Source organism: Pinus tabuliformis, chromosome 8 (assembly GCF_031772625.1).
Source record: "Pinus tabuliformis cultivar Carrire ecotype Pingquan chromosome 8, CPIR1, whole genome shotgun sequence".
NCBI lineage: Eukaryota > Viridiplantae > Streptophyta > Pinopsida > Pinales > Pinaceae > Pinus > Pinus tabuliformis.
The window spans coordinates 1,305,078,044-1,305,150,132 of NC_142294.1; the positions used below are offsets into that span (position 1 = coordinate 1,305,078,044).

The 72,089-nt window shown below is 37.1% G+C and overlaps 3 protein-coding genes and 1 pseudogene across 4 annotated transcripts; 3 read left to right on the forward strand and 1 right to left on the reverse strand.

Moving 5' to 3' along the window:
* Positions 1-23,849: 23,849 nt before the first annotated feature.
* On the forward strand, positions 23,850-24,695 carry LOC149240260 (uncharacterized). The gene has a single exon (XM_089373662.1). The coding sequence runs from the start codon at positions 23,850-23,852 to the stop codon at positions 24,603-24,605; it is 756 nt and encodes a 251-aa protein (XP_089229788.1). The 3' UTR covers positions 24,606-24,695.
* On the forward strand, positions 24,660-25,185 carry LOC149240261 (uncharacterized). Its single transcript, XM_089373661.1, has one exon. It carries the CDS (start codon positions 24,683-24,685, stop codon positions 25,040-25,042), a length of 360 nt encoding a protein of 119 aa, XP_089229787.1. The 5' UTR covers positions 24,660-24,682; the 3' UTR covers positions 25,043-25,185.
* On the forward strand, positions 24,910-37,801 carry LOC149240262 (uncharacterized). Of its 2 annotated transcripts, XM_089373663.1 has the most exons (6): positions 24,910-25,042; positions 25,391-25,644; positions 25,809-25,926; positions 26,147-26,238; positions 29,886-29,966; positions 37,375-37,801. In XM_089373663.1, exons 2-6 carry the CDS (start codon positions 25,425-25,427, stop codon positions 37,494-37,496), a joined length of 633 nt encoding a protein of 210 aa, XP_089229789.1. In that variant the 5' UTR covers positions 24,910-25,042; positions 25,391-25,424; the 3' UTR covers positions 37,497-37,801. The 2 variants fall into 2 exon arrangements, with proteins under 2 accessions (XP_089229789.1, XP_089229791.1); XM_089373665.1 differs by lacking the exons at positions 24,910-25,042; positions 37,375-37,801 and adding an exon at positions 30,357-30,514 and having other exon boundaries at positions 25,409-25,644.
* A 6,804-nt stretch (positions 37,802-44,605) lies between these two features.
* On the reverse strand, positions 44,606-46,809 carry LOC149240263 (putative pectate lyase 22 pseudogene; annotated as a pseudogene).
* Between the last annotated feature and the right edge of the window lie 25,280 nt (positions 46,810-72,089).

Below are 72,089 nucleotides of genomic sequence, written 5' to 3' on the forward strand. Positions count from 1 at the left end.
TTCTTGAGGTGCCCAATTTTTTTACAATACGAGCATTTGGAATTTCATTTTTTTCCCTTTGATTTTGATCTCGAAGAACTCCTTTATTTCTCCCCTCTTTCCTTTGACTAGCCTCTAGCGACCATGGCTTTTCGTGTGGAGATTTCAATGTTGAATTTTCTTCGTACTTATTTAGATAACAAAGCTCCCAAAATCGTATCATATTCCAAAGATTCAGTTGTGCTCAAACTGATAGAAGTTACGAAGTGGTCCTATGACTCAGGGAGAGAACACAACAAAGTGATAGCTTTGTTTGCTTCCTCATATTTAACTTCCATATTTGACAATTGGCAAATAAGTGTATTAAAAACATTTAAATGTTCTGCAATTTTTGTACACTCCTTCATTCGAACACTATGCAATTGTCTTTTCAGATAAATTCTATTTATTAAAAATTTGATCATATATAACATTTCTAGTTTTCCCCATAAAGATTATGCCGATGTTCCTTCAACAATATTGAAACGAAATTCATCCGCCAGGCACAACCTGATGGTACTTATAACTCGGGAATCCAAGTCCTCCTAGTCCAAATATGTCATGCCAATAGGTTTATTCTTCACCCCGTCTAATTCATTGTGAAACCCTTGTTACACAAGAAAATCCCCAACTTCTAGTTTCCACAAAGAAAAAAAATTCTTGCCGATGAAATTCTCCACCTTGAACGTTGCATTCGTCGGTTTTTCCGTTTCTTTCTACAAATACTCCTACTAGGGTTTCCTTCCTTCAACTAGGGTTTCAAAAAATAATTATTGTTTCCTTTCTTTCAGTTAGGGTTTCTTAAAAAAGATTCTGATTTCTAGGAAAGTTCTCCCCCTATTTTGATTTTTGTTACTACTTAATAAACCCTACTCCATTTTACTTTCGAGAATTAAAAAAAAAATGTTTCTTTCAAAATTTTGAGATTTTCATTGTCGAGAAAAAAAAATACAAAATTTCCTCAAACCTTCAAACCCTATCCAATTTTTGTAAAAAAAAATTATGCTAATTAAAAAATTAAGTCACCCGATGATTAGATTTGAATTTCTCCCACCAAAAAAAACACTTCTATGCTGCGACTTTCTCCCTCTTGGTGCCTTTCTTCGTAGCTAAGACTTTAAACAGACAGAGAAAACACTTCTACACTGCGGCTTTCTCTGTCATTCTCTATCTGGATTGGGATTGCCTTCACTGCAACTGAAGCTTAACCAACAAAAGGGTTGCCTTCACTATGGCTAAGGCAGTTTGTCGAGCCTCTCTCTTTGGTGGTCCCCTTTCTCTCTGGCAGTTTCTAGTCGCAAGTGGGTATTAACAGTTGCATTTTCAAAAACTGTCATTTTTCTAGCGTTCTTGACGAATTTTCTTTAACTGACTGTCCTTTCTTCAACACCAATGATGGTTCCATTTTTTTCTACTTAAAGAGACCTCTCCCTTAGACTCATCGATCATTGGCTATGACTCTCTTAAGGGCGCAGACCCTTCACTTAAACAATGAATGTCAGGGATGCACTCCTTTCCACATACAGATCTCTCAAATTCTTTGGCGAGTCAGATGGCTCTTTTGCGAGACCGCACACCTAAAACCAATGCAGCTAGTCATATGGATTTGTTTTTTTCTCTTTAACCAGCAGATTCCTTCATGCGTGGCTTTAAGAAAGTGGCTCTATAGTTTCTCTTTAATTAGTGGATTCTCCATAGCAAGCCTTCAAGAGTTAGTAGGTCGAAAATAACCTTCAGTAATTTCTTCACACACAAGCTCTGATACCACTTGTTGGTAATCAAGAGTATTAAACATTCAATAACTGAAAAAGAAATGCATAAAACAGAAATTGAATCACACACATTTACACAATAGAAATTATGTGGTAAAACCTTGATAGTGTGTCAAGGAAACCTCCACAGGGCAAGGGATTGGAAACTCGTTAATCAAGAATGATTCTCCATGATTGCAAGCCTCTCAGTCAATCACAATTAATATGGGTTACTTCGTTACATAACCCCTTCTCGTTATACCACTGACTAACTGGTAAAAACCAAATTTAACCATAATTACATTATTTACATCAATTGTTTTCATTCTTTCAATAATTTTTACCTTTTTAATCAATTCGATTAATTAAGAAAAATATGGAATACAAGTGTTATATGAAATGAGTTATGGTTTTCTCATGTTATGTCATCTTTACCCTTTTAATTAAATTAATTAATTAAAAAAATGTGACATACAAAGTGCTATATGAAGTGTTTAGGTCAGGGGTACCATATTTTCTCAGTTTTGGATAGGAAGGGCAGTCTTCCTATAGAGTTCTATGATTTTTAAATCATACAGCAATCTGAATGCTCCAGCATATACATTGTAACTTTGTATTTTGTTTATAAAAAGTTCGATTTTTTCTTTGGAAAAAAAAGTGCTATATGAAGTGAGTTATGGCTTTTTGAGTATATGGTATTGATAACCCATGGTACTGGCTCATGATATTGTAACAATCCCATTTAAAGCTCAAGAATCTCCATAGAAATATGTGGAAAGAATCATGTTTCATATTTTTTTAAATGTATATGTTTAACTTATATATTAATTCATTTTATTTTAATAATAATATTAATAATATTAATATAATTTAGTTATTTTTTATGATTTTTTTAAATTTTAGCCATGTAAATTGTATTATGAAATAAGTGTTTTGATATTTATTATGAATTGATGTCCATAAAATAACACATGTTACTTTATACTACTTTATTTTCATATTTGCTATTTTTCCTTTTGTTTCTTCTATCCATTTATTTTATATTTATCATTTTGTTAACCTATAACATAAATTTTTCAACTACATTTTTTCCATATAGTAGGCTACAGGAAAACTAGAGCATAAAAAAAAGAAAAGGATAAGATTGAGAAAAGACTGGGTAAGCATTACCTTCCGCATTTTTGGATACAAATTTCTGAAATGAAAAGGGTAAGGAAAATATTGTTCATGGATTTATAAATTACTAGTTGGATATAGTTATGATTATGCAAGCTTAAATCTTTATTCGTGGATATTTAATTCCATTAAATCACATATTATATTCATACAAGATTTCTGGATGAATTGTGTATAGGATTAATATCTCAACTTTTCTGGTGGAGACTCCACTATCGTCACTAAGACTCCATCCATCATCAAGGACCAATTTTTTTTAAATGATAACATTTATTATTGTTTTCCTAACAACTAATTAATTTATTACATGTTTAAGACTCATCAACACTCTCATGTTATCATTCAATATTCTCTGATCCCTGGTGATAAGTAGAGTATCCACCCTAAAAGTTGGAAAAGATATTAATCCTAAGCACAATTCATTTGGAAATCTTCTATGACTCTGAATAACTATGGAAATCTTCATTTTATTGCGTAATATATTATTAATATTATTAATGTTTCAAAGGTAATTATTATTCCTTACTCCTAGGTAAGGAGTCTAATTCCAAACATTATTTACAATGTTCAAATCCAGGATGATTTAGAAGAAGCAAAGTATAAGATAATGTAGAATTGCACTTATCCTTCTAATGAATGCAAGTTCAAATAGATTAAGTTGATCTTATGATCATAAAGGAATGAAGAATGAGAGGCAATAATGAAAGGCTATAAAAGATGCTCTACTCGTGATTAAGGAGATGCTAATTATCATTATAGATCCTGGAAGGTAAGTATTTATCATTTACTTCTAAGAGAAGCATATAAGTACAATAATAAATCTTAGATGTTGGATAGTTAATAGTATGGTTTTTTATCATTGTGAAAGTTTCTTAAAATCTTGTCATGTAACAATCAATGTTGCCATGTTGTTATATGTTCGTGAAGTGACATAATCATGAAAAATCCAGGAAGTGAGTAAAGACTCAAAAGGAAGAGGAAGAAGAATCTAAAATGGATCAATATTAAGAACTTTGGTAGATATTAGTTTTTTGTGATTTTTTATCTTGTTAAATAAAGAATATGTTACGATCTTTTAAAAAAAATAGCGCCATATTCCTTCCTGTTTTTTAACATGGTGTGAATTGATTGACAAGTTTTTGTTAATGGTTCAAATGTTGAGAATCAAGTTGTCCATCAGCAAGCCTTAGTCAATTTTCTAGCTAAAGGACTTGGGAGCCTATAATACATATTCGTTAGAAAATTATATATTACAGAGCAATGGAACACATAAAATATTGCAGAAATATAAACACAGAAAATGCATAAAACAAGAGAGACACAGATATACGTGGTTCACCCAGTTTGGACTACGTCCACGGAGAAATAACCAGTCCTTCTTTTTATATTATCCATCAAACTAAAGAGATACAACCTACAACAAATCCGTTATAACTCCCTCTTCGCTCTCAATCTCCTCTCTCTTCCTCACTCAAAATACAGATCTACATAGACGCAATACAATTCCCTCATATATAGTGAGGGGTTGCCTTCTAGGGAAAAAAACCCTAAATTAAACATAACTTCTACTGTCAGATCATACGCCTAATGAACAACCCAGATTGACTAGAAATTACTATACTTTTACAATGCAATTTTACATCTGCTTTTTTTAGCTTCAAGGGCGCTGCCCCCGAGCCCCCGCCAGGGGACCACTAGCCCTCGGACCCCCCAGTCAGGGGGGATTAGCGCCCCCGTGTGGAGGGGTGTACAATCTTCCTGGGGTATACATCCGGTTGAAACCTTTGAATATAGAAGATAATCAGGTTTCACACCCAACAATCTCCCACTTGGAGACTGATTGTAGCAACTCCACCGCTGCTTCGTTTGTTAGACAATGACTCCACTTTGGACCTGTTTGTTTCTCACCTTCTTCATCATACTTGAAGACTAATTGAAACTTAGCATATTCTCAGTTTCTCCCTGGTTACAACTTTTGTTAACATATCTGCAAGATTCTGGCTAGTATGTATCTTTTCTAGCTTCAACTGTGCATCTTCCAATGCTGACTGTATGAAATGGTACTTGAGTTGTATATGCTTAGTCTTGGAATGAAATGCAGATTTCTTTGCAAGATGTATGGCACTCTGGCTGACACTGTATAACCTGCCCAACTCCTACTTCTTACCCAATTCATCCAGAAACCTTTGTAACCAAATTATTTCTTTACTAGCCTCTATAGCAGCAACATACTCTGCTTCTGTTGTTGAAAGTGCAACAACACTTTGGATTTTTGAAACCCAACTGACAGTTGTTCCTCCTACAGTAAATACATATTCTGTAGTGCTCCTCCTGTTATATCTGTCACTTGCCATATCTCCATCAACATATCCCTGTAGAGCAATGTTTGAACCATCAAAGCATAATGCTTGATTTGTGGTACCTCTCAAATACCTGAGAATCCACTTCACCGCCATCCAATGTTCTTTTCCTGGATTGTTCATGTACCTGCTTACAACTCCCACTGCATGTGCAATATCAGGCCTTGTGCAGACCATTGCATACATTAAGCTTCCAACTGCTGATGCATATGGAACTTTAGACATATGAGCCATTTCTTCCTGAGTCTAGGGACACGCCTCCTTACTTAATTTGAAATGGCTAGCCAAAGGTATACTAATTGGTTTTGCATTCTGCACATTAAACCTTTTTAACACCTTTTCTATATACTCACTTTGAGACAATGTTAATTTGTGATTCTTCCTGTCTCTTGTTATTCTCATACCAAGGATTTGTTTGCAGCACCCAAATCCTTCATTGCAAATGAGTTTGCCAATTTTCTTCTGAGCACATTTATTTCCTTCATGTTAGAACCTGCAATAAGCATGTCATCTACATACAATAACAATATAACATAGATGCCATCATTTTGCCTTTTGAGATAAACACAATCATCAGAGTGACACCTAGTATAACTTTGCTCAGACATAAACCTGTCAAATTTCAGATACCACTGCCTTGGAGCCTGTTTTAAGCCATACAAGCTCTTCTTCAACCTGCACACCAGCTTCTCCTTCCCTTTTACCTCATATCCTTGTGGCTGCTGCATATATATCTCTTCCTCCAAATCCCCATGGAGAAAGGCTGTCTTTACATCTAACTGCTCAAGATACAAATATTCAGCTGCTACTAGAATTAGAATAGTTCTGATTGAAGTCATTTCCCCAACAGGAGAAAATATCTCATCAAAGTCTATACCCTTTTTCTGTGCAAACCCTTTCACCACAAGTCTAGCTTTATACCTTTTTTCTACCTCCATCTTCTTTCTTCAACTTGTAAACCCATTTATTCTGCAATGCTATTTTACCTGTAGGCAATCTGACTAAGCCCCAAGTCTGGTTATGTGCCAAGGAGTCCATCTCTTCTTTCATGGCTTGCTCCCACTTCTTCCTGGTTTCTACTTGCACTGCTTCTTCATAACATTCTGGTTCACCAGAATCAGTGAACAATACATAATATAATGAAGGAGAGTATCGTTCAAGGGGTCTACTTATCATGGTAGATCTTCTAACACCACTTTCAGGTGTTTGAAGTGCTTGTTGCTATTGTGGTTGTTGTTCTGGTTGTTGATCATTATGATTTTTAGGCACAATCACTTTTCCTGCGATCTCGTCAAGCATTGTGTATTCTTTGTTTTCTTTTTCCTGTTTCTTTTCTTGATGTTGATCCTTATACAAAACCTTTTCATTGAATATGACATCTTTTCTCCTAATGATTTTGTGTTTTTCATAATCATAAAAGTGATAACCAAAATCATTAACACCATATCCGATAAAGGTACATTTCTTTGATTTTGCCTCAAGCTTTGTTCTATTTTCTTTATTAATGTAGACAAAGGCTTCACAACCAAAAATCTTTAAAAAAGAGTAGTTTACCTTTTTACCTGTCCATGCCTCCTCTAGAATACCACCATCCAAAGAACTTGAAGACCCTCTGTTTATTAGATAAACAATAGTATCTATAGTATCTGTCCAAAATTGTAAAGACAATCCTACATGCAATCTCATGCACCTTGCACGCTCCATGATTGTCCTGTTCATCCTTTCTGACACACCATTTTCTTGTGTTGTTCCTAGAACTGTCTTCTCTCTGCGAATTCCATTCTTAGAACAATATCTATCAAACTCTTTGTTGCAATATTCACCTCCATTGTCTGATCTGAGACACTTCAACCTTTTTCATGTCTCATTTTCAACCAAAGCTTTCCATTTCTTGAAAATACATCAGATTTATTTCAAATACAATAAATCTAGGTTTTTTTGGTCGCATCATCAATAAAAGTAACATAATAATGAAAGCCACCAAGAGATGATACCTTAGCAAGTCCCCATACATCTGTATGCACAAGCTCTAATTTTTCGCTCTTCTTTTCTTTCCCAACTCTAAGGAATCTGACTCTCTTTTGTTTTCCATAAACACAATTCTCACAGAATTTTAAATCAACATGCTTCAAACCTGGCAGCAAATTTCTTGAGTGAAGAATCTGCATCCCACAATGCCGTATCTTCTCCTATAGAGGTTAAAACATTAACATAATTAGAAATACCATTGCATAAATACAATGTAATAACATTTACTCCTTTTGCTATTACTGGGGAACCTTTAGTGACCTTCCAGGTTTTATCTGTGAAAGTAGTTACGCAACCTTCACCTCCCAACTGCCCTGTTGAAATCAGATTTTTCTTCGGATCTGGAACATGCCTTACCTTCTTCAATAGCCATTGATTTCCATTCTGTTGTTTTATGAAAATTGTACCCATTCCAACGTTTTACAAGTTTTATCATCACCCAATCGAACCTATCCAAAATCTCCTTGAACATAATCATGAAAATTTTTCTTGTTAAGTGTGGCATGGAATGAGGCCCCTGAATTTACCACCCAGGCATCAATAATATTTTCTAATGAAAGAATCAAAGCATCTTGCAACACATCACCTGTTACATTCGCTTCATGATTAGTTTCTTGCTGCGCGTCTCCTTCCTTTCCCTTCTAAGACTTGCAATCTTTCTTCAGGTGTCCTTTCTTCCTGCATTTCCAACACACTATCCCTGATCTGGACTTGGATCTGCCTTTTCTTGACTTACTGCGATATCCTGGGCTCTTTCCTCTTTCCATTTTTCTTTCCCTAGTCTCTGCAGTCAAAGCATTACCTGATGTCTCACCGGAGCTTTTCCGTCACATTTCCTCGCTAAGGATTGCACTGACAACATCATCAAACTTTAAAGTACTAGATCCAGAGACAGAGTTACTAATGGCCATAACTAAACCATTCCAACTTTCTGGTAATGAGCACAGAAATAACAGAGCCCTAACTTCATCATCAAAAGTTACCCCTACAGAACTTAACTGACTTGTAACTGTATTAAAATCATTTAAATGATCAGCAACAGATCCACCTTCTGACATCTTCATATTAAATAAACGCTTCATAAGAAATACCTTATTTGAGGCCGAGGGTTTTTCATATAGTTTGGCCAATGTCGACATTAAACCCTCTGTTGTTGTTTCCTTTGAAATATTAAACGCTACCGACGCCGCTAGGCACAACCGTATTGTTCCAAGTGCCTTTTTGTCGAGAATATTCCATTATGTGTCTGTCATACTCGTCGGCTTCTTTGTCTTTCCGCTCAATGGTAGGTACAGATCTCTCTGATACAGATAATCTTCCATCTGCATCTTCCACAGCTAATAGCTTTGGCCGTCGAATTTTTCGACCCTAAACCTACCATATTCCACCATTGCTCCCACTCGAACCAGGAACCCTTCTCTCCTGTGAGTTTATCAGCTAAATATACCTTCGGCTCTGATACCAGTTGTTAGAAAACTATATATTACAGAGCAATGGAACACATAAAATATTGCAGAAATATAAACACAGAAAACGCATAAAACAAGAGAGACACAGATATATGTGGTTCACCCAGTTTGGGCTACATCCACGGAGAAACAACCAGTCCTTATTTTTATATTATCCAGCAAACTAAAGAAATACAACCTACAACAGATCCGCTGAAACTCCCTCTTCGCTCTCAATCTCCTCTCTCTTCCTCACTCAAAATACAGATCTGCATAGACGCAATACAATTCCCTCATATATAGTGAGGGTTTGCCTTCTAGGGCAAAAAACCCTAAATTAAACATAACTTCTACCATCAGATCGTACGCCTAATGGACAACCCAGATTGACTAGAAATTACTATACTTTACAAGGCAATTTTACATCTGTTTTGTTTAGCTTCGGGGGCACTGCCCCTGAACCCCCGCCGGGGGACCGCTGGCCCCCGGACCCCCGTGGGGGGGGGGGGCACAAGTCCCCCCCCCCCCCTTGCACCCCCCGCGTGGAGGGGTGTACAATCTTCCTAGGGTATACATCCAGCTGAAACCTTTGAATACAAAAGATAATCAGGCTCCACACCCAACACTATTATTCAAGTATTGTTGGCTTTCTTTAAGAAACAAACAAGACTATTTATTTGGCCTTGTTTATATGGCAATGAGTGTAAGATTGGCATTTTGACATGCATTTTGTGAAACATTTCTATTTAACACATTACTCTAATGAATGGCCAACTTCTAAATGGTAAAATCAAAGCCACAATAGTAAAATTTGTTCACGGAGAAAACATTTTTTTTATAAATAATTTTATGGATCTCCATAATCATAATCATAAACATAATACAATCAAAAGCATAATCAAATGGTGATTAAATATAGAATAAGCAACTCCAAATAAAACAAATCAATTTTTTGTTTTTTTGAATTTGCATTAAATTAACTACCATATGTATTTATAAATAAAATAAAATAAAATAATTAATTGAATGAATTTGTAGAATGATAGGCCTATCTTAAAAAATCTCTATGAAGCATAAGAAATGCCATAAGATACAAGCAAGAAATATGTAATTTATAGTCATTTAAAACCACTAACTATAAATATTTTAATTTTAATTATTGTACTTTCCTGTTTTAAGTTATATTAAAATTGATTGAGATATTCTAACAAGTATTCTTATTATCTTCATTTTCCATTAATATTCCCATTATCTTAATTTTCCATACCATGCAAAATATTGATTTTCCATTAACACAATGTATCATGAAAAACGTTTCACTTTAATGGAGAAAGAACTATTGTTACAAGTACTATGTACAAATCACTTTTCCATTTCAATTTCACTTTAATGGAGAAAGAAGTATTGTTACACGTACTATGTACAAATCACTTTTCCATTGGCAATCATTTGAATACAAAATCCCTGAAAAACAAATACAAGCACTTTGGCAAAATCCTCTACGTCTGCCATTATATTTAGTAGAGGATAATACATATTAGAAGATGCAATCTATCATTATATTTAGATTGATTTCATGCATAGGAATCCATATTGTCCAATGCTTGGCATAGGTATATATTTACATAAAAGTGAATCCAAGCCAACCTAACATTATACATTGGGAAGAAGACCCAAAAAGCCAAAAAGAAATGCATTACCTTCGTATATAACATAGAGGTTGTGTAAAAATGGAAACGTTTTTTCCTATAACAATATCTTAAAAAAACATAACAACTATCCATTCAAAGAATTTGAACATTGAACTTTCATGCATAGAAGCAATCTTTCAAATCCTCGTTACTTGTAATGATATCTCAAGAACCATAATGAAGCTCTTCTCCCCATCATTTTTCCACTAAATTTTAACATGGCAAGAGGATGGAGGGGCAAATTAGGGTAGCTGAAATTTGAGAATTATCAAACATGATTTTTCCTTCATTTTCATGATATTTTAGGAGAATGGGGATGTTCATTAATGGCAAGATATTCTAGCCAAGTTGTTTCACCATTTGCTCATAGGCGGAACTAGCTTTCCCTTGACCATTTTATTGTAAGAAAAGTTATCTCAGTGGGTTTAACATAACAACATCTAAAGATCATTGGAACATTCCCCAAACCTCATATAGAAATAACAAGTTCCCTAATTAATATATCCAGAAACACTACTACATCAAGGATACTTTTAAGACATTTTTTTAAGACAAAAGAAATCTTTTGTCTTAAAAAGTCACTTTTTATTTTAGTTATTTTACATTAAAATTTCAAATCAATTGAATTGTCTTAAATATAAAATTTAAGACAAAAACAGTTTGAGACAAAAATATTTTAACACAAAATAGTTTAAAACAAAAATATTTTAAAACAAAACTTTATATTGAAGACAAAAACAATTGGAGACAAAACTATTTTAAGGCAAAACTTTATATGTAAGACAAAACCAATTTGAGACAAAAATATTTTAAGACAAAAATTTATATTTAAGACAAAACTTTTTATTTAAGGCAATGACCACTTAAGACGAAACTCATTTAAGAAAATTAACAATTGAGACAAAAACATATCAATTTAAGACAATGTTATCTAACAATTGCAAAATTGACTCTAACAATGCACCCTAAGTCTGCCAGCTTGCAAGCTACTACTGTCTCACGCCTATACCAAGGTTGGTTTTTCACTTACCATTCATGTTATCTTCTATAAAGACAATGATTTGTTAGGTTCTTCATTTTGTGGGGGTAACCGACTTTGAAGAACGTGACAAATTTTCCTTGCAAGATTTCCTGGACATCAATTCCACTTTTGTCCCTTTGATCTTTGTTGATGCGATTAGAGACAATTTGTTTGTCGTTGCATTCAACGGTGATTCACTTTGGTGCTTACTATTGCAGAGCAGTTGATAAACTAACTAAACTGTGGACTCCTTCTCCTGGTTATGTGATTAAGCCTCGAGTTTAAATTTCCCTTAATATGCATCCCCTTAGACTTTGGATCTATCTCAAGGTAATCAGCTATAAGAAAGATTGCAATGTGGCTGGATTACAATTGGGTCGGGAGTTGAAGTCCTTCCTTCATTTTTCAGCCATCATTAAACACACAAATCAATAAGTGTACATTTCTTATGTGTATTTCCTTATGGAGTGTGATGAATCATGTTACATTATGAATGGTGCAATATCTTGCATGTTTGTAAATGTAAATGAGTGTCTGAGTTTGATGCTCACTATGTCTTCGTGGTTAGAACAGTGTCATGTATGCCCATGAATTTTAAAGTGTGCCTAGAATATGATATTCATTATTATGTGCATGGTGAATGTGCAATTATGTGTTCATATTCAGTTAGTTGATTTCAAAATTTATGGGTATACTTAGTTTAACCAATGTAGTGTACCTAGGGGGGATAATATGGGGTACAAAGGGAGGTACCTAATGGAATAATGTAATAATGGGATGGGCCATAGTAATAAATAAGGTGGTTAACCCAAATCATGTAAGAGATCGCAAGTAGTTAGTAATAATGTAATGAGCTCATGGTATTAGATAGATGGTATTGAGGGAACCACGGTAATGACCCATGGTATTGTATGTATGAGGCCTATATAGAGGCTAAAGACTCCCCATCGAGAGATGTGAAGGAATATTGTATGAACAGCAATATGGCTTGTGGAGTGTTCTCCTTCCTTAAGGAGTGAATGTATGGTGTTGCCCTACCTTAAAGGTTTGATATTAATGAAGAGAATCTTTTATCTATATTCAGATCTTTCTATTCTTGGGTTTATTTCTATTATCTTGTATTTTCATATCAGATCTATAACAACCAATCCCTACACTAGTTATGCTGCCAAAACTAAGAATTTAGGTATCAGGAATTGGGCCATGAGTGTCCTTGAAACTACAGGAGGGTGGGCGCACAACAATTGTAGTTTTGCTTTATGAACCTAGCTTAGGTTTCTTTTTAGTCCATATACTCTATGTTTTCAAGGTTGAGAGGAAGTGGGAGAACATGACTTTGTTGACATGTTAGAAGGTCCAACACCTAGTGGGCACTGGTGAAATTGCACCCTAGTGGAACCATGTTGTGTATATAGACACCAACCATAATCCATCGACCCCGGTGATCAAATCTAAGGTAAGGTTTGGGTCTATACACTTGGCGAGATGTTGTTTTATTTTAGGTGAGAATCCTAAAGGCTAAGAGTGTGGTCCAGGCAGAACTCAGAGTGTTGGGAACATTTTTAGCTGCCCATTGCTGAGATATTTGTATCCTACAACACCCTAAGAGTGTAAGAAATAATATAAATTTGCTACTACTAATGTATTCGAACTGAAAACAAGAGATTGCAAATTTCCTCTACTATTTTGCGAAATGGAAATCACAATTTAGAAACACATGCAATGACATGGAACCATAAAAAAAACACAAGAACACAATTATTTATAGGGAAACACAATAGGAAAAACCCTTCCACTACTTTTCATTAATTGTATGAGAATGATAAACTGTTACAATGTCTTTCTTCAATCCTAAAGTACACTTTGCACTATAAGCCTGTTATCCTATTGATTGTCCTTCTCTGGCCAACCCTTAGTCAATTCAAGGCCCCATCTTTCTCTTATTTCCTTGCACGATTCCCGACGAAATTAGCTCCTAAATAATAGGGGAATTCACTATTCCCTTGTGCAAATCCCAAGTAATTGATCGTCTGCCTCAATGCCCAACATGTACACTCAACTAGTGTACAATTATTAATTACAATGTGCCTTTTCCTCCACTTTAGTTTGGAAATTCAAATTCAATGCATGTTTGGGTTATTTTTCGCTGATTGACTAGTTTAACTGAGAAATTGTTGAGTTAACAACAATTCTACTATTCAAATGACCTTCAACTGACTCAACTAGTTGCTTGAGCTCAGTTAACTGAGTCAGACTGAAAATAACTACATTAGATTGCTAAATTTTAGCAACATTGTATGCACAACTCTACTTCTAGCTTATAACTAGAATTTACTGAGTAAACAAGTAGACAAGGCCATGTCACACAAGTTAACTTCCATCCAAGTCATAATGTAGATTTAGAAAATCGAATTACTAAATTTGACTAAGGAACAAGTCAATTTTAGCCTTTCTTGCTACATTTTCTAACACTCCCTCTTAGCAAGAAAGGGATTTTGAACCACCCATATCATGCACATGTGGAATTTGAATTTGCCTCTTAACAATGCCTTTCTCAATATATTTGCATCTCGCTTCTCACTTGGAATGTACTGTAACATCATAATTATCATCTGCACACAATTCCGCGAGTGATGGTACTCGATATCAATGTGCTTGGACCTATCATGAAATATTGGATTCTCAAAGAGTTTGATACAACTATGATTATCACAATAAATCATTGTCAAATCCATCTGTTGACTGAAAATACCCACAAGTATTTTCCTCATCCATATGGCCTCACATGCTTCTTGACTTGTAGCCATGTGTTCAACCTCTGTTGAGTTGAGTTCCACATACCTTTGTTTCATATTATACCAGGAAATGGCTACAGACCCAATGCTGAAGATAGCACCCGAAGTACTTTTCTTGTCTGATGGACTCCCTGCCTAATCTGCATTAGTTAAGCCTTAGAGCTTCACTCCCTTTGTCCTCCTTTACCATACCCCATTCTTAGTTGTACCTCTGAGGTACCTCAACACATGATTTGTCACCTTCCAATAAAGCTTGGTGGGCTTAACCATGACTTGACTCAACTAATTAGTTGCATAACATATGTCAGGCCTTGTGTTCACCAGATACATCACGGATCCCACAAGTTGTTTGTAGATGGTAGCATCTACTGCCTCTCCTAAAGAAGCAATCTCCTTCCTCCAATTTGTAGCTAGAGGTGTGTCCATAGGCTTCTAGTTCTCATTGTTAAATGTCTAAAGTATTCAGAGGCATACTTTCCTTGATTCACAAACATCTCACCATCACCTTGCCATACTTCCAACCCAAGGAAGTAATGTATCAATCCCATGTCCTTCATCTTTGAATCACTACTCATCTCCTCTAAGTATCAAGTCATCAACATACAATACAAAGATAAACAACTTGACATATATCACAATGTGATGGAGGTTGGCATTTGCTTCACTTTTGGTGAATCCCAATCAACTGATATACGTATAAATTCAAGCGTACCATGCTTAGGGTGCTTGTTTGACACCATACAAAGCCCTTTTGAGTCTACACATGTCTCCTAGCCATTTGTCTCAAATCCCTCTGGCTGCTCTATGTAAGTTTCTTCCTCAATAACACCATCGAGAAAGGTGGTATTCACATCCATCTGATGGATCTTCCACCCCATGTGTGTAGCTAATGCTAGAATGGTTATGATCGAGGAATGTCTTTCCATTAGTGCAAATGTTTCCTCATATTCCACTCCCTCGACCTCGGAGAAGCCTTTGGCCACAAATCTAGCCTTGTACTTCTCGATGCTCCGATGAGCTGCATGCTTCACTTTGTAGATATATATGGAACCAGCTATTGACTTGTTCTATGGCCTCAACACCACCTCCCATACAATGTTCTTCATGATGGATTTATACTCCTCCACCATGGGATCGACCCACACTGGCTGAGAAATTTCTTCCTCAAATGAAGAAGGCTCTGATTCAATGAGATCTGTAATGAGAGCCATATACCCAATGTACCTATATGGTGACATCCTCTTCATGTGCTAAGATGAAGGAGCTCCCACATGCTCATGTGCATCTTGTCCCAATCTGTCAGCTTCTACAGTTCTCTTCCTCCCCTCAACGAAAGACTTTTGTTTTGTGGGTGCCTCCACTAGGCCTCTTGTCTACTCCTCTGCATGTGGATGTTCCAAAACCTCCTAAATCTCTGCATGAGGCTCCTCCTTAGGAACTATGAGGTCCTCCTATGATGGGATACCCAACTCTCACTCTAGAGAGCATCTCATAGCCTTGTCCTCATCAAATTTGATATCTCTCCCAATTACTATCACATTGGGTGATGACAAACACACCCTATATTTATGTGGTGTCTCTATGTATCCTACAAAGACTCCCATCTTAGTTGTAGGCTCAAGTTTCTTCTTGTTATCCTTAGAGACATGGAAATACACAATAGCTCCAAAAATTCTGAAATGAGATACAACTGGCTTCCTCCCATAGAAAGCTTTGGGGGTGATCATGACAAGTATCTATGATGTCTCTGGTTCTACAAATAGACTGCGTTGTTGCATGCTTATGACCATAGGTGTAATAGCAGTCCCTGATCATGCAACATGGCTCTTTCTACTCCCGCTAGTCTTTTTTTCTTTCTTTAAACTATGTGAGGCTCCCTCCTAGGGTCCTCTAATTAAAAAATAAATTTCTCTAATTATAAACACAATAAGGTGGGAAATAACTTATTTATATCTAAACATTTATTTGATGATAATATACCATTAAAAATTATTTACCACAAATTAAATAAGTAAGTATTTCATTGCAACTATTTACATAAGTATCAATAAATGAAGGAATACCTATTCCAATAGCTTAGTTGAGATGCTCCTGAGCTCTCTACTCTGTTGGAATGGTCGTCTTGACTACTCGACTTGACTTGCCTCCTAGTCAACTAGGAAGTATTTTTTAGCCCAGGGAACCTCTACAAGTTCCCTAGCTCTCCGAGCCAAAGTCCAACCAGATGTAGTGTGTCCAAGTTTAACAAATACTCTCCAGATCCAAGTTTGTATTCCTTCATTTATCTCTCCATTCCCTCCTTTCTCTTTCTCCACATTCCTCCCCAAAACACAATCCTCCAAAACAAAATCAAGACCAAGAATCTCCCCCCCTTTCCTCTCATCTTCCTTCCCCTTTTATGTCTCTTCCTCCCATCCACCTCAACCACCTATCATTAATGTCATGACTACCCTCTCATCCTTTCATTTAGTATCCTTGAATTTTCTTACCATGTCTTGTTCAAATATATTCGAGAAGACATTTTGGGGATAAGATATGAATATTTAAGTTGGAAATTAATTTGAGAAGACCATATCTTCAACCAAGTAGATTTTGAGAAAACACCTTGGGATGTGGATATTTAATTTGGAATAAATGGAGGAATACCATATCCTATCCAAAATTAAATTTGAAAAGACAAGTTTGGAATTGAATAATAACAATAATAAAATTTATATCAGTAAATAAAAATTACAATTTCACAAATGTATGTATATACCAATATTTATTGATAATTGTAAGTCAATATTTTTAGGTAATTTAAACACTAATAAAATTTGCATGATAAGATTAAGTAGGGCATTACAAACTACCCCATTTTGTTGTAGGTTATGGGGTGGTATCAATTCTCTTCTAATAACAGATTTGGCACAAATGTAATTAAATGTGCTAGATACATATTCTCCTCCATTATCACTTCTCACGACTTTCAATTTATGACCAGTATCCTTTTAAACCAATGTTTTGAATTCAACAATTTTTGAGAAAGCTTCATCCTTCTTACGCATGAAGAAGATCCAACATTTTCTTGAAAATTCATCAACGAAAATAACATAATGTTTGTGTTTTGTTGTAGAGGTTGTAGAAAATGGTCCACATACATTAGAGTGGACTCACTCCAAGATTACTCCAGCTATGTTATCTCAGCCCTAGAAGGTGGATTTGACATACTTCCCCAATGTGCATCCCTTACAAACATCATGTTGGTCAAGGGTGCATTTCGGGAGATTGGTGGTAATATACTGCATAATTTTTAAGGCCCTATGGTGTAAGTCTCCCATGTGTTTGTGCCAGAGTTCTCCAACATCCCAACTCTGCACTTCTCCTGCCTTTCTACTTAGTGCAATGCAAGCTTCCACCTCAAGTTTGTATAGGTTGTTCACACAAAATCCAATTTGTTTCACTTTCCCGGTAGCTACATGTCTTAGAAAGGATTTCTGCTTACTGAAAACAACATATAGCCATGATCCTCCAATTCAACTATAGAGATCAAGTTCTTCTTCATCCAAGTACATACATGGCATCTTTCAAATGAAGATGGGAGCCTGACTCCCTCTTAAAGGTTACAGTACCAATTCCTTTGGTATTGTACCACCCATCATCCCCAATTTTTATGTGCATCTGTAGATCCTTCTCCTCTAGGCTATTAAAGAATTCTTTACATCATGTCATATGTAATCAGGCACTTGAATATAGATACCACACACTCCCCATTATAGTGTTTTCCATACATGAAATCGAGGTGAATTTTAATTCGAATTTTGAGGCAAGTGCTTCACCTCCTATTCCTCTTGAAGGCTTCTTGTTATACTTCTTGTGCCAACACTTTGTTGCATAGTGCCCGAATTCATGTCAACGGAAACATTTTATCTTGCTCAAGTCCTTGTTCTTGCCATTTTTATAGCTAGTATATGGTTTGCTTTGGGCCTTCTTTCCCTTTCCAACCAAGACAAAATTCTCTTCATCCTCGGATTTGGATGTTACTCCATCTCTAGTGTTCAATTTAATTTCTTCCTGCACTAAATCAGATCGATGTCTCTCCCAATTTGGTAATTTGTCCCTTCCATTTACAGAGTCCCAATAGTTGTGCCAAGATTTTAGAAGCCCTAGGGGGCTAAGATCATTAGTTATGGAGAGGGAATATTTTCTCCAACTCTTCCAAGCTCATCTCGACACTGAGTGAACCCAAAGAGTAATTTGGAATGGTTTCTCATTTTTGCAATCAAATATTTCTAAGCTTGCCCCTCGATGCTAATCCTATTGGTGTGTTAGGATTCGAAGTAAATTTTACTTCTCCTGATATTACTTTTTAACTTGAGGAGGTGGAGGATTTTGATAATGACATATTATGTTCTTCTAATCAATGTGAGTAGGCCTTTTACTTAGATGTTCTAGGTAAAACAATTTGTTCATATGTTGTTAGATACAATCCAAGAGGAAGGTCTGTAAAGTATAAATAATTGTGGTTGGATAAATATATTATTTTGTAGCCATATTTTAGAGCGGAATATTTGGAGGAATCAACTTTATGTGTCATTTTTACTACTTCTCCCACCTTGAAAATTTCCAGAGAAAAGCTTTAGTATCCATCTTGAGGCCTTAAATGATCACATTTTTTGGTCTCAACCTTATTATGGACCTTGATTCCATAATTCACATACCTGTTGATAGAAAAAATTCCCAACAATAGTTTGTGACTCTCTATGGTATGAGGTCCCAACTGGACCTCACAAAATTTGGTATGAGAGGACAATTCAAATTTTGGCTCAGCTCCCATACTTAGTTGTGTGTAAGTACTATGAGATGTGTGTGATCATTACAATGATGGGTGCACCTATGGGGTTAGTAGTTATACTGAATGCAATAATGCAATAATTCTAACCTATTTAAAGGGGGAAATTGATGAGAAAATTTGAGGTGATGAGTAGAAAATTACATATATCCACATTTAATGATTATTTATTATAAACCTGGAAGGCCTTGCACACTTAGCTTATTAAAACAAGACATAGAATAGTCATTGACCAAACCAATAAGTGCCCAATGTAAAAGGCAACCAAATCGAAACCAAGTACAAGGGATCATACTTCCCAAGGATCAAATGTGCAATTCTTCTTCTCTAACAAGTCCTTATTAAATACTTTTGAATCTGAAATCCATTGCAATTAGTCTAGACAACTTCCTTTTCTTTCTTTTTTCATAACATGGTAATCTCCTTCCTCATTCTCTTCCACCTCATAGAAGTTTCTCTAGAGACAACATGAAATAGTTGAAATACCTAAATATCCAATACATCTTTTGGATCATATGCTAGTTGAGTCGGTTTAAGTTATTGTGTTAAGGTAAAATGCCCCTTCATTTTCATTGATTTATAATTGTGTATTTTCTTATGTGTTCTTATGTTATCTTTTTAAAATATACATATTTCAATTTTTTTTTAGTTTATAAGTTTAAAAACATAACAAATACATATCATCATACAATAAAAAAACATGGGAAGTATAATTTTTACTCATTTTGCATAGGATACAATGTATTGCCTTTGGGTAACAAATATCATATTGGGAAAAATATCGTTTGGATGTAGAACTTTATATGAGGAAGAAACACTCTCCTTGGAAGAGTATTGGTCGTTACACTAATTCAAATACATAATTTTTCAATATACTTAAAACAAAATATGATCTCTCAAAAATGTTTCTTATACCCATAAGACATAGATTAAGTTCAAATAGCAAATGAAGTCATAAATGAAGGAAAATGGGTAGTAATTAGAAATGGAAAGCTATTACTAGGGATAGAGACCATAATGATACTAATGATTTGGAATTTAGGACATTATCAACCCATTTTAAGAACTGGCAAAGATTTACGTGGCATAAAATTTGTTTGCTAAGTTTTCTCTTTATGGAGCAAACATTTTATGTTTCATGAAAACATGAAGTACATATTATGACCTAGTGATATAGGCTTATATGTCATTGGGAAAGGTAGATCTAACCTGGAATGTCAACCTTTTTAAAAGATAAGAGGACATGTTTCCTCTTGTTGATATAAAAACCAAAACCTAAAAATTGCGCTACGTAGGCCAATGACAGGCTAAGAATTACAAACAAATATTATGAAAGAATAAGATAAAAAGAGATTGGTAAGGGAAATGTTTATTTTTTAGATATAGTCCAACATTATTATTTGAGGGAACAATCTTCAAAGGGCTTCCATGAGGATAATATTTGCAAATATGATGATACACTTACATGATTATCTAATTTATCTGTAATGTTATTTCCAGTTCTTCTGATGTGGGTTGGGATGATCATCAAAATGGAAGGAAGGAGAAATGCTACTCATATGAGTAGGATTTCATGTATCAAAATACAAGACATTCTTCTAATTTAGGTGCATTCTAGGATTCATTTGATTGTGTTTATAACAAGTTGAGAATCTCCCATCCCATAAGTTTGGTCTGGCCTTGAGTCTAGGAAATCAATAGTACATCTTGCAAGGCTTTCAATTTTACTACGTTATTACTATTATATCCCTCAAAACATATATAAATGTAGATATGGGATCCCAAATTATCCATGAAGATACACCCATATCCCACCTTGCCTGGGTTACCTTTTCAAGCGCCGTAAAAAAATGAGCTTTAGAAAATTAAGGGGAGGAGGGATCTAAGAGGAGGGAATGGAAATTGTAGCAGAGAAGAGAAGGGGGAAATAATAATTCCTAGAATAGATAACTAAATATAAAGCAACGAGACCTCCTCACATAAGGAATGCTAGTCATTGTGTATTGAGTTATGCATGACAATTGATTCCTTTACATTGTTTTGAACTATGATCCAATGAAAGTTTTGGATGGAGAGATTCTTGAATATGCGATAATTCCTCTCTTTCCAAATATCCGCAAGAGGACACTTAGAAGGGTATTGCAAATGAGGCTCAAGTTAGGATTGTTAAAAGGATGAGCCCTCCAATTGTTAATAATGCAAGGGAGACTAGATAGATCATGATTTTATCTCTTCATGCTAGCTTGTAGATTTCTCAATAGATGATTGGAATAGGGAGAAATCTTGCAGAAGTGCTCCACATTTCAGCTTCATGAAGGCACAAAGAATAGCAAGAGATGTCCCTATGATTTCATTTCTGAATGTTAGTCCAAGTTAAGGTTTTCCATTTAACTAGGGGCCATAGGAAGATGGAAATTTTCAGCAATGGATTTCTTTGATAGATGCTACTCAAAATGGAATATTTTTGAAATTCTCTTAATCACAGTTCCAAGATAGAGGCCTCACAGATGGAAGGGAATCCACCTCGTTGGTAACCCCATTCTAGTTATCTACTAAGTTGGATATCAGGATGATTCTTTACTATATCTTCCACCAAAAGTTTGACCAAGCCTCTTGAACCGTGACTTTATTCCATCCTTCACAACCATGCATGGAAATGAAACAACTACAACTCAAACTTCCATCATTGGATGTTAAAGAAAATGTTTTCATTGAATTGTTCCAATAGTTCTAAGGTCAATGTTCAGAAAATTTATAATTGTAAACACAATTGCACCTCTGTCATCTGTACTTTGTGTAATAAAAAAATAGCTCCCTTCTTGGTCTTCAAATGGAGCACAATAGTAACAAGAAACTAAAATACCAACTAGTAACCATAAGGGAATTAATAAGATTTTATATCGAGAGCTCTATGAACTCTTTTCCAAGAGAATTTACCAATTGAACTAATCCTTACTGCTACTAGCTCTTAACTAAACCTTTTACACTTCATTATTAAAAACAATGAAATAAAAAACATGTATAATTAGTTGTTGATATAGTCCAATTTATCAAATATCTTAACAATCACAATATCGATTAGTTAACAAGGGAAAATTTTATCAATGGCATGAGGACAAATATTATTCAAGTAGCTTATTTATATGGTATGCATGGGAATTCTTTTACACCTCAATGAATTTTGTTTTTCCATTTAGTCCAACATGCTCCTTTCTTAGAGAAACACATCAAGCACTCACATTTATTAATGACTTCTAAATATAAAAATCTCCAAAGTGGAATGATATTTGTTTATATTAGAATTGTAGTCCACTAATTTTACTTATTAGGATTAGTAAAGGCAATTCAATTTTTTTAATATATCAATTCAAATTCCACGAGTGACACAATATAAAGAGAAAAAATTAAATTGAGGTTGGTTATTATCATATTTGCATTGAAATTATACATTTGTTTTTTGGTTAAGTTAGGAGAAAGAAATTTACTTTCACTACGGAAAAGGGGCAAACAAGAAGTTATTTTCCTTTTTGCAAAGAAATTCCAAATACATTATCACATTGGTTTAGTGACTGTCATCTATTAATATAAGTATGCAATTGAGTAATGGAAATGACATCCAAACAAGAGACCATGAAATTAACAAACCTTGGACTTTGTGTGATATCTCTACCTTATACCCTAATTTTCTTAGGAGTTTCTCCTATTATATGGTGAAGCATGTATCCCAACATAGACTAAATTAAATTAACACCCAATTTTGCACTAGTGTAGATATTATATCTTGTACCAAATGGAAGTAGTCCATAGTCATGGCCCTCCATATCAACATTTTCTTCAATAAATATCTTAGGCCTAAAGGTAAATGGGCTCTTCCATATAGTTAGGTATTTAAAAACGGCTTGCATATTTACACGTATATTAGTCCATTAGATATATTATGACAACCAATCATCAATATTTTATGCTTTTCTATGCAAAATCATTAGAGAAATGGAAATAAACTATAGATGATGAAAATCAATGTCACTCATCACTTTATCTAATTTGTCTTGTACTAAAAATATAAACATGTGATTTTGTAAGTGAAGATATTAATAAAATCCCCAAAAAACTATTAGTGAAAATGATGCCAAATAATAAGCACAACACCCTTTAAATCATACATTTATTAAGTAAATTAATTATTAAAATTTATTAAGTAAATTAATTATTTTTTTTATAATTTTAAATGAGAATCATTATTATTTAATTTAATTTTAATATAACATATATTTTAAGATTTAAAAAAAATAAAATTAATCTATTTATTATTTTTTAATTTGTAGTAATTTTTAATTGAGTTTATGTAACATACATGTAAGAGTTTTCTTTTTCCAATTATGTTCTTACCGCAGTAAGCGCCCTTATGTCATACCTTACCTTTAAGAAATTACGTATATTTGTGATCTCAATTAATCATTTAAGTTTCTCCTTTTGTAAGGTTTATAGCGCCTCCTTTACTCATATGTTAATCTCTCGTAAAATGCCCTAGTTCACATTTATTTTGGGCGTAAGTTCTATGATCATAGTCAGATTGACAGCGAGCGAGCGAGATATTGTTAGTCAGATTACCAGCAGCCAGCGAGTGAGATATTGTCCGGGTTTGAGAGGCGAGGGGGAGTGGAGCGAAGACGACAAGAGGTGATGAGTTCAATTCTCTGAATTCCATTCCATTCGACAATAACAGGGCAATGGAGGCACTGGAGCAGCAGCATCCCTATCCCAATCCGCAGGAACACGAGGAGCAGGCCGGCCAAAACAAACCGAAGTCCACGAAATCTGCGGGTGTGAAATGGATCAAAGAATGGGTGACTCAAGAGACTGTTCTCAATAATGGGAAGTGTTATTTTTTGAAATGGGTAACAGAGGATACCTTGAAAACCCTGAAAGAGAAACAGCAAGAGAAGGAACCGGAGCCCGAAACACTTCCTCCAAGGGTTTTTCTTTGCAGCTATGAAGGTTGTGGGAAGACTTTTACAGATGCTGGAGCTCTAAGGAAGCATTCACATGTGCACGGGGAGAAGCAACATGTTTGTCATTATGAAGGATGTGGCAGGAAATTTTTAGATAGCTCCAAGCTGAAGAGGCATTTTCTCATCCATACGGGAGAAAAGCATTTTACATGTCCACATGAAGGTTGTGGTAAGGCATTTTCTTTGGATTTTAACTTGCGTGCACATATGCGAACACATTCACAGGAGAACTATCATATTTGTCCATTCGAAGAATGTGGAAAAAGATATGCACATGAATACAAGTTAAAAGCTCACATAAAGTCTACACATGAGAAGAATTTGGCAAATGCGGTGAAGCTGCCCCCTCAGACTGAAAGGGAGTTTCCTCATCCAAAAGCTCCAACTTCACTGTATGGCTCTGTCCCTTCGGTCGTCCATTTGCCTGTCCTTACGAGGGTTGTGACAAGTGCTACATACACGAGTATAAGTTAAATCTTCATCTCAGAAGAGAACACGCAGGTTATGCTATCGAAGAAAATGGAAGACATGGAAGTGATAGCGAAGATGAAATGGATCAGGGAAGCGACCAAGATGGAAATGGTAGGAATACTGGCATCATGACAGGTTCTGGGCGAGGGAGACTTCGGGTTAATTCAAAGACATCTTCTGCAACAAATCTTCATAGAAAGTTTTTGAATGCAGCAGCTGTTGATTTAAATACGAAAACCAGTTCCAGAGCAATTGTGGAATCAAAAGAGCCTGGGAAGGGACATCCTCGAGAAGATAGTGAAGAGACAGAAGAAGAAGACCAGGAAGATACAGATAATGAAGGTTGGGGCCATGGGACAGAAACAGATGATGATGATGAAGATGACAATGACGACGATGACGATGCTGATGAAGAAGAAACAGAGAATGACATGGACTAGGTAATTAATGTAGGTGTAGATAATTGTTACAGGCAAGAATCAAGTCGTGTAAAACAAATTTTCTTTTGCAAGTGAATACACATTTTGAAATGTCATACAGGAAAGATGTGAGAAATAAGTATCTCAGAGGAATAGGTCATAATTAATGTGTCAACTTTTGTTGATGAGGGGGATCATCAAATAGGACAGCTATGAAGAGAAGATCATTTATGCATTTTATCAGGTGTGCATGGATTTGACTGTTAAAAGTCGATCGGATTTTCTTATCTGGCATACTTAATAACATTAAATCCTATACACAAGTTTCCCTCCACATAACAAATACTCTCGAATCCCTTGTGTATACAGCTGTCAGGGTTCCTCGAGACCAGTGTGATGCTCGATGAAGGGCTTCCACGGTTTGCTCTGGAATCAACAGCTCACAAAAGATGTAGTAGTTAGAGGAACCACCCTCCTCCTCTACGGACACTACTCCCGAGCCAGTGTGCATTTTCCAATATGGAGGTTTAGCTCTGCAAATCAAGTTAGGGTTTCAGTGCTCAAGGGCTTTCCCCACTGTGCAGATAACCATGTAGGCTGTAATTTCACCAAAATACTCCGCTGTAAGTTTGCCTATACTCAGAAATTGTTCAACCCTCCAAATTTCCCTTTCACGCTATTGTTCATTGTTAATGTATTTACAAGCAGGTTGTAGGTATTTCTATAGCTCAGACTTATTGGGGAATTTTCTTTTGAGATTCGCCTAATTTTCTTGCTAAAACCCCAGGTGATTTCCTTCCACTCGGGACAAACATTTCTACATTTTCTTTTGTTAAAGTCTGTGGTCGGGTTGAGGGTGCTCGCTCCTTGTCCATGCTGGAGATGTTGATGCAATCTCCACACAGGTAACCCTGCAACCTTACTCAGGTTTGACAGTATATTTGTTTTTCTCATTTCCTATATATTTTCTGGAAAGACTTCTAAGCAGAAGGTTGTGCAGGTGTGCAACCTCGTTAAGACAACAATGGGTTCCTTACAAGTGATTTGTATGCCACTGTTTTTTTTTTTCAAAAATTAGAACCTTACTTGGGCAACGAATCTAAATATTCTCCTTTGATTTCGAAGACATCTCCCGAGGGCAAGTTGGGGTTTATTTTCCTCTTGGCACCACGAGACAATGTCTATTCGGCTTACGGTTCAACTCCCAAGATTTCCAGGTGCAATCATCTTACCCTGACTGGGGTTTCTCTTATCGGAAACTCACAACATCCAGCTAGCTTGAGCTTTTAGCTTTATCACTTCCGTCAGCTACATTTATCCATTTGTTGCATGGGAAAATACATTTCAAGGAACCTGGAACTCCAGGTGTCCTCTGTTGTAGTAGAACAGAAAATAAAATTATAGCCCATAACCGCATTTTGATTTAATGTATGGAATGAAATTCTGGTTCTGTTTCTTGCAATACTTGTCCTTTAATAACAATGAAATTATGGTTTGGAGGTCTTATACATGTTTCTTATTACCTACTGATATCTGAAATAAGGCGACATTCTGTTTTAAAGTTAGCATTAGTCAAATTTCTTCGGATTTTGTGATCTTTGGGTTTCATATCTAATTTTATAGATAGTTCTCTGTTTGACCTTGCAGAATAGGCTTATATTTTATCGGAGATCCTTGACATGTCCCATGAAATTTTGATTCGGCCCCATGATCTATTTTATGCCAGTAAGTCGAAAGCTTTAGATTTCTTTGCCATATATTCATTCATGACCAAACACTATACCACTAGTTCTAAGAATCTTGTGGTTACTATCACCACAATAAATGTATATTAATTTTAGAGGAGACAAGAATTGTATATTGCCCTTTGGGACACTCCAAAAATGTTTTGATGCACCCTATTTCTCTAACACTCTAGTCTACTTTATGACCTTAATTCCCATTCCATGTTCATCCACATGGATGCACTTTATGATGTTCTAGGACAACCTAATGTCCTTGTCAACTCCCTCTCATCTTCCTTGTCATGTTTTCTAGGACTTGTGTATCCAACAAGAAATTTGGGAGATGAATGCCATCAAGGTAGAAAATCAAGGGGTTTTCAAGTCATTTATTTAGGGTTCCCACTATTATAGTCCCACCATATGATCCACCCAATCCCTAAATTGGGGTCTAGTGCTATTTCAATTAATTATTAGATGATCATGGTGGGCCATAATTCCAAGTTAAATGTTATGACTCTTCATAGGATATTATTGGAGATACTTGAGGAGACACCTCTTTGGCTAAAGGGTTAAGGAAGGATTTTGACTTCAATATCAAACCATCAACCATATCCTCAACATTTGTCCCATCAACCATATCCTCAACATATCGAACCAACAATCAAGAAGACAACTGAGGTGAAGCATGGGCATCCTCTCTCGCCCACGTTGTTTAGGATATATATCAATCTATGAATGCCTCTACACTCCACCAACTGTGCATCAATAAAATTTTGGGTTGCCCCACTGTCCACCAAGATGGATACACGTTGTCCCTGCACTGTGCCTCTGATTGCCAAAATTGCAAAATTGGGATTTTCCATGTCTGAAAATGCAAAATTGGGAATTAGAGCACTCAAGGGTAGCATTGTCTGTTGGATTATTTTAGACTTACACCCAAATTACGCACAAACATCTTAAGGTAATCCTCATGAATAGAAAAATTTAATAGTAATCCTCATTAATTAATAAGGTTACCTTAACTATTGATAAAGACACTAAATGATTAAACAACCACACACATTATATCACTATAGATAAGGGTATTTTAAAACATTTTTTTAAGGCCAAATTGATATTTTGTCTTAAAATCCTAAACTATTATTTTAATTATTTTATTTTAAAAATTAAAACTATTTTAGTTGTCGTAAGTTAGAAATTAAGACAATTTGTTCGATTAACTTATAAATTAAGACAATTCGTTCAAAAAGTAGCAGAAGATTTATGAAAAAGAAGAGGGAAGTAAACACAATGAGGGTTGGAGATAGGTAATTGTTACAAACAGGTCAAACGAGGAGCGGGAGGTTGACTTGTCGACTCTTTCGACGAAAGCATTTTTGCATTGTTTTCCCTCTTGAATTACAGGGACAGGTCCAACCTCACCTCCTATTGTAGGGGTTTTTATAGGGCTAGCCTTGCCTCCTTTTGCAGGGGTTTTGATAGGGCTAGCCTTGCCTCCATTTGCAGGGGTTTTTAGGCTCTTCGTCATGCATATGGACTCTACCACTACATCTAACAAATTTCGTTGTGTAAGCTTCTAGGGAGCTAGTGCCGGGAACATGGTCATAAACTTGGAGGCATAGGAACTTCAGGAGATGAATGCAATGAATGCGGAGATGTGTTGTGACCTCATGGATGCATTGCTTTCCATGCTAGCGACCCTCCTCTAGCGGTTTGAGAGCCTGCAACTAGGGCCAGATTTATGTGAGAAAATCGCGAGTGATGTGATAAGATGTTGTGGCCCTCTATTGCCTAAGGCTTAAGCAGCTCTGGATGTTAGGGCTGGGGGATGTGGACGGGGTTGTGGTCGGGGCACTTGTCAAGCATTGTCGCAATATTTCAGAGCTTAGATCCTTCGATTGGATGAATGCTGATGAGACGATGCTATAAAATGCAACGTCTCTTTGGTTTTTGTCTGTGGCAGGTTCTCAGAACATCAAGTGGACAGTGGATTCGCAACTCTGGGTTAGTCTTCCAAAATTGGTCGCGGTGGATGTATCGCGCAGGGATATAACCCTAGATGTGACTTTCAGGTCGTTGCTTTTGGAGAGCTTAAAGGTTTTGTGCGCATTGAATTATGGAGATCATTCATTGCACTTGCGATGTTTATGGTGATTGATGATGAGACTGTAATTGTTGATCCTGCTAGGGCAGAAGTTGCAATGCATGAAGGCAGTATTGGGTTCCGTTGGATCTTGTAAGGTCGTGTCGAGAGGGGTACAACCAGAAGCAACAAAGGTACATTGCCCTTTGCATAACTTTCTCAATATTACTTGTTCATAAGTATTCCTATTAAACCAAAATTCCCAATTTATAGGTTAGTAGGTCTCTTTTTTGCCTTGCAGTACATTGGCCTTTGCATAAATTTTTCAATCTTATTTTTTCGTAAATGATCCTGTGAAACCAACATTCCCAATTTATAGGTCAGTCGGTCTCATTTTGCCTTGCATTCTGCACAACTTTCTTAATTTACCTTTCCATGGATAATTTTGTGAATTCAATCATTGATATTAGCTGCACTTGTTAGTTGTGTGCAGTCGGAGAGTCAGTTTGCTTCAACACTCCTCCAATTACATGTTGAAAGTCTCAATCAGGTTGTCCACAAGTGAATTTTATGTGTTCTTCTATGGGCCATAGCAAATTTATTAGTCAATGTAGATGTTGCTAAAGCGATCAATGCATATGTTGCCAAAGAGGTTGCTATGGAAGGGGGCATTAGCATTTTCATAATCTTTTGTTAGGTCCCCTATTAGATGGGTTGTTGAGGAGGCTGCGGGGGACTGTTGAACCTGTCTGTAGGAGAAGAGCACAAGGTGTTGACTATATTCTCTTTGTTTATTTTTTAATCTAAAAACTAAAAGTTAAAAAATGAATCTTTTTTTTCCCCTTTATCAATCACCATGCCTTCATTGTGCATGTTGTTGGTGCTGCCTACTCATTGTATGCATTGGAAGTGCAATTTACTTTATAGTTGTCGTTATTGATTGGAAAAACTAGGATGTTTGACTAAATACTACATTTTGCTATCATCCAAATAATAATAAGTTTTCTTCCTCCTTTCCAAATAACCCATGAAGCTGATGTTTTTTTCTTTCGCTCAGGGTTCTATTGCAAAGACAAGTGGCATAAGGAAATTGGTGGATCTTGTATTCAAATGGCCTTCTGGCAGGAAAAGGGTTATGGTGAGCTACAAACTTTGATTTCCAGAACTTGACACGTAAAAGTTTGAAACTAACAATGATTTGTATCTTTAAGAGTTCTCTTTTATGATAATAGAGCCGTGGTAAATCATTCTAGTAGATAGATAGGTCTTTTTTTTTTGTCTCTGCTTCGCATAAAAAATGTGCAAATAAACATCATAGTCTCGAATGATGTCTTGATGGAAGATGTATTTTCACTACTTTTGTTTGAGAAACACATTTACTTACTTTGTATAAGATTCAATCTCTAAATAGATTTTGAAGAGAAATGAAAAGTAAGCCAGACTATTTGAATTCATTTTAGGGACACTCTTTGCAGAATGTGCCTATCATTACTCCTTTCAGATTTTGAATCATTAAGGATTGGAGCAGGAAAAAATCAGGAGCATCCAAAAAAAGGGAAGAAAAGACTAGGTAATGCAAGGAGAGAGTCAGCAGCTGGGGAATTGGTTGTACAAGGGTGGGAGCCTGGCCTTGCCGAGACAACATAAGGAGGGATACAACAAAGCAGATATATATATATATATATATATATATATATTTTGCCACAGGTTAGTGTCGGAAACCTATAGAAAATTTAGGGAAATAAACTCTCTCTGTTATTGTTGTCTTTGCATGTTGTTGTAGGCAAGGATTTTAGCAAAAGTTTGTAACTAGTTCCCCTGCTGTTGCATATCTTGTGCCATTTGCACATCAAATTTCCTTGCCGTGGTACTGGATCCCCTGCGGTCGTGCTGTTTTCATAACGAATTTCCTTACTGTTGTAACAAATCCCTTGCTATTGCATATCTGTTAGTATTTGCATAATCGATTGTGTGGGGTTAATTAACCCTATGCTACAATCTTTTACTGTTTTCATATCGGATTGTGTGGGGGTAGATAACTCCTGGCCTCAACAAATAGGATGCACCAAGAAAATTTCCATGCACAGGTATGTGCAAGGCTTCACAACATAGAAAGAATCATTTCAAACCATCCATGTCAAAACAGAAAAAGCTATGCCCACAAAAGCATAGCCCCCATAGGTAATGAGCTCTAAAATTTGAAGTGCATATAATGACAAATTTAATATCCAACCGAGGACCGAATACTCAATGCTTCGGGACTGAACTTCCCAAGTGGACCTGTTGTGAGGTCACAGACAACTACATAAGTTCCAAAAATGCCAGAAAGGGAATATATAAGTTTAGAGAATTTATATTGTAGATATCATAGATAGGTGTCTAGTGTGTGAGGACACCTGGGATCTACTCAGCTAACTTGTCCAGTGCTTCTATCCCTTGCTCATATTATGTGCCACTTACCCCAATGTTTTCCCCATATGCACTTAATTTATCATTAACAAACCTCATAAAGTGCATGGTTCAATGGATTGGTGTTGTGTTCTATGGTGGTCTTTGTATGTCAGGTTGTGTACCGAGGTCTTTCTGTAGCATATATTGTAAAGAAACATGGAATTCTTAAACGGGTTGTTGTAAAGGAACATGGAATTCTTAAATGGGCTAAATTAAAGGGATAGACTGAACTGTAAACTAGTACTGGTCTCGGGGTGGGGATAGAAAACCCGAGTAAACTTAGGGTGCAGACAATATCTTTGGAATCCCTGTTGCCTAGAGGGTGGAGACATTGATCTTTGGAATCCCTGTTGCCTAAAGGGTGGAGACATTGATCTCTGGAGCCCCTTTCTGATTAAAGGGTGGAGACATTTATCTCTGGAGTCCCTTACTAATTAATTGGTGGGGGGCATACATCTCTGGAGTCCCTCAACAACAATTGGGTGGAGGAGATTGCCTCTGGAATCCCGGTAAAGGTCTAAAAATCTGTATAGGGTGGAGGCAGTATAAACCTTTGGAATGCCTGGTTTGGTCCCAAGCTCGGGGGTGGCAGCTGCATTATCCGCAGACTGTCAAAGGATGGGAGGAGAACTAGGGACATTATGCTCATGGAATCAAACACCTTAAGATCAAGGTCATGTTAAGACAAGTACTCTGCTATTGGGGGGTGGTTAAATTTGTATACTGGTAACTTGACAGAATTTAACTTCTGTTTTGGGTGATCTGGTAACGCTTATATTATGTGTTTACTGTGGGCTCTTGATAAATGGACTTCTATGCTTACAATTTGAAATTCTTTGCATATAGACAAGTAAGATAGCAAGTGAATCTTGCAGCCTTAAAATTCTGAAGCCATCCACTTGTGTCACATGGTCTCTATATATAATCTGTGGATGAATTCCTATTGTAATAAGAATTTCACATGGGATGCTACTACCTCCCCTGTACCCATAGTCTCAACGTATGCTGGTCACTTACTGCTATGAAAGTGGCTAATGAACAAATGCTGCTCTTCCCTTATACTATATCTAGAACTGCCAATTTGGGCTGCGCTCAATTCCTGTAGCAGTTGAAAAACAGTTCACCATGGTTGACTGCATTTTGCTTGAGTTTCTCCTTGTACAGTGACAGAGCTTAAGAAAATGCCTTTGTACTGGTTAACGATCTCTAGAGTCACTTTGGGGATGAAATTTGGAAGTGTATAGTATGCGGTGTAAACATGCTATAGCTGCATGGGTGGACCATATTGTCCTCACTGTCATAGGAATTCTAGTATGGGTAAAGTTGCTCAATAAGCCTATATATGGTGGAGGCCATTACCTTCGTTACTTTAGCATCCTTGGACATAAGTTATACATTGTTTGTAGATGATGAAAATTTGCTGACATGGAGTGTGACCCCCTCTTGTTGAGTTAGTGCAGCAAGCTAAGTCACCTGACACGAGGATTCGGGACACGTAGGATTCGGGATTCGTGGTGTCGGATTCGGGAAAAGTTGACCCCGGAACAAGACACGGTTAGGACACGTTATATATTATTTTATTAAAATATATATATATATATATATATATATATATATATATATTTAAAATATATATATATATATATATATATCTTAAAAATTAGTTATTAGCATATTTCTTACACAAATTTTAATTAATGATACAAATTTATTGATTTCAAACATAGATCCTCATCTATAGCTATTAGCATGCATAGTACATACAAAATTCAAATAAATGTCAGTGGTACTGGTCACATAAATGATAATTGATAAATGATAAATCTATTAAAAATTTAAATCATGATTCATAAATTATAATTCATAAGTATAACTGAAAGACAACTTACAACTACAAGATACTAAGATAGTAAGATAAACACACTGACAACTGTAGTTTTCTCATTAAGTCATCAAATCAAAATCTGTTACATAGGTAGTGTTGGTGCAATGCCAATGGCAAATAGAAATAGAAAATATAAAACAACTATAAGTCTAGACTCTATAGGTATAAAAGCCTCAGGCCCTCAAGCCATCAATCAGCATCAGAATCAGCATCAGAATCAGCATCACTGTCCCCATCATCATGGTCCCCACTGCTCTCCTCTGCATCCTCCTCCTCCCCTGTATCCATAGTCGCCTCTGCATCTGCTGGTATGGAGGTTGAGTCATCAAAACTAATAGGGTCTAGCACTGGATCACCGAGATCCATGTTGGCCAATGCCAACTCAACAGTGGTGTCCAGACCCATATCTTCAGGAAAGACATCCCACATCTTTGTCTTTCCCCTCAACCACTCTTCCCTCTGCCTGTAAATAAGACGAAGGTTGGTGTGCACATACACCATTGTCTCTGCCCTGGACTGCTCAAGCCTGTTCTTCTTCACAGTATGCAAATTCCCATATGTGCTCCAATTCCTCTCGCAACAAGAGGATGAAGTCACCTGAGAGAGGAGCCTCATGGCTAACTGCTGAAGAGGACGGCTTGTTGCCCCATGATATGCCCACCAAGAGTAGGGCTTCTTAAGCCCCCTGTCTCTAATCACATCATAACCTGCAAACCCACCAGTGCTAGTGGAAAACTCTGCAAAGGAATCCTCCACCTCAGCAAGCAATGCACTATCCTGAAAAATCCGCTGAAGCGCCTCTTTCCTCCCCTGTGAGATTTCACCATCCATGTGAGGAGGGAATCTGCGGGAAGGTCCACCATTCAGCCACTCATGGCTGTAGTATTTGGGGTTCAATGAGTGAGCCAAACAATGTAAAGGTGTACAATTCTTGTCCCATCTGCGGACAAGAATATCATGTATGGTATCGCAGAAGGCCTCTGGTGATGTCTCATACGGGGGGCACTCACTCTGTAGAATAATGCTCCTCACAGACTCAATCATGGAATCCCATCCCTCATAAACCTCTCCTAGGATGGGTTTGTCTGTATCTGCAACTCGAAGCAAAGAGATGATAGGGTCCATGATCCGAATAATTAGATCTACCCTCTCCCACCAAGCATCATCTAGTACCGTGTCCTTCACTCTTTTAGAGGCTGCCTGATCTGTCTTTCTCCAAAAAGACCAAAACTCAGAAATAACCATGGACCCAAGAGCAGTCTTGACCTCCCTCAACCTCTTCAACATCATGAATGAAGATGCAAACCGTGTATCAGCAATCTTCAACAATGATAGATTGCTGTACTCCTTGTAGATAGTGAGGGCATTTGTATGATTTTGCACAAAGTTACGGATATGTCTTGCATCCTCAATAATGCTTCCAATCCAAAGCACATCAGAAGCAATGAATTTCAGTGCTAAGTTCAATGAATGGACAATGCAAGGTGTCCAAAACACTTGTGGATATTTAGCTTCCACAATCATGCCAGCCGCCTTGCAAACAGGTGCATTATCTGTAATGATTTGCACACAAGAATCAACACCTACCTCTTCAATAACTCTAATAAATAACTCACCCATAAATTGTGCATCCTTGTATTCGCCAAGTGTATCCACTGCTTTCAGGAAAACTGGACCATTCAAGGAAGACACCATGAAGTTGATGATTGGGTGTCGTGCTGGATCTGTCCATCCATCAGAAACAATGCTAACCCCAGATGTTGGCCATGATGCCTTAATAGGCTCGAGCATTTTTTGCACCTCTTTTTTTGCCTTCGTCAACAATGTGGTTCTCAGCTTCTCTGACCCAGGAGGCACATACCCTGCTGGAGCCCCTTGAGTTAGAGCTCGGCACATCTCAACAAATAAAGGTGAACGTGCAACATTAAATGATATGAAGTTTTGATAGAAAAAGAAGGCAGTGGTGAGATCAAGCTCGTCCCGTCTCTCTTTTTGGAAAATCCTGTCCATTGGACCAAGTGATCTTCTTTTTAATGCTTGTCCCCCAGTAGAAGTAGAACTCTCAAATGGAAATTTGGAGGTGGCTTTCCTAAAAAATGGAAGGGGGTCTTCATTCTTGCCCTTGGGTGCTTTTGATTTTGAAGCCAGTGCCACATGTTCCATACCAACATGGGCCTCCTTTACCAATTCTTTTCTCTTTGGTTTAGGAATACCTTCACAAGCTGCAATCCCCTTACGAGGTATAGCCAACAAATGTGCTCTCACACGGTGATATGTGCTTGTGAAAGAAATGTTACAAAAGCTGCATTTCCATTGCACATTGCCTCCTCCCTTTCCCTTGCTGTTTGACCCATCATCTCTTGCGACATATTTCCACAATGGATATTTTTCATTGTCTTTAACTCCTCTTCCCTCAAGATTACTTGCAGCAGACTCTGATGATATTGGGGGAGGAAGAGCATCTCTACCCATGACATTCTTGCCCTTCCTTGCTGCCCCTGCCGTTGATTGAGCCATGTTACCTCAACCTGTAAAAAAAATGAACAAACAGTCAAACTGCTGTAAAAATTTTTAAAATGAAAACAACAAAACTTCTACACTGCCAGGACAGGCCAAGGTCTGACTCATGTGCAATAGGGTAGTGATGAGTTACTAATGAAATTTCCCTGTGCCAAGTGTGCCAAATAATTAGAAAATTTTCAGTACTTTCTGAGCTGTACTGGAGCACTTTGAAACAAACAGTGAAAATTATAATAAGGTTATGCCACTGTCATATTAGATTTATGCACATTGCAGATGTGAGGGGTTTTTATGTTGATTTAAGTTTGATTTTCTCACTGTTATGAAACTAATAGGACAGCTGTAGCAAAATGATGAAGTAGGAAACATTAGGAGATCAAACCCTGGAGGCTCAACCACTAGAACCCACTTGCACGAGAACCTAACTTCAAATTTCAATGCTTCTGCAAACCCACCAGGGATCAGCTCAAGAAACAAACATTTGCTGACAGTGACTGATATGAAAGAAAAGGAAGAAGATAAAGCAAAACAGTCATATATAAGAGTCTTATATATCAAACTTGAAACCACAGATGTGCGAGCCACTATGTAATGAGAGCGAGAGCCTCAATGTATATTAGAGCAAGAGCCTCAGAATATGTTAGACCAAGAGCCTCAGTGTATATGAGAGCGAGAGCCTTAGAGACGATGGCACTGTGATGTAATACAAACCTTAGGATATAGCAATGATGCCATCAATCTATATAATCAAGTGATGCAACAGAGCTATATAATTAATTGATGCCACAGTCAAGCGATGCCACAGAGCTATATAATCAAGCAATGCCACAAAGCTATACAATGAAGCGGTGCCACTGTAATTATAATGCGAGCCATGGGAATATAAGTGCAAGCGAAGTATTCTTCCAAAAACAAAGGCACAGAAGAGTCCGACTTGACCCGGGATAAAGAGAATTAGCACTGAATCGTTGGTACGAATATATGTATCATGGCGTTGCTCAGCAAACTAACCTTGGTCTCCGCCGCTGTTACTCGCTCCAAATCGCTGTTAGTCGCTCCAGATACAGCCTGTTACTCGCTCCAAATTGCAAATGCGGTCAAATGCGTGTGAAAACAGCGAACTTAAACCCCGAAAAACGAATCCGAAACCAAAAATCGTTCCAAAAATCGTGACACGCTCTTCATTTTTTTGACACGTTCATGACACGGCGTACCCGGGATATGACACGACGAGTCATTGAAACATGACACGTGTCAGGGCAGAATCGTGTCCGATTCGCCCGATTCGGGATTCGTCCAGGGGTTTGGACGAATCCGGTTTCATAGGCAGCAAGTAATGCAAACGATGAGGACTTGAATCCGAGAAAGACCTATCGGGTTTCTCCACTGCATGATTTTGAAATCTATTAACCATTGCACTCACCACAAAATTGCTTATAAAGACCTTATACTCTCGTGAAGACCAAATCTGGTCACACTGATAATGGTTCCTAAGAATGAGACCCTATGAATAAGATAGATAATACTTAATAATGCTTACATCTTAAGGGGGTCTATATTTGTAATGATTTAGGTGATGTCTTTCTTCATTGATTAAAATTCTAGTGTTTTTAAACTCAGCTGAATACTAAACTCTAGGATCCTGTTGGTCTGAAAATGGACGGTGAGGGTCTGAACAATTTCTTGGCAGATTCCCGCGGTGACATGAAGATAATCTGTAACAAAGTCCTTGCGGCTTTGAGATATGCGGTGAACCCGGCCAAGATGATTCTACAGCCCTCCGGGTTGCGTTTATGTGGACGATACTACTGAGAAATGGTATACATACATTCGGGAGCTGAGACATGCTTGTCATTTGCTCTTGAATGCCCTTCATTTTGTTTTATTGCCGTACAAGGTGTTGTCGGAGATGGAAAAAGACTCAGAATATTGCTCTACTGCATGGAAATCTAAACTCAAACTTGAGGTTGAATCCTGGATAAGTATTGTTGAGGCATGTGCATTCCTGTAGCTCTTGGTTTCTTACGGAATTTCGAAGGAATTTAAGGATGACGACCTTTGTGAGCTAGTCTTTCACATTTTCCATCACTCAGAATTTTTTGAGCTATGCCATGCACTTCGGTCATAAGATACTAAAAGAATGTTCAATGAAAAAATTAATTCTCATGGAGCAAACAGCTCAATGATAATACAAAGATATTTACAAGAATAGAAACATCAGGTTTCTATGTAGAATATTGAACAAACAGTTTCATCTAAGAAACTGCTAAAAGAATAAGAATAGAAACATCTAAAAGACTGAGCATTACTAAATAGAGATATAGAGATATATTCTAATACCCTCCCTTAATGCTCAATCTATTTACAACACCAATAGACCCGCGAAATTTTACAAATTTATCAGGACCAAGAGGCTTGGTAAAAATATCGGCGGGCTGCTCTGTGGTGGGAACATAGTGCAACTGAACTGAGCCGTCTTCAACCAGCTGTCGAATGTAGTGGCAGTGAGTTTCCACATGCTTTGTTCGTTCATGAAAGACAGGATTCTTGGCAAGTTTGAGCACTCCCTGATTATCACAAAACAAAGAAGTAGGCCCTGTCTGAAAAACATGCATATCTGCAAGCATACGACGAAGCCAAACTGCCTCACAGGCGGCCTTAACTGCTCCCCGATACTCTGCTTCTGTTGAGGAGAGAGCCACAACCTGTTGCTTCTTACTAGTCCAAGTAACAGCTCCAGATCCTAGACTAAACACATACCCAGCTGTAGATTTACGGTCATCAACCGAACCGGCCCAGTCAGAGTCAGTGTAGCCACTGAGAATAGAAGTGGAGCTGTGAGTATATAAGAGGCCATAATCAGAAGTACCACGCACATATCGTAGCACCCGCTTTGCTGCTATCCAATGATCAGCTTTAGGAGCTGACATAAAGCGAGAAATGTAGCTTACTGCAAAACTGATGTCAGGTCTGGTAGCAGTAAGATAGATGAGACTGCCCACTAATTGCCTGAATAAAGTTTCATCCACAAGAGGAGAGGATGACTGTGCTGAAAGTTTGAGCCCTGGTTCCATAGGAGTCGTGGCCGGTTTGCAATCCTGCATTCTGAACCTTTCCACAAGATTTTTGGCATACTTGGACTGAGAAAGAAAGATCTGATTTTCAGTTTGCCACACTTCAACCCCCAGACAGTAATGAAGAAGTCCCAAGTCTGTCATCTCAAAAGTTCTGCATAGATCTTGTTTGATCCCATGGATCAAATGTGCAGAGTTGCCAGTAATGATAAGATCATCCACATAGACAACTACAAACAAGATATCATCATCAGTATGCTTGATATACAGGTTTGCATCAGATGGACTCCTCTGAAAACCTTGATTTGTCAGATACTGATCAATTTTTATGTACCAAGCCCGAGGAGCTTGTTTCAATCCATAGATTGCTTTAACTAACCGACACACTTTCTGTTCTTGACCAGCAACCTTGAATCCTGGAGGCTGCGTCATGTAGACTTCTTCTTGGAGATCACCATTTAGGAAAGCACTTTTTACATCCATCTGATGAACTTTCCAATTGAACTGAGCTGCTAGAGCAAGCACAAGCCTGATAGTACTCATCTTGGCTGTAGGAGCAAAAGTCTCCTCATAGTCGATGCCTTCCTGCTGTGAAAATCCTCGAGCCACAAGCCGAGCTTTATACTTGTCTAAGGTTCCATCAGCTTTGTATTTGACTTTATACACCCATTTGCAGCCTATGGGTTTTTTGTCTGCGGGAAGATCAGAAAGAGCCCATGTGTGATTCTTCTGAAGACTCTGAAATTCTGCTTCCATAGCCTGTTCCCACTCAGATATACCCTTAGCTTCTGAATATGTTTGAGGCTCAAAAGTACTGTGAAGGTTAGCCATAAGAGCAAAATTGACTGTAGACTGTTGTCTGTTCTTATGCCTAGAAGTTCTACCTTCAAGGAGCTCATCATCCCGGAGATCACCTATGGTTTTAGCCCACCATTTTGGCCGAAGAGAAGAAGAACCAATATCAGGATTAGAGGGACCAATATCAGGAGGAAGAGAAGCAGGCTCAAGAGCAATAAGGACAGCAAGAGGGGGATTAGCTTCTGGAGGAAGCTCAGATAGAGTAGTATCAAATCTTGATGCTACATCATCCCTCCCATCAGATGGACTGACTGGAAGAAGAACACTGTGAGGCGGATCCTCAGAACACTGCTCAGAAGAAGAAGACTGAAAGAATCCTCTGTCTTCATCAAATACTACATCTCGACTGAAGCTAAGTCGACCAGTGGCTATATCTATCAGCCTATAAGCCATGTGATGATCACTGTATCCTGTCATCATGAGTTTCTGACTTTTGGAATCCAACTTAGATCGCTTAGCAGATGGAATCCAAACACATGCAACTGAGCCAAAAACTTTGAGATGACTGATCTTAGGCTTACGACCAGACCACACTTCTTCAGGAGTCTTCCCTTTAACAGCCTGAGTAGGGGATCGGTTAAGAAGGTAAACAGCAGTAAATACTGCTTCAGCCCAGAATTTGTTTGGAACACTCCGGTGTTGTAACATGGAACGAGCCATTTCAACAACCGTGCGATTGCGACGCTCGACAACACTGTTCTGCTGGGGAGTGTAAGGTGTGGTGAATTGACGTTTGATGCCATGAATATCACAGAAGTTGGCAAAAGCTGAGGAACAAAATTCCCCCCCATTGTCGGTCCTAAGGGTCATGATATTACAACCAGATTCGTTTTCAACTAAAGTTTTAAACTTCTGAAAGGTACTAAGAGCATCAGATTTATTTTTTAAAAAATACACCCACATCTTTCGACTGAAGTCATCTACAATAAGTAAAAAGTATTTGCAAGCAGTTATAGAAGCTGTATTCATAGGACCACAAATATCAGCATGAAGTAACTGAAGTACCTGGGATGTGCGCCAAGATTCTCCATTTTTGAATGACGACTGATGTTGCTTTCCCGCTTGACAGGTGCTGCATACCCCCAACTGCTGAGTCTGAATATTAGGTAATCCTGACACAAGTCCCTCCCGAGAGAGCTGAGAGAGATACTGCATATTGAGATGCCCATATCGCTGATGCCATAGAGTACTGATGGGAGAGACACGAGCTGCTAGTGCCACTTCTGGAAAGTCACCGGTGTCAAGTAGCCTGTATAGACCATGGTCCTCGAGGCCAGTAGCAACTGTCAGACTGGTCTCCCTGTCAATGATGGAGCACTTGTGTGCACTGAACATAACATCAAGCTGAGGAGAATTCCTCATAATCTGATTGACAGAGAGCAGATTAATCTCCATACCAGGAACATAGTATACATTTAGAAATATGAGCGTGCGTCCACCAGACTGAATTTGAACTGTACCCCTGCCAGCAACAGTGTACTTTTCACCTCCACCAAATACAACTGAATCACTGAAAGGTGAAAAGTCAATAAACCAGTCACGCCTGTGAGAGAAGTGGCGTGATGCACCAGAATCAGTGTACCATGCAGAGGAAGGAACATGTTCTGAAGACCTTTTAGCCATAAAGGCGTAAAAGGCAGAATCTGTCTGCTCGGAATGTTCTGCAACATTCGCTGTCTGATGTGACCCTCCCTGTTTCTTTTGTTCAGCAGCAATCCTCTGCCTGCAGTCTTTCTTCATGTGACTGAACTTGTGACAGTAATTACACTGTACACTTTTCTTCCTGTTAGGATCAAAAGACTGAGATGATCCTCTCTGCTGAAAAGACTGAGAGGACTGATATTTTGCAGCAAATGCATTTTCCAAGGGCACTGATGAAGTACCACTACCAAACTGCTGTTTCCACCTATCTTGCTGCAGAAGTTTGGTACATAAATCTGAAAACTTCAGATCAACATTTGTGGTTGTAATGTTGAGTGTTTCAATGAAGTGTTCATAAGATTTTGGTAGACTCTTCAGGGTAATGACTACCATATCTTCTTCCTCCATGGTCCGACCAATGGCGTCGAGCTGATCTCGAATGTCTTTAATTTTGTTGAGATGTTCCTGTAAAGACATATGTTCATCCATCATGATGGAGAACAACTGATTTTTGAGAAAAAAAGCTCTGCTTTTATCAGATGTCTCATGCAATTCTTTCAACTGTTGCCAGATTTCAGCAGCTGTCTTGCCAGAAGGGATCTGTGGTAACTGATCATCAGCTACAGAGAGCTTGAGAAGCATAACAGCCTCTCGATTTCGATCATCAAATTTATCTTGATCGGTCCCGGCTATACCTGGACGAAGCTCTTTGCCCAAAATGAGGTGATCAAGACGCCTGTACTAAAAAATGGTCAGCAATCTTTGTTTCCAAATGTTATAGTTGCTGCCATTAAACCGTTGATTTCCTTCTAACATCAGATTGGTAAGTGTGGCCATTTTCACAAAGAGAATACAAAAGTATGACACACAAGAACAATGTAGCTGACTGCTTATGCTGGTGAAAATTTAAAGAACGGACTTTCAGCTGTCTAAAACAATAGTAATACTGCTAATACAGTTCTGAGAATACAGTTTGCCACAAGAAAAGGCCGGTCTACCATAAGAGTATACTGATGCAATAAACAGATGTCACAGGTCTGAGTTTGTAATGAAGACTGTCAGGATCACAAGAGAAAAAAAAATTCCGCTGATTGGTAACCCACTGCCGGCAACCAGAACCATACATACAGCAAATACAAAATTTGAAATACGGACCCACATATGCTGTCTCAGTTTCACGTTTACACTGCTGGCAAATACCACGGATATATTGGCCCACAAAACAAATACGCAGATCTGAAACAAATACGATCTATGCTTCCGGCAAACACCACGGATGTATTGGCCCACGTGAGCTTCACGTCACGTCTCAGGTATATACGTCTCAGGTATATACGTGTTTGAAAGATACACAGGTGCTGATAACGCGAAAGGTCGCAGGTTCGAGTTTTGTATCCACGGATTTGGAAATATATATAACGGGTTTCAAATGTATCCACGGAATGAACCACGGTTTTCAAGTATCCACGGGTCTGCAGTATATATCCACGGGTTTCAAGAAATATATATTAACCACCTGCGAGATTTGTATCCACGGATTTTTGAAATATATATAACAGGTTTCAAATGTATCCACGGAATGAACCACAGTTTTCAAATATGTATTCACGGGTCGGCAGAATATATCCACGGGTTTCAAAAAAATATATATTAACCACGGGTTTCAAATATCTATCCACGGGATTGAAATATCAAGACGCCTGTAGTGATATCCTCCTCTTATCTCATAGCATAGCGGACATCAAAAAATAGGGTGCATTTCCATCCACGGGATTTTGACAGAGTTGAAATAAAAACCACGGGATTTTGACAGAGTTGAAATAAAAACCACGATTTTGAAACCACGATTTTGAAATCACGATTTTGCCTGCAGATCGAATTTTCAAACCACGACTCTGACTTTCAAAAAAAATGAGTTTTGAGGGAAAACACTTGGATCACGATTGCTGAGGAATTCCACGTTGTGGTCGAGTAGCCGCCAGGCGAAGACGAAGATAGCCGGATTCACAATTCCAAGCAAAACTGGTCAGCCAAAAAAAATTCCGCTCCCATGAAAACAGTCACCGCCCCAAAGTTATTTTCTTAATAAAAAGATCATGCAAGGGAAGAATCCATTTCTGTATCGAGATGGACGACTGTAAGCTTTTATCACAGCGAGCAAAGCCGAGGCTAAGACTCAGTGAAGGCTCCCTGGCTTACAGAGGGCTCGACCTTAGAAAGGACTCAAGAGATTACGATGCAGATAGAATTACTGTTTCAAGAAGAATCTCTTAACCTCGCTCCGATACCATAAAAGAATGTTCAATGAAAAAATTAATTCTCATGGAGCAAACAGCTCAATGATAATACAAAGATATTTACAAGAATAGAAACATCAGGTTTCTATGTAGAATATCGAACAAACAGTTTCATCTAAGAAACTGCTAAAAGAATAAGAATAGAAACATCTAAAAGACTGAGCATTACTAAATAGAGATATAGAGATATATTCTAATAGATACTAGGTTGGTGGGCATTTTCTTTTTTTGTTTCAGTTGACCTTTAGGTTCAGTTTAGTTTTTGTATTTAGGAAAGGTTTTCTTAAGGTTCCATTGTCGGTTCTTGCTGTATAATTATGAAATTCACTATTCTGTGGGATTTCATGTGTTTTTCCCATTTTTCTTTCTGTACTGGTTTGTTTGAGTAATTATTTGTTCTGAAAGCAATATTTTGTTTTGTTTGCATTGAGGCTTCTCATTTTCTAGCATATTTTTAGATCTTGCACCTTCTCAGATGTGGTAATTTTGTTTGCTGGCCAAATTGACATAGCTATGTCTTTAGGGGGTTGAGTCAACTTGAGACCTTGGTGACATGTTAAAGTTCATTGGTTTGACCACATGACTAAAACTCACTCGAGACCTTGTAACCTGGTATAGCTCACTACTACACATGACCTGCAAAATAACCTGGGATTTTGACAAATCCCTGTGGATCTTTCCATTTGATGTGTTCAATTGGGAAGATATGGTAATTCTCTGGTTTGGGGTGGAATAATGTGCTCGAAGAAATGAAAATGATATGGCTACCAGTGAGACAGACAGCTGCTTCCCATAATAGGCATAACATATTAGCATGTTGCAGCGTTGTGTGTCATGGCACAGTGCTTGCATGATATGTTATGGAGATGGAGTGGTGAGGCACGTGGGTCTCATGTGAGTGCCCACATGGTCCATTGAGGTTATCTACTTTAAACATTTTGATTCGATATATGATTTTTACTTTCATGAATAGATACAAGGTTTGATTTCTTTAAAAACTTAGTTTCGAGCTGGTTGTTGTTCGCCCTTGACTAGGCTTTGATATGCATGCCCCACAATAATTTTACAGAACTAGTAGCCATCTAGTGCCCTATAAGTAATGGAAGATCTACTTTGAATGTTGCCTAGTTGCTGCAACTGTCTAATACCTCCATCATCCCTCTGGCCAACATTGTTGTAGGGTGACATCTTGGTTATACATTTCAGACAACACCCCAATGCTTCTCAATACAATACCCTGTCTACTCATCACACTAGGTTACACTTCATTTTAGGATCATCACTTATACCTGGTGATGTCCCAGCCATGGGATTAATTATCTTAGTTATCTTCTTCGATATGAAATCCAACTTCCCATAAGTGTCTGTCAAACCATAGCCTTGTCTCTAATTTAGGAGAAAGCCCACGGACTTTCATATCTATCTTCAGACCTGGTAGAGGTTGATCATAGTAATAGAAATCCAAACATTTCATCAATCTCCTCTTGTCCACAAATTGTGGGATAATTTTGAGGAACATATTTCTTATGTTACCCTCATGCAAACCAGGGGGTAACATCTTGCTCCTATTGGGCACACATGTCCTTCTTGGGATCACTTGAGAATCCCAAACTCTTGAGATAAAGCTGCCAAAGTGAAGTCCATAATCCAAAGTAACTAATTCATCATCTCCAGACTACAATATGCATTTCTGGTGTGTTTGATCATTGTTGAAAATAGAGACAAATTAAAATCCAAATAAAAATATGTTGGGATCCCCATCACCTCTGGACTGAATGGCCCATTTTCAACAACTCTCATATTCCCAACAATTTCATTGTATGTAACAGCATCTTTAGAATGTCCATTTCTTCCATAGAGAAGAGAGATGGCAACCAAGATTTCAGGGTCTCTTTGAGCAATTTCAGTGGCCTATTTGATTAAACAGTCTGCTCCTACCTAAAATTTCCAGTAATCTTTGTTGCCAAACCATCTATGGTAACTGAACAGAAACAAATTCATCCCATTCACCCTCTCCTTTTACCTTACTGTTTGTTGTGAGAAAACCTTGCTCGCACTTTCCAGAACAAGAAAAATCCTATAATTACATGTTGTACAGTGCTTTGTACTTCTGTAATTTCCCTGATTGAAGAAATTACATGTTGGTTGAAGAAATTGTCAAAGAAAAATGCTACTATTCTACAACGTGAAGGGCGTGAACATGGAGAAGAATGTGAAGTCCATTGTCCACTTCTTCCCTCTCTACTGCTCCAAAGATGACCAGACGTTGTGAAATGCTCCATTCCTTTCCTAATATGATCAATGTAACTTGTGAAATCCTTCCGCAATTATGGCAATACCATGACATCACAGAGATTCAGAGAGGTTGATTTCATGTGGGGAAGAGAGTTTAACTAGGCATCCTCTGGATAAGGCCTTCACCAAAGTAATGAAAGGCGATCATAACTTGAATTATTACATCTTGAACATAGCTGTCGCTGTGACCCAGAAGCATGACCTGCATAGAAATTACCATTTCAGCTTTTTGTCTGTGACAGAGATTAATAGATAGAACTGTAAATTCGTTGAAAGGAATCCAATGGCAGTATGAGACCTCGTTATGGTGAGTGAAGTAATTATTTGATATGGTGATGGCAGTGGATCCCATAATTGCATCAATTAGGCCGTCGTTACAGTTGGAAAGAGAACAGTGGTCTATCCAGATATAGCATCCTCCAAAAATTGAAATGCCATCGCCATCTGCCAACGTTCTCCAACCATAATGCTCAGGGGAATCCCTCACCAAGGCATTGCCTGTTTGAATGCGGTCGTGGATGCTGATACCATGAATGATGATGTTGGTCACATACTGTATCGTTATGCAGGCACCATGGGCATGGACATTGGCACGTCTACCATCAATGGTCTTGAAACTATTCATGATGAGCTCTTCTTTGTGCTGAATGACCATGTCACTCTCAAATATGATCCAGAGCGGCTCGTCTTGAATAACAGCATAGCAGAGAGTACCAGGTCTGGGATTCACAGCATTGTTGTTAGTGGAATAGGTTACTACATAGTATTGACTGACCTTTCCTCCCATGGCATTCTGGCCAAAGCCAATAGCACAATCTGCAAGCTTTTGCCTGTTCATTTGCCAATTTGGATTACAGAGCTAGCAATCATCTTTTGGATTACCGGTTCCATAGGACAAATAGCTCAGCTGTCTTCGAGAATCATTGATACTTCTGCATCACACGCCATTCCCATGCATAAAATCAGTAAAATTTTATAAGAAATACTCTGCATTTCAGATACTCAATTGCTATCAATTATTATAGATGTCATTAGCTGGAGATTGAAAAAATTTAAATGGGGCACTTACTTATGGACCGATTTAACTACTTGTTCAGGACTCTGTACTGAAAAAGAAGAATTACATTTCTGTTGTTGTGTCTGCCCTGTTGCTTGTATAGTGGGGCGCCCTCTAGGGAAACCCACGGTGTTGTCCACAATTCAGTGAGTTTTTGCTGCAGAACAATTTGGAGCCAGGATTTGAAGGCAGACTATTACCGCAAGTAGAAATAGAGAATATAACTGACTTTGGATAGTCATTTTCATCCTAGAAACTCAAGAAATTGTAGCTCTGAATGCAGAAAAATTCTGCACCCTGTTTATCTTTGAGAAATAATCCCACAAAGAAGTATCTTTTTTCAAAAGATTCTGCACCCTGTTTATCTCTGAGAAATAATGCCACAAGGAAGTATCTTTCTTCTATACTTGCAGCAGTGCTCTAGAGCTACAACAACTGTCGATTCCGAAAACATGAAAATGGCTAGAGATTCTAAAATACCAGTGTTCTGCCAACAGGGGAGAATCTGAAATTCAAGGATGTGTGCTGCTGTAAGCGTGGAAGAGTGTCCTTATCTACAATGTTGGTATACTGGTCTTGAATTGAGATTGGGATTTATGTTTCCTTTTATAATTTGCACAGAGCTCTGCAGATTAATTGTATTAAATGATGTTGATGTCTGGTTGGTCCATAAGCCCATTAAATTAAATGGAAAAAATTGATGCTAACAGAAAAAAGACCTAAAGTAGCATCCTAGAATTTTTTAATCAGTCAGAGGTTTATGCCTCCATAACCTTTTTAATCCTTTCCAGCTTACTAAAGCTGGGATGGAGATGTTTCTCTCATAATACTGAAACCATTCTCTTGGCACCCAATGAGAAGAGCAGGGAAAGACCATTGTGGCAACTAATGCTCCGGGAAGAAATCAGTATTCAGAGGAAAAGGTATCGCTTACTGGTTACTTATTCAGAGGAAAAGGTATCGCTTAATGCTCCGGGAAGAAATCAGTATTCAGAGGAAAAGGAGAAGATAGAATAGCAGTTTCAGAGTCAGATAGGCCGCCTACAGAGTTTAGAGACACACTCATGTGGTTATTCTTTAGTTCACAGAGAGGTCATGCGATTATTCTTTAGTTCACAGTGAGGTCATGGCCGATCTGATTCCGAGGCATTGGATTTGCGTGAAATATATTTTACTTACAAGAAACATATAAGAAACGTTGTATCTGTTGTTGGGTGCTTGTTTCTGTGAGTAATGGGTTTGGTTTCTCGATAAACATGATCCTTGATATGCAGGCACAAAGAAACCATGAAAAGAAGACCAGACTTGGGGCTTGGAGCTGCCCTTTTATCTCTGATTTGGTCCACTGTCAAATAACAGAACTAGGGCCCAATAACTAGCCATCTTGACTGCCCTTTTACTCCTTCGAAAGTCAATTCTTAGGGCATAAAATGTACAACTCTCTTGTTGTGACAAATCTGCCACTTGTCCACAACACTTAGGGCCACCCAAACAGCCACTAACAGTCCAACCACTGTACTTAGGCTGCTTCAGAACTTTCCAAAAACAGACCTACAAGCCCTAGCAAAACATCAACATGAAAGACATACAACATACCTCTCTAGGACGCCATCATCTGCCCTCAAATACTTGGCCCTGTGCACAATATCTTCTAAGGTTTTTGGCCCTGTCTAGGGCTTTCTGTAACAGCTACAGTGCTGCCCCAACTTGGTCTAACAGTCCTCAAAGACCTACGCAAATCCTCCTCCAAGAGTGCCAACTCTTAGGGTCTTAACCACTGTCTACTTCTTTCCTCTCTACTGCTCCAAAGATGAACAGACTTAGGGCTTGGAGCTGCCCTCTTATCTCTGATTTGGCCCACTGTCAATCACAGAACTAGGGCCCAATAACTAGCCGTCTTGACTACCCTTCTCCAAAAGTCAATTCTTAGGGCATACACTCTACAACCCTCTTGTTGTGACAAATCTGCCACTTGTCCACAACACTTAGGGTTACCCAAACAACCACTAACAGTCCTCTAACCACTGTACTGAGGCTCCTTCAAAACTTTCCAAAAATAGACCTACAATCCCTAGCAAAACATCAACAAGCAAGACATACAACATATCTCTTTAGGACGTCATCATCTGCCCTCAAATACTCGTCCCTGTTCACAATATCTTCTAAGGTTTTTGACCCTATCCAGGGCTTCCTGTAAAAGCTACAGTGTTGCCCCAACTTGGTCTAACAGTTCTCAAACACCTATGCAAATCCTCCTCTAGAAGCCCTATACTCTTGTGCTACAACTTGGCCTTTATATCAGAGCTGTTCCAGGGTTGTTGCAATACACAAGATATTTCGGCCTGTTCACAGAGAAATTACACCTCAACACATGCACATAATCTGCCTCTCCAACTTGGCTTGGCTCAATCCAAACACAAGAAAGATGGGCCCATAGCTCTTGAAAACATTTTGGACTAGAACAATGCATCAAAATAAGTGGGCCCATGGCTCTTGAAAACACTGAAATAGAGAAGGGAGGGCCAATGATAGACCATAGCAATGCTTCAAAACAAATGAGCCTGCTATTTTTGAAAACAATTGAAATAGAGGGAAGATGGTGGCGATGATATTAACATGTGCATCTACTAAACATACTGCACTTATATCAATCTTTGAGTTGAGACTTGAGAGGTTGTCTGGTTGGCATCGTTTGGATGAACTACACACAGAAACAGTTGCACAATTTAGAAGAGTAGGTTCTTCTCACCAAAACATGGAATTATTTGGTTAAGTAGTCGATCATAAAAGGACTACTTCATAAACCTTTAAACTAGGAATTTTAAAATGACCATATCAAATCATCAAAATTTAATAGGCATGAATGAGATAGAGAACATTTTATTGGATATTTGAATTCATCCAATTATAATATTCTATGGTCACTCTCAGGATGAAACCAATCACAGATCATTCTCAACAAATGTGTCTATCAGTTTTTTGTTCGAAAGGTAAATTAATGATGGATGAATGGAGTGAGTGGGGTCTAGGACTCAGCCAAATTAGCTTTTAATTGCTTTCAGATACCTTTCTGGTGGTCATTCTGGTTCTCTCTGGGACTGGCACTGGCAGATCAGAGTGTTTTTGTTTGTTTGTGGTGTGTGTGAAAAGGGTATAAGGTTGGGGTTTGAGGTTTTGAGGCCTTACACTGCAAGTTCTAGAAGATTGGGCACTATATAGATCTTTTGAGATAATTTAGATTACTACAAAACTAAAGATTTTGCAGTGTATAGAGAGCTGAATTTTTGCATGTAGAATTCAGGGATTGAGGTGACTGGACTGCAATATTGTGTGGTAGTCTCATAAGGTGAAGAAAAAAGAAAACACATCTAAGGAGGGATTTTGGCATCTGTTATCTCAGGGTACAACAATGTAATATTTCCCTTCTGGAAAAAACAATTCTCTGCCCCTGGATTTGCTGTGGTTCACTGTGTTTGTCTTTAATGAGTTTCGTTAAATAGTTTAGGAGCATATGGTTGTAGGTTCATTTTATTCATTTAATTTAAAATGCATTACTAGAGCACTCGCAAGGCACACCCACACTCTACCAAATAGCAAGATAAGCTTCAGATTTAAACTCCAACAATGAGTACACATTCAATGGTTACCATTCCATGCAAATTAAGCATTTCACACAGCGGAAAAGTTACACAGTGGTGAGTTTATGAACCAACACAACACCCCACATGTGTTGTAGGTGTTTCTTTAGTAATTCATCGCCAAACAAACCAATACCATGCATAAATGGGAAATAAAGAATTTCAACATGCTAATCTGATGCATATTGATCTGGAGTTGCATTATAGACTAATATCATATTTGAGTAAAAACAGAGCTTGCATTCACTTTATAACCATGCATAAATCGGAAGTAAAGAATATCAACATGCCAATCTGATGTATATTGATCTGGAGCTGCATTATAGACTGATATCAGATTTGAGTACAAACAGAGTTTGCATTTAACTCAGCGATATAGACACAATAAATGAGATAAAGGGAACCTAAAATACACGGCGAAATTCCAAGGCAGCAAGCAGTCTTGTTCTTTGTGCAAACCCGTGTGAAAAGTGGAAGAATTCCTTCAACCTTCTGTCTCTTCCCTGTGTAAATATCAGTCCGCCTTTGAGATAGTTCCTACAATCCTATAGGAATGAATACACTGCCCAGAACTCAGTTTCAATCCATGAAATGATGGCATACACAATCAGCAGTAGTGGTACAAACAGCAGGGTGCTTGGCTTCCAATATTTACTGAAATATCCCCTTGGAATCATGGTTCTGTTGCTTGTTTTTGCACAGGTCACACATCCAACTAAATGGATGCCTCCAGCAAGGTAACAAGGTCACTAGAGGCCCCACACAGTTGTGAAACTCTTGCCTCTTTCCTCAAGATAATCTCTAAAAAAATTCTGATCTGGTCATGACTGTAAATGTGTGACAGTGAGGCCTTTCTTGTTGAAATTGCCCAAATAATTCCTCCACAACTTCAGATTTTTGGCACAGGAAATGGTTCTTTTAAGGAAGAATTAGAACTGTTGATGTGAGATGTTGAGGTGAACTAAGCCGGGGACTTTGAATGGTGGAAATCCCTTGCCAATGGGGCCTTGCACTGGTAAGTGGAGGTGTCTTTATGGTCACCTATTTGAGCAAACATTGCATCATAGATCTATCATTGTATGTGTTTATTGGTAACTCAACATCCCAATTGCTAAGATAATTTGGAAAAAGGTGGTGATCAATGTCATAGATTTGAGATGATCTATCTCAACAATGGAACCTTTAGATTCTCTCAGGACTTGGGTAGATAACTTTTCCACATCCACAGGAATCAAAAGAAGAGACACCATAAAAAACACTAATGGGATGGAAGACTGGATGTTACGAGGAGGTGAAGAGCTTTCTCAAAAAGTTTGGTGTAGAAAATTTTCCCTCCTATAAATACTTCTCCCCAATTATGTTCATCTTCCAAATATCAAAAACTCTTAACAGGGATGACGAAACAAATTCGTTAAAAGCAAGTCTTAACAATGATGATGAACAAATTTTCTAAAAGAAAGTGCAGACAAAGAGGGGGAGAGCCGTTAGGATACTTTATCAATGATTATGAATTCATGTCTATGTATTTCACGTGATGACATTTGAAGTTCTTGTCAACGTGATGAAATTTGAGGTGTCCATGGAAATTATTAACAATTTAAAAGGAGAGGATATTGTTATCACCTTTACACAGAACCCATATTTAGAATTCAATAATACATTTCACAGGAAAAGCAAACCATGTTGGGTGGAATGCATGTAAAAGAAAATACTTCCAAAGTCAATATGTTTGTGTTAATCTTCACAAACTATCCAATATTAGAAAGCTATAACCCCTATTAAATCAAGGCTAGTCCATAACATGAAAAGCTAAATATGGCCTTTTATGTAAAGAATTTCCCAGAGCCTAGGGACTGCTTCATAATTTAGCATCTTTACACAATTCAACATTGGATGAATGGGTTTGAAGTCCCCTTAAGCTGGTTCAAAGAGTGCTCTCATCAAATTTTAGTGGAAGATAAGTACCAAGGTTCATATACGCAAAATGCAGGTGTGAAGGTATCCGATAACTTGAAGCGAACTTAGTTTAGGGGCAAAGGATATTTAATAGTTATAAGAATGTTGACATTATCTGATACAATATATTTCACAAGGGAGAAAAGGATGAGAAGACTTTTGACCCAAAAATCCTTATAGATTTCCCAACCAAAGGATAGATGGATACAGATAAACATCTATGAAATACAATGTTAGAGACAAACAAACCAAAATCCAAAAGTATTGACACTAGGATATAGAGTCCAGATGATAGAAACCAGACCAAGAACCTTAATGTTTTTTGGAATGTATCTTAAATCTAGGTGATAACTAGAATTCCAAAAAGTGGCCCAAAGGTTAAGATAGATCCCACCTAGAAGTCATCTTACCTGGAATATCTTGAAATGCCCAAAGGTTAAGATAGATATTACCTAGAATCCCTTGAAATCCAAATTGAAAATGCAATAGATTCCAAATTTCTAGAATCCAAATACTGACTACACCATTGTTGTACAATTTGGATGGTTAACCTTGGATGTTCAAACCTCTTCCAAAATGCAAATGCAGTAGACTCCAAATTCTGATTACACCATTGTTGCACAATGTGGACACAAATGCAGCAGACTCCAAATTTTGTTTACACCATTGTTGCACAATGTGGGTGGTTAACCTTGTATGTTCAAACTTATTTGTGTTTCCACATGAAGATCGCAAAAACAGGTAGACTGAACCTCTTCATTGCTTCCATAAGAATATCGTGAAATATTGAAGCCGACCATCGAATAGTTCCTTCCTGAAACAAGTTTAAAAGGAAATCACTTTAAAAACAACCTGGTTTTCATAAGTTTCAAAAGATATCATTTTGAAAACGACTTGGGGTTGGGTAAGCATTCATAGACTTAGAAAATATGGAAATATAGACTTTAAGGTTTGTTCAAATTATTATCTAGATAGGTGGAAAGATGGTGGCCTAGACACTAGCCTCAATGATTGCCTTTTTTGTTTTATTTTTTTTGTTTTTGTTTTTGGATTTTGACTGTGTTTTTTTTAATATATATATATATATATATATATCTAAATTATTGTTTATTTTATATAAATTTATGTATATTTTTCTATTAAATATTTATTTGAATAAAAGAATAAATGATACCAATGGGATACATTAAACTGGCATGTCTGGTGTTTCATGTATGGTATTTGAAACACTTTCCCAATTATATTGCGAATCTTTTAGGTAAAACTAAGAAAGAATTAGAAGTTGTAATATATTGCGATGTGTGACTTGATCACAAGTTCCCATCATACAGATCAGTAATTAGGAATTATCATCCTATTCAATCTCATTGGGATGCCTTTAGCTCTGACATGTCCCTCCAAAGGAGTAGCATGAAACTCATAATTATAAGCATCTTGAAAATATGTTGAGAAAGAGGAATTAGTCTAGGGATTAGATTATTCTGTATCAAATTTCTAATTGAAATTCATGAAAACACTTCCTTTAGATAATGGAATTCGAAATTCATTCTCTTTCATTTGGGCTAGCCCTAAATAGAGGTATTTTGAACTGAAGATGTGGCATTAAGAGTCGATTCATTGCACATATCAAATAAAAATAATTGAATAAAAAATAAAATAAACATGTAGTTGGGCATATGGGCTTGGATGCAACTCACTTGCCTCCGCTTCCTTGATTGCATTGTCTCACCTATATATCGATTGTTTTACAAATGTTGTAATATGCTCCAGTTTTTTCCTCTCTCCTATAGCAGGAGAAAAGGATATATCAACTTCGAACGCAGGTCCATGTTGACCATATGGGTCAACCACAAACCCGAAGTTGATTGCAGGAGACTATTGACTAGGCCAAAAGTTGACCAAACTAAACTATTGATATTTTTCTTCAAATATGCTCACGGATAACTTTTTTGTAACCATGGCCAGTTTGAGCAAATCAACCACTTTAAGTATTCATGAGAATAGGTTAAGTGGTAATACTCCTATAACACTTTAAAATTTGAATCAATTATCTTATTTATTTCTTGTGGTTAATAGTTTGAGAGGGACAATTCCAAGTTTCATAGGAAAACGTTTTTTAATGATTTACTTAAATTTGGCTTTAAATAAATTAATTGGTTAAATTCTTGAAGCCATTATTAATTTAAGAAAACTTTAATACCTTATTCTCCATAATAATTATTTGACAGGGGTAATTTCAAGTACAATAGGAAATTTAAGAAAAATTGAATACCTTTTTCTCTCTCACAATAGTTTGACTTGGCTAATTCCAAGTACAATATGAAATTTAAGAAAAATTAAATACCTTTTACTCTCAAACAATATGTTCACAAGGTAATTCCAAATACAATAGGAAAAATTCAATCATTGGAATATTTAATTTTGTATTCAAACAAATTGACTCATCGAATTCCATAGAGTGTAGGTCAATTAAAATCCCTTTTTATATTCTACATATATAATAATAACTTTTTTAGGAGCATTCCTAACAATATCAATAGTTTAGTTTCTCTTCAAGAACTAGATCTATCACAAAACAAATTAGAGTTATCCATTACTATTGAGGGCATCTATAATTGGAATTTATTAATTCTTTTCTTTGCTTATTCTAACAACTTTACTCGGACTTTTCCCTTATCATTGGCCAATTGCACCAAACTTTTGCTGCTAAATTTAAGACACAATGAGTTTAGAGGTGAGCTTCCTTCATACCTTGCAAATTTTGGGGACTTGCACATTCTAATTATTGGTTATAATAACCTTGAAGGTACTATTCCTCACTCGATTACAAGTCTTTGCAAGTTGCTTGTGTTGGATTTATTCGATAATAAATTGTCGAAAATCTGTGATAGATTAACCTGATAATGCAATATAAATCAAAGCAGAATACTATAGATCGAGCTGAACAATATAACCAGAGGAAGAAGAATCAATGGCACAATACACAAGAAAATACTTTGGGGAAAGTCTCAGCTAAAAACCCCACACTATTGTATTATCATATATGGTGGAAATACATAGGAATTATGCAAAGCCTTAGCTCTCACCTCTAGCCATCTCTTAATACAATCTTCACATATGCTCATAGGTAATCTTGGCTTCTCTCCAACCTTCCTCTTTGCCCTCCAAGCTCCTATTTCTTTGCGCTATTTCTTGTGGATGATTTTCCTGCTATCAAGTGGAAAACCTCTTTCAAAATTGCGCAATCCTCAAGGATAAATCCTTGCCTGCATGCATTAGTTTTTTCCATGAGAAAACACATGCAACTGATAGTACACTTTCCTTGAACATTAATCTCAACTGGGTCTTTCTTAGAATAGACATGCATGAGTTTCTAATGAGGGAATCTTCAGTTAACTGGAGTAGCACTAGTTGAGTGCATTAATGCATCAATTGACTGTTAACTCACTATTAGTTCCTCAAACAGTTTGGAACTAATTTAACTAGACTTAACTAAATGAACTGAGTTAACTAATTACAACTCAAATATAACTCAATATTATCTCCTTAATTTAAGGGATAACTCTTGCATGACTTCAAAAAGACTTCTAACTTGAATTTCTCCAACTAATTAATTCAAAATAAAATAATTAATTATTTCCAAGTAGTTGTTAAGACTAAATTCGATTTTAATTCACAATTTAATTCAAGGACAAATTAAATTGGAAATTCTTATTGCCATAATTCAACGCTCCCTCTCAACAAGAAAGGGATTATTTTCCACCCCAATCCTCTCTCTATGGAACTCGAATTTATACTTTGACAATGTCTTTATCAAAATGTCAGCATCTTGCTCCTCTATCGAAATATACTGCAACAACATGATCCTCCTCGCTACACAGTCTCTGAGATGATGATATCGGATGTCGATGTGCTTGGACCTATCATGAAATATTGGATTCTCAGAGAGTTTGATACAACTCTGATTATCACAATAGATCACAGTTGGATCCATCCTCTGATCAAACAAACCAGCTAGGATTTTTTGCATCCAAATGGCCTCACATATTGCTTGACTTGCAGCCATGTATTCTGCCTCTGTCGAGCTGAGTGAAACCGACCTGTATTTCCTACTGTACCAAGAAACTGTCGCTGACCCAAGGTTGAAAATCCCCCTTGATGTTCTCTTCTAATATGATGGACTCCCTGCCCAATCTACATCAGTGAAGCCCTATAACTTCACTCCCTCTGTCCGTCTGTACCATAACCCATACTGAGATGTGCCTCTGAGGTATCTTAATACATGATTGTCTGTTTGTATCCAGTGTACCTCTCAGGTGACCTCCTTTGTCTGCGCTGAGAAGATGGTGCTCCCACATTCTCTCTAGCATCCTCCAACAATCTGTCAGCTTCTCTTGTGCGCTTCCATCAATCTCTGGAAGACTCTGCTTGAGTGGATGTCTCCACTCCTAGAACCACTACATGAGGCTGCTCCGCATCAATCTGAGGTTACTCCTCCTTAGGAGCCAACAGTTCCTCCACAGCTTGTAGTTGGAGCTCCCTTTCAAGGGAAACTTGCATGGCATTTTTGTAGAAATTCTCGATCACCTGATAATGCAATGTAACTAAAGCAAAATACTTGATCTACTTCTGCTATGAAACTTGTGGAAGTTTAATCGATTTGAGCAAGATTAAACAGAACACATATAACAGAGAAGAAGAATTAATCACACATGAAACATAGAAGAATACCTTGGGGAAAGCCTCAGCTAAAAACCCCGCTATCTGTATTATCATACAAGTGGAAATATCTCAGGATTACACAAAGCTTTACCTCTCATAGCTATTCAGCTCTCAATACAATCCCTCTCATTGCTCATAGACAGACCATACAACTCATATGCCTTTCCCTCTGTCCTCCAAGCCTCCTATTTCCTTGCGTTGTTTTCTCTGGGTGCTCCTGCTGTAACCTTGTGTGACACCGGTCTCACACACTGCTCCAACACACTGTAAAATTGCACAAATATCAAGAAATGAATTCTTTCTGCATGCAAGAGATTTTCTTATAGGAAAATTCTTGCAACTGATAGTACACTGTCCCTCCCTTTAATCTCAACTGGGCCTTTGTCTGAACTGAAATGCATGAGTTATTCATGAGAGAATATTCAATTATCTGGAGTACACTAGTTTCATGCATGCATTCATTAACTGATTGAACTCACAATCAGTTCCACAAACTGTTTGGAACTAACCTAACTGGACTTATCTTAGTTAACTGAGCTAACTAATTACAACTCAAATACAACTCATCCTTATCTCCTTAATTGAGGGATAACATCCTCAATCAAAGGGATAACTATTGCACGACTTCACAAAGACTTCACGTTTGAATTTCTCCAACTAATTAACTTAGGATGAATTAATTAATTATTTTTCAAACAATTGGTGAGACTAAAATTGGAATTTTAATTCTCAATTTTAATTCAAGGACAAATTAAAATTGAAATATCTTGAAATGCTATCTATAGCAATGCTAATTTTAGCGTTTCTTGTTGTTATTTTCAACACTCTCTCTCAAAAAGAAAGATATTATTTGCCACTCCGATCTTGTCTCTATGGAACTCGAATTTACACTTTGACAATGCCTTAGTCAAAATATCATCATCTTGCGCCTCGGTCAAAATATACTGCAACAACATGATCCTCCTCGCCACACAGTCTTTGAGATGATACCGAATGTCGATATGCTTGGACCTGTCATGAAATACTGGATTCTCAGAGAGTTTGGTACAACTTTGATTATCACAATAGATCTCAGTTGGATCCATCCTCTGATCAAACAAACCAACTAGAATTTTCCGCATCCAAATGGCTTCACAAGCTGCCTAACTTGCAGCCACGTATTCAGCCTCTGCTGAGCTGAGTGCAACTGACCTTTATTTCCTGCTATTTAGAAACTACAGCTGAACCAAGGTTGAAAATTCCTCCTGATGTGTTCTTACGATGTGATGGACTCCCTGCCCAATTCGCATCTGTGAAGCCCTGTAGCTTCACTCCTTTTGACTGTCTATACCATAATCCATACTGAGATGTGCCTCTAAGGTATCTCAAAACATGCTTCGCTGCCTTCCAAAACAGCTTGGTAGGATGAACCATAGCTTGACTCAGCTAGTTCACCACATAGCACAAATTTGGTCATGTGTTCACTAAGTACATCAGTGAACCCACAAGCTGCCTGTACTTAGTAGCTTCTACTACTTCTCCTGAAGTAGCATCCTCCTTCCTCTTGTTACCTGCTAGAGGAGTCTGCATGGGCTTGCACTTCTCCATGTGGAATCTCCTGAGTATCTCATTGGCATACTTGCCTTGAGACACAAACAACTCCCCATCCTTATGCTACACTTCTATGCCTAGAAAGTAGAGCATGAGACCCATGTATTTCATCTCGAACTCTCTTGCAAGGTCCTCCTTGCAAGACATGATTAATTGATCATCACCTGTCAATATTAGATCATCAACATAAAGAACAATGATCAACTGCTTACCTTCCACCATGATGTGGTACAAGTTCGCATCCGCTTCACTCTTTGTGAAGCCCAACCCAGTGAAATAGTTGTCGCTCCCGGTGTACCAAGCACGGGGTGCTTGCTTCAACCCGTACAAAGCTCTCTTGAGTCGACACACATGCGACTTATGATTGAAGGTCTCAAAATCTTCCAGCTGCTCTATGTACACCTCTTCCTTAATCTTTCCATTGAGGAAGGAAGTCTTCACATCCATCTGATGGATCTTCCAACCCATTTGTGCTAATAATGCCAACATCGTTCTGATAGATGATACCTTGCTACAGGAGAAAAAGTCTCATCATAGTCAATCCCCTCGACCTGCGAAAAACCACGGGCAACAAACTTTGCCTTATGCTTCTCCACACTACCATCAGCAGCTTGCTTTGCTTTGTAAAGCCAAGGGAACTCACAACTGACTTGTTCTCCAGTCTTGGAACAACATCCCAAACACTCTTCTGAACTATGGAGTCATACTCCTCCACCATAGCATCAACCCAAATCGACTTCTACACTGCTTCCTCAAAGGAATATGGCTCAGTCTCAACACATTCCCCAACAGGGGCCATGTATCTAGTGTATCTATCAGGTGACCTCCTCTGTTTGCACTGAGAATATGGTTCTCCCACATTCTCTCTCGCATCCAACAATAATATATCAACTTCTCTCGTGCGCTTTCGCCTATATTTGGAAGACTCTGCTTGAGTGGATGTCTCCACTCCTGGAACCTCTACATGCAGCTGTGCTGCATCAGTCTGAGGCTCCTCCTCCTTAGGAACCAAAAGTTCCTCCACAGCCTATAGTTGGAGCTCCCTCTCAAGGGAAACTCGCATGGCCTTCTGCTCATCAAACTTAAGATCTATGTGAATCATTGTCCTCTAAATGGTAGGAAAATACACTCGATAGTTATGGGGTGTATCAGTGTACCCCAAAAGTATCCCCAACTCAGTTGTCGGCTCGGGTTTCTTCTGAGCATCCTTGGTCACATGGCAATAAACCGATGAGCCAAAGATCCTAAAGTGACTCACATCTGGTCTCTTGCCGGAGAAATATTTCTCTGGTGTCTTCATTCCAAGTATGCGATGTGGGCTTCTATTCTGTAAATAGACCGATGTGTTGCATGCCTTAGCCCAAAAATGAAGTGGTATGCCTTGGTCACGCAATATCGCCCGAGCTCCCCCACAATCGTTCTGTTCTTCCTCTCGACCACCCCATTCTGCTGTGGGTTATGAGGTGTCGTCAACTCCCATTGAATTCCTTCTGCTGCACAGAAGTCCTTAAACTCTTGAAGGAAATACTCTCCACGATTGTCGCTTCTTAAGGCCCTAATATTCTTCCCTGATTCTTTCTCAACCAAAGCTTTGAACTCACAAAACTTTGAGAAGGTTTGATCCTTCTACATGAAATAGATCCATCATCTACGAGAAAAATCATCAATGAAAATCACATAATACCTTGGTTTAGCAGTGGAGGTTGTCGAGAATGGTCCACACACATCTGTATGAACTCGCTCCAAGATTGCTTCAGCTCGACTGTCTCGATCATGAAAGGAAGATTTTGCATACTTACCCAAGGTACAACCTTTGCATTTGTCCACTTGCTCAAGTTTACCTTTGTGAAGTCTGGTAGAAATCTGTTGCATTATCTTCAAGGCTCCATGACGCAAGTGGCCCAACCTCCTATGCCATAACTCGCTATTATCTTGGCTTTGCATCAATTATGCTTTAGAATTGAATGCAGCACAGCCATCTACCTCTAGCTTGTAGATATTCATCACTCGAATCCCAATCCTCTTGGTCTGACTCGTGGCTATGTCTCAGGAACGCCTTTCCTTTACTAAAGACTACAACATAACCTCTGTCTTCCAACATCGCGACCGATACCATGTTTTTCTTCAGTCCAAGCACATACTTTACATCAATTAGGGTGAGAGGAGCTCCATGCTTCCTCTGAAACACAATCGTACCTTCACCTGAAACATGGTACTTTCCATCATCCCCCATCTCTATGCGCATCTTGAGGTCTTTCTCCTCCAAGGTATTGAATAAACTCTTATCGTTGGTCATTTGGAATGAGGCTCCACTGTCTAGGTACCAAACACAACCCACCATCGATGAAATCATGCATGCAATGAGGGTAAAATCCAATTCGAACTAAGAGGCCAGTGCCTCACCTTTTGATCCTTTCGAGGATCCCTCCTTGGATTTCTTCAATGGACAATTAGTTGCATAATGGCCCACCTCATGACAATTAAAGCATCTCACTTTAGATTTGTCAATCTTCTTCCCACCAAGGGAAGAACTTGATTTGGAATGGGAAGCCTTCCTTTTCCCTTTCCTTGCCTTACTAGCTAAGGCTAGATTTTCTTCATCATCATGCTTAGATGAAGAACCATCTCTGGTGCTTCTCCTGATCTCCTCTTGCATCAGATCCGACCATAGTGGTTCCCAATCCAGCAGTTTCTCTCTTCCATTCACTGAGTCTTAGTAGCTATGCCAACTCTTAGGAAGACCGAGGAGAGCAAGACTCACCATATCATCATTCGCTGTCGTGATTCCTACACTTCCAAGCTCATCTCTACAGGTGGTGAGCTTGTTCAGATATCTAGAAATCGTGTCGCCCTTTTCACACCTGATTTTCCGAAGTTTGTCCTTCATCGCCAGCTTCCTCTGGCCGCTGCTATTCTGATATAGGTCTTTCAATGTCTTCCACATTGAAAACAAAGTCTCCTTCCCATGGAGACTCGAGACAATATGGTCTTGAACTCCCTCCGGAAGAATCCTCCTCGCTCTCGCCACACATTTCTTCCATTCCGCCAATTCTTGGGCATTAGATGCTGCTGGCTTGGGGACTTCTTGATCATTGAAGTCCTTCAAACCATTGTCTTCCAATACTGCTTCCATGCGATCCTTCCATGCTATGTAATTCGAGCTGCCATCCAGCGCATACTCGAGTCTCAAGCCATTGAATGTCATTGGTGAACTTTGAGATGTGATAAGAAATCGATTTTGTCCCTGCAATCAAGAACTTCAAACTTCGAACTTTTCCCTTCTCAGTATGCTATTCACAGCTCTGATCACCTTTGCTTTGATACCATGTAGAAATTATCACTGGAGATCACCTGATAATGCAATGTAACTAAAGCAAAACACTTGATCTACTTCTACTATCAAACTTGCGGAAGCTTAATCGATTTGTGCAATATCAAACAAAACATATATAATAGAGAAGAAGAATCAATCACACATGAAACACAAAAGAATACTTTGGCAAAAGCCTCAGCTAAAAACCCCGCTATCTGTATTATCATACAAGTGGAAATATCTCAGGATTACACAAAACTTTACTTCTCACAGCTATCCAGCTCTCAATACAATCCCTCTCACTGCTCATAGCCAAACTAGACAACTCATATGCCTTTCCCTCTGTCCTCCAAGCCACCTATTTCCTTGCACTGTTTTCCCTAGCCTTCTGCTGTAACCTTGTGTGACACTGGTCTCACACACTGCTCCAACACACTGTAAAATTGCACAAATCTCAAGGAATGAATTCCTTCTGCATGCAAGAGATTTTCTTATAGGGAAATTCTTGCAACTGATAGTACATTGGCCCTCCCTTTAATCTCAACTGGGCCTTTGTCTGAAATGACATGCATGAGTTATTCATGAGAGAATATTCAGTGATTTGGAGTACACTAGTTTCATGCATGCTTGCATTAACTGAGTGAACTCACAATCAGTTCCACAAACTGTTTGGAACTAATCTAACTGGACTTAACTCAGTTAACTGAGCTAACTAATTACAACTCAAATACAACTCATCCTTATCTCCTTAATTAAGGGATAACTTCCTCAATATAAGGGATAACTATTGCATGACTTCACAAAGACTTCATGTTTGAATTTCTCCAACTAATTAACTCAAGATGAATTAATTAATTATTTTTCAAACAGCTGGTGAGACTAACATTCGAATTTTAATTCTAAATTTTAACTCAAGGACAAATTAAAATTGGAATATCATGAAATGCTATCTATAGCAATGCTAATTTTAGCATTTCTTGTTTCTATTTTAAACACTTCTGCTCATCAAACTTGAGATCTCTGCGAACCACTATCCTCTGACTGGTAGGCAAGTACACCCGATAGTTGTGAGGTGTATCAGTGTACCCCACAAATATCCCCAACTCTGTTGTTGACTCAATCTTCTTCCGTGCATCCTTTGTTACATAGCAATATACCGATGAGCTAAATATTTTGAAGTGACCCACATCTGGTCTCTTACTAGAGAAAGCTTCCTCTTGTGTCTTCATTCCAAGTATATGATGTAGGCTTCTATTTTGCAAATAGACCGCTGTGTTGCATGCCTCAACCTACAAGTGAAGTGGTAGGCCTTGGTCATGCAACATTGCCTGTGCTGCCCTTGCAATAGATATGTTCTCCCTCTCAGCCACCCCATTCTGCTGTGGGTTATGAGGTGCCGTCAACTCTCGTTTAATTCCTTCCATTGCACAAAAGTCCTTAAACTCTTGAGAGACATATTCTCCACCGTTGTCACTTATCAAGGCCTTGATCTTCTTCCCTGACTCTTTCTCGACCAAAGCTTTGAACTCACAAAACTTTGTGAAAGTTTGGTCCTCCTTTTGCATGAAATAAATCCAACATTTACGAGAATAGCCATCAACGAAAATCACATAATACCTTTGCTTCGCTGTGGATGCCATTGAGAATGGTCCACACAAATCAGTATGAAGTCGCTCTAAGATAGCCTCTGCTTGACTGTCTTGATCATGAAAGGAAGACTTGGTGTGCTTTCCCAAGGTATAACCTTTGCATGTGTCAACTTGCTCAAGTTTACCTTTGGGAAGTCTTATAGATATCCGTTGCATTACCTTCAAAGCCCCATGATGCAAATGGCCCAACCAGCGGTGCCACAACTCGCCAATGTCTTGGCTTTGCACCAATTATTCTTTCGTACTCAATGCTGCACAATCATCTACCTCTAGTTTATAGATATTCTTCACCCAAATCCGTATCTTCTTGGTCTGACCTGTGGCTATGTGACTTAGGAACGCCTTTCCTTTATTGAAGAGAACATCGTAGCCTTTGTCCTCCAACATCGCGACTGATACCAGGTTCTTCTTCAGTCCAGGCACATACATCACATCTGTCAAGGTGAGAGGAGCTCCATGCTCCCTCTGAAAAGCAACTGTACCCACTCCTAAAACACTATACCTTCTGTCGTCACCCATCTCTATGCACATCTTGAGGTCTTTTTACTCCAAGGCACTGAATAAATTTTTATCACCGGTCATGTGGAATGAGGCTCCATTGTCAAGATACCAGACACAACCCATCATCGATGACACCATGCATGCGATGAGGGTAAAGTTCATTTTGAACTGAGAGGCTAATGCCCCATCTTCCAATACTTCCGAGGATCCCTTCTTGGGCTTCTTCGATGCGCAATTAGTTGCATAATGTCCCATCATGTGATAGTTAAAGCATCTTACTTTAGACATGTCACCCTTCTTCCCTCCATGAGAAGAATTCGATTTGAAATGGGAAGCCTTCCCCTTCCCTTTCCTTGCCTTACTTGCTAAGGCCAGATTTTTTTCATCATCATTCTTGGATGAAGAACCATCTCGTGTGCTCCTCCTAATCTCCTCCTGCATAAAATTTGACCACAGTTGTTCCCAATCTGACAGTTTTTCCCTTCCATTCATAGAGTCATGGTAGCTATTCCAGCTCTTTGGAAGACCAAGGAGAGCGAGGCTCATCATATCATCATCGACAGTAGTTATTCCCACACTGCCAAGTTCATCTCTATAGGCGGTGAGCTTGTTCAGATATGTGGAAATAGTATTGCCCTTCTCCATCTTGATTCTTCGAAGCTTATCCTTGAGTGCCAATATCCTCTGGTTGCTACTGTTTTGGTAGAGGTCCTTCAATGTCTTCCACATTGAAAATGGAGTATCCTTCCCATGGAGACTCGAGACAATATGGTCTCGAACTCCCTCAAGGATGATCCGTCTCGCCTTTGCCACACACTTCTTCCACTCAACCAACTCTTGTGAATTAGTTGAAGCTGGCTTTGGGATTTATTGATCAATGAATTCCTTCAAGCCATTGTCTTCTAATACAACCACCATTCTATCTTTCCATGCTATGTAATTTGAGCTACCTTCCAAGGCATACTCGAGTGTCAAGACATAGAACGCCATTGGCCAAGCTTGAAGTATGATATGAAATTGATTTGCACCTGCAACCCCGAACTTCAAACTTCGAATTCTCTTCTCAGTATATTGTTCACAGCTCTGATACCATGTAGAAAATCTGTGATAGGTTAATCCGATAATGCAGTATAAATCAAATCAGAATACTATAACCTACTTCTACAATCAATTTGCGGAAGCTTAAAGTTCGAGCTAAACAATATAACCAGAAGAAGAAGAATCAATGGCACAATACACATGAAAATACTTTGGGGAAAGCCTCAGCTAAAAGCCCCACACTATTGTATTATCATACATGGTGGAAATACATAGGAATTATACAAAGCCTTAGCTCTCACATCTAGCCAGTTCTCAGTACAATCGTCACAGATGCTCATAGGCAATCTTGGCTTCTCTCCAACCTTCCTCTCTGCCCTCCAAGCTCCTATTTCCTTGTGTTGTTCCTTGTGGATGATTTTCCTGTTACCAAGTGGAAAATCTCTTTCAAAACTGCGCAATCCTCAACGATAAACCCTTGACTGCATGCATGTGTTTTCTCCATGAGAAAACACATGCAACTGATAGTACATTGTCCTTGAACATTAATCTCAATTGGGTCTTTATCAGAATAGACATGCATGAGTATCTGATGAGGGAATCTTCAGTTAATTGGAGTAGCACTAGTTGAGTGCATTAATCCATCAACCAACTGTTAACTCACTATTAGTTCCTCAAACAGTTTGGAACTAATTTAACTGGACTTAACTCAGTAAACTGAGTTAACTAATTACAACTCAAATATAACTCAATCTTATCTCCTTAATTTAATGGATAACTCTTGCATGACTTCAGAAAGATTTCTAACTTGAATTTCTCCAACTAATTAATTCAAAATAAATAAATTAATTAATTTCAAGTAGCTGTTAAGACTAAATTCGATTCTAACTCACAATTTAATTCAAGAACAAATTAAATTAGAATATTCTTGTTCCCATATTTCAACATAAATTTAGTGGAGAAATACCATGTGATCTTGATAGAATCAAGGGATTTGTAATAAACAAATATTCATAAGGTTTTAAGTAGGAATATGAAATGGAAAGGGACATAAAAGGGATCAAGTATAATATTCCATGTGTGGAAAACAAGCAAGACATTTGATTTGTCTATGAATAATCTTACTAGAGAAATCCCTATAAGTATAACATGTTTGAATAACTTGTGAAATTCCTCAAGGAATCTGTAAATTATCACTATTGGCTTCTCTAAATGTTTCATCTAATAACCTCTGTGGGCCAATCCCAACAGGGACATAATTTTGTATTCTTACTGTGACTTCATTTCAGAATAATAAGTGCTTATGTGGGCTTGCTCTACCACCATGCAAGCAAAATGTTAAGTCAAATAAAATAGTGACAATAGACAATGGTAGCGGCGATAATGTTAAGACAAGATGGTTGAGATATGTAAATGAAGAAATGTATTTGACAACATTAGGGATGGTAGTGTGGATTGGATTTGTAGGAGTTGTTTCTATGTTGAATTTTTAGGATAGAGCAAGGTGTTGGGTAATGGGGTTGTCTCCCAACAACCCACAAACACCAGTGTAAAGATTGTATCGATTACCTACATATATATCAGTGATACTTATCTATATACATTAATGTCTTTGTGTATATAATATTGTTTGTTGGTATAATATTTGAATGTCACTTGTTTTGAGGCCCTAAAAGACGTTTTTTTTGGAAAACAGGAAAACCATTAACCTTTGGAAAGGGTTTGCAGTCAAAAGTTGTAGTGCTCGGATATATATTTCTAACAATGTATCATACACATCAAACAAAGATCGTATTCCAAATTTATGGCCCCAAGAAGTTCATGTACCAATATACCCCAACACGCCAAGTGACTTTTGGCACTTCATCTCCTAGGGTTAGGTTTTTGGATGTTTAAGTTTCTCTATTATTTCTCAATAATAAATAGGCCTTGGAGCCTCATTGTAACACGGTTCAAAAGGCATGTAGTTGCCACATCTTTTCTTAGAGATAAGATACCGTCACCTGAGCTAGTTTGTTTTCATTCAACATGTAAAAAATATTCAAAATACTTTGTTATTAATGAATTGAAGTTCTATTTTTCATTTTATCTTTATGTTCCTTTTTATATATGTATTTCATTTCGTTTGTTCATAAAATCTAGATCACCCAAATATTTTTCAACAATGAACCCATCTTCCATCGAGATCTCGCCTTCATATTTCTTCCGCATGCAACTCGAGGGATTGGAAAATCGATTTACCATCTCCATTTCACTTTTCTTTGTTAAGATAAACAAAACTTACCTCTTTAGTTTGTTTCATTTTAGCATGGTCATTATCATTGACCACTGCTCAAACAAGCTCCCATTTCCATACCCATGCACATTTGTACAATCTTCCCAACATTTCAAGAATATGCTAGATATGTTTGCTATTGTGAGAGTGCCTAGCAAAGGAATATTTAGAGATTATATTGTGTTGGGTTTCAACTATATTTTCTTTAAAAAAGTCTTCCTATTTGGCCAATGTAGGTTATTGCACAAGAACTTGGAGTTTGATAAACCCCAAGACACGCATTCAATGAGAGTGGTCCTCAACACAAGAATAATTGCTAATTGCTAAAGGGTGGTGTGAGGTTTAAAGATAGTCTTAATGTTCATTTTTGCAAGGGCTTTTGAGATGCAAATAATGATCACTTAGGTGTAAGGAAGGTTGACTTTGGCTATGGGGTTGGACAAGGGTTTGGAGGTTTTTGGGTTGATAGATGAATATAAGGCCCTTTTTATTTGAAATTTTTTGTAGCCATTAGATAATAAGGATTTAGTTAAACAGGCATTTCCTTTTTCAAAACTGTGGGTTGTAGAATTTTGAATAGCCCTAGTGGATAAGGTGTTAAGAACAATATATTTTTGTATTAGGTGATGGTAAGAGTCGGGATCAATGTATCTCTCTATAGATATTTTTTGAAATATTAAATGTTTCACACGTACTTCACATTTTTCGAGAAGTAACACAACATGGTATGAATTTGAATTTTGAAATCCTACATTATCAAATATTATTAGTGTCTAATTTCTTTTTATTTTTTGAAATAAAAAATTAAATATATAAATATTTTTCCCATATATATATATATATATATATGTTCGAATTCAAGCCTCTGTGATCCATGTGATAATATATAAAATATTTTTCAGAAAAGTCACATTGAAGGTTTTGGTTAATGTGTTTCGAACTAGCAAGTGTGGTTCATCTTATGCTGGTTCGAAATGAGTCGACCAAAATCTTCAATGTGACTTTTTTGAAAAATATTTCATACATTATATATATATATATATATATATGGTTAAGTAATATTTAGAATTTTTTATTTACTTCTTAATTATTACAATATTTTTTGAAAGTTATAAATATTAATATTATACTAGAAATAAATATTTTTTTAATTAATGGGTAATTTTTTAATTAGAAAAAAAATATGTAAATAATATTTTCATGATTAAAATTTATATTTCATTGATGCTAATAAATTTTTTCCCTTAATGGTATTTTAAAAATTATAAATATTAGTATTATATTATAAAAATATAAATAAATCATCATATTATTAAACTCCATTATATTTCCTTTTAAAAATTATGAAGAAAAGATAATAAGGGAAAAAATGAAAAATAGCGATGGAATTGGAAAAGTTAAAGAAAATTAAAAAAACAAAGAAATGAGAAATATTCGTATATTTTTGTATTCGATATAAAAGAAAATAAATCAATGGAAATTTTCATTAATAAAAGGAAAACTATTATACATATTTTAATCGACTTGAATGGGGTTAAGAAATGGGGAATCTTCTCGATAAAGAGATCATTACCTTATGTGAAGACTGTATGGCTTATTTGTATTGATTTGATTTTAGATGAGGTTAGAAAATGAGAAATTTGGTTGATAAAGATAATATTATTATATTGTGAAATTTTAATGTGTTTTTTAATTTTATGGGTTATTTATATTTATTTGACTTGAGTGAGGTTAGAAAATGAGATATTTTATTGATAAAAATAACATCATAATATGATGAAAGTTCAATGTGTATTTTAATTTTATGGGATATTTGTATGTACTTGTTTTAAATAGGGCTTAAACATGAGAAACCACAATTTCAATGTATTTTCTAATTTTAAGGGTTATTTATATTGATTTGATTCAAGTGGGGCTAGAAAATTAGAAATTTTGTTGATAAAAAAAACGTCAACATATTTTGAAATTTCAATGTATTTTCTAATTTTATGGGTTATTTGTATTCACTTGATTTAAGTGAAGCTAGAAAATGAGAAATTATGTCATCATATAATGGATTTTCATTGCATTTTCTAACTTAATGAGTTGGATTGAGATAATGAGAGAAGAATAAAGATGTTTATAGAGATAGAAATTGTTGGACAATCATGATGAAATGTTTGATTCCGTTTGGAAAATAGGGAGACTAAAAAAATAAGTAGAGAAATTTTCCATATTTTATTAGAAACTTAGTTGTATTAATTAATAAATCATGTGAGCTATTTGTATTGACTTGACTTTAAAAATAAAATATCAACATATTGTGAAGCTTCAAGCATATGAGTTATTTGTATTGATTTGACATAAGTGAGGCTAAGAAAAAGAAAAATTCTATGGATAAAAAAACATTCTAGTAACAAGGTATTTCAAAGTATTCATTAATTGCATGAGTTAGAGTGGGAAAATGAGAGAAAAATAAAAATGTTGCTAGAGGTAAATTTTGTAATACAATTATACATAAAGTTAATTTTATTAGTCTTCTTGCAAAATAAGGAAACTAAAAACATATATTGAGAATTTTTTTGGAGTATTGGTTAGAAACTTAGTTATACGAATTACTACACTTCTATGAATCTATTTAAAAGGGTTTCTTATTGGAAAAAAGAAAAAGAAAAAATAAAAGAAATATTTTAAATTTACAATACTTTTAATTAAAGTTTATATAAAATTTTAAATTTACTAATAAATTAATCTTAAAGAATTTTTTGTTAACACTTATTTTTTATATGGAAAATTATATATATATATATATATATATAATATATATATATATTATTTTTTATATTGAAAATTATATATATATATATATAATATATATATATATTATTTTTTATATTGAAAATTATATATATATATATATATTTTAAGAGTTGAAATTATATATTTTATAAATATTTAGATTAATTTTAAATTTTAATTATTAATTTTATTTTAGTAATTGTTTAAAATATAAGCTATATTAAAATAAATATAAATATAATTATTTTAATTCTTGGAAAAAAATCATATTTTTAAATTAAAAATACAAATTAATTAATTATATTAATATATATTAGGTGTAGGTTAACATATAGAAGGCAACAAGTTATGAGGTAATATACCACATTGGCTAGGTAACTTGACACACTTTACACATCTATCCTTTTGAACCCTGAATATTTCTAGTTCTATTCTTTTTGAAATATTTCATCTACCCCTTTCCTCTCTAATTCTCACTTTTTATCTCAGAGGGAGCATACCTACAACCATTACCAATTTGACCATGTTTACAGAATTAGGTCTTTACGACATCAAATTCACTAACGTACTTCATGAGATTACCAACTTGACTAAACTAACTTATTTAGATTTGTCTTCAAATATGTTCACAAACAACAATTTTGTAATTGTGGCCAATTTGAACAAATTAACCACTTTAATTCTTAATTATAATAGGTTAAGTGGTAATATTCCTATAACCCCCTAAAATTTGAATCAATTATATTATTTATTTCTTGTAGGTATTGACTTACTCAAAGTTGGATTTGAATAAATTAATTGGTCAAATTCCTAAAGCCACTACCAATTTAAGAAAACTTGAATTGCTTATCCTCAATAACAATTATTTGACATGGGTAATTCCAAGTACAATAGTAAATTTAAGAAAACTTAAATAACTTTTATTCTCCCACAATATTTTAGCAGGGGTAATTCCAATTACAATAGGAAATTCAAGAAAACTTGAATACCTTTTACTCTGAAACAATAGGTTGATGGGGGTAATTCCAAATACAATAGGAAAACTTCAATCATTGGAATATTTAATTTTGTATTGAAACAAATTGATTGATCGAATTCCATATAACTTAGGTCAATTAAAATCCCTTTGTATACTTTACATCTATATTAATAGTTTTTTCGGGAGTTTTCCTAACAATATCAATGGTTTAGTTTCACTTCAAGAATTATATCTATCACAAAACAAATTAGAGTGATCCATTCCTATTGAAGGCATCTATAATTGAACTTGTTCATTGTTTTCTCTACTGATTGCAACAACTTCAATAGGACTTTCCCCTCATCATTGGCCAATTGCACTAAACTTTTGGTGCTAAATTTAAGACAAAATGGGTTTAGAGGTGAGCTTCCTCCATACTTCACAAATTTTGGTGACTTGCAAGTTCTAAATGTTGGTTATAATAACCTTTAAGGTACTATTCCTTAGTGGATTACAAATCTCAGCAAGTTGTTTGTGTTTGAGTTATCCAACAATAAATTTAGTGGAGAAATACCATCTGATATTGATAGACTCAAGGGATTTGCAATAAAAAAATAGTCACAAGGATTCAAGTATGAATATGAAATGAAAAGGGACAAAAAAGGGAACAAGTATAATATTCCATGTGTGGAAAACAAACAAGACATTTGATTTGTCTATGAATAATCTTATTAGAGAAATCCCTATAAGCATAGAAAGTATGAA

Coding starts and splice junctions, on each gene's coding strand:
- LOC149240261 (XM_089373661.1), top strand. CDS start 24,683: ATGGATCAGGGAAGCGACCAAGATGGAAATGGTAGGAATACTGGCATC.
- LOC149240262 (XM_089373663.1), top strand. CDS start 25,425: ATGAAGGGCTTCCACGGTTTGCTCTGGAATCAACAGCTCACAAAAGAT. Junction 25,645..25,808: donor TTTCACCAAAATACTCCGCT/GTAAGTTTGCCT, acceptor CTAAAACCCCAG/GTGATTTCCTTCCACTCGGG. Junction 25,927..26,146: donor TTGATGCAATCTCCACACAG/GTAACCCTGCAA, acceptor TTGATTTCGAAG/ACATCTCCCGAGGGCAAGTT.
- LOC149240260 (XM_089373662.1), top strand. CDS start 23,850: ATGGAGGCACTGGAGCAGCAGCATCCCTATCCCAATCCGCAGGAACAC.